This window comes from Leptidea sinapis, chromosome 38 (genome assembly GCF_905404315.1).
Source record: "Leptidea sinapis chromosome 38, ilLepSina1.1, whole genome shotgun sequence".
Lineage (NCBI taxonomy): Eukaryota > Metazoa > Arthropoda > Insecta > Lepidoptera > Pieridae > Leptidea > Leptidea sinapis.
This window is the reverse complement of record NC_066302.1, coordinates 4041323-4113411: the sequence shown is the minus strand read 5'-3', so window position 1 is coordinate 4113411 and position 72089 is coordinate 4041323. Positions and strand designations below refer to the sequence as shown.

Here is a 72089-nt window from a genome sequence, read left to right as displayed (position 1 = left end):
AAACGAGCGTACATCACTTGGTAATAAGACGTGATATCGACCAGGAAACTTTTACTTGGATGAAAGTCTGTAATATATGCTTTACTAGGGAACGCAACATATCCATGTTGAGACGGGTTATGCGGTATTGTAACTTGGGAGCATAATAATACTTTAAAAAGTTAAACAGTACTCGTGAAAGCCGACTACTTCAAGTGGGAAAAGTTCTTCCTAGTCAAAGAGACCGCTACCAAGCGCGTATAAGATTCTAAAAAACTTGCAACTACATTGTTCTTTTACATTGCAAGGGACGAGAGAACATGGCCCTTAAAGATCATTAATATTTTATTTTTATGAAAATAAGGGACTAGAGCAGGACGTTCAGTTGATGCTAACTGATATGCCTTGACCATTACAATGCAATGCCACTCTGGATTCTAGAAAAATCGAAATATTCTAAGCGGCACTACAATTTGACGACCTGTATAGCCGAGTGGTTAGCGATCCTACCTACTAAGCTAGAGGTCCCTGGTTCGAATCCCGGTAGGCGCAAGCAATTTATATGGTGAATATGGATGTTTAAATGTATTTTTGTATGTTTATATGAATTTATGTATGTTTAAGTAAGTATATTGAATTAAATATATAGTTGTCTTGTAACCCATAACACAGGCTATAAATGCTTAACTTGGGGCAAGATAATTTGTGAAAAAAGTGGGTCAATATTATTATTATATTAATTGCGCTCGTCACCTTGATACGTAAGATGTTAAGTGTCATTTGCCCAGTAATTTCACTAGCTACGGCGCCCTTCAGACCGAAACACAGTAATGTTTACACATATGGGTAACTAACCCACGAGCTTTTTCATCCTCTCAAAGTCAAATAAACTTAATTCAAAAAGGCTTAAACTAAGCGCTTTTAAATCTTTACTACGAATATTTCTTTTAAATTATCGAATTTACCATTTATGTTAGTATAAAGTTGAGCTCGAGAGAAGGATATATAAGAACGTCCAATCTTTTCAATCAAATAGAGTATTTTACAATGGCCGTTATATACATTACAAATTAGTTTGTAATGTGCTGCATTCAGTATATGAGTCGTTTTTAAATAATATTAATTACTAGCTGACCCAGCAAACGTTGTATTGCCGATATTGAAGTCGCGATACAAAAGTAGCTATTGATCGTAGATGGGTGAAAATTTGAAAATTTTAATGCTGACTCATAATCAAACAAATTTAAAAAGAAATAAAAAAAAAATAAAACAATTTGGCGTGGACCACCCATAACATTTAGGAGGATGAAAAATAGATGTTGTCCGACTCTCAGACCTACCCAATATGCACTCAAAATTTCATGAGAATCGGTGAAGCCGTTTCGAAGGAGTTTAACTACAAACACTGCGATATGAGAATTTTATATATTAGATTTCATAAACGTAATAAAGAATTAATTGTATAAATCAATCTTTAGTGCTTGAAATCATTGTTGGTGTAAATATGCTTCTTGAACATAATAGTCGTGATTACTGTCACAATTCGTAATTGCATCCAACTCTATTCTCTAAAAAACACCAGGATGAAACAATAGTAAACCCTCACAATCGTTTGTCAATGTACCACAATATTCGTAATGTGTTTTATAGTTATTTTGCAATGGAAATTGGTGGAAAATGGTTGTAGGTTATTGGAATATATTTTGTTAGTGTTTTATGTAATGTGCTGCGTTCGTGTGTGGCTTACCACAAATGATTGTTGTGTCACAAGCCACATAAATACAATTAACTTTATTTAATAATGGTGGATTATTATATTACCTTTTAAAATTTCTAATGACGCTAAATGTTATTTTACCATTAGATCATTTATTCGTCTAGATAGACTTTGACAGCTGTGAAAACACAAATAAAATACGAAAACAAAATTTTATGAACGATGCGAGTTGAACAAAGCATACAAGATTTTATCAACGATACGACACTCGAACGGTTGGCTTGGAAAGAGCGTTCGCACGGAACGCGAGAGGTCGCGGTTTCGAGTCCTGCATCGTTCATAAAATTTTGTTTTCAAATTTTATTTGTGTATTAATCCTAGAAGTGAGGGTTTACAGTTTAAAAACAACAAGTTTAGAAACAAATAGACTTTAGAAGTAACCTATATTTTGAGCAATTCACGCACACTACAAATCGCGAGTGTAAGACGTAGCTTGTCACGCACACTAAACTAATATTTCTGGCCTATTTTTATCGGTTGTCTAACAGCAAGAGACATTATCTAACCGCATAAATTTTCTAAAATTTTACCATAGCATGTATTAATCTGGATTCTGGAGATATGCGGTAAGAAGTATAATAATTAACTTAATTAATTAATTCATAACTTAAAAAGGTGTATATAAAATCCTCATGGGTATTGAAGAAAATACCTTTCGTGATCATTTTTGTAGGTGAAAAAGTCCAGAATATTAACACAACACCCTATTCAATAAGTTGTAATGATAATAAAGTAACTAATAACACACCATATTATATATGTTTCATAATATATTAATAACCCGGAACTAGTATAAAACATTTTTATTATAAATTGGATATCACTAATTGAAAGTCAAAAACGTATTCGAAAAAGTACGCCTCGGACCTGAGAAGAATAGGCGAAAGAAACTCAACGGGCTTCTTTTTTTCATAAAAATATGGTAACAACATAATATTGTACAATAAAATTTATTATTTAATAGCCTGCGGGCGGCTCCATTCACAATTCGTGGTATCATTAAAAAAATAATTCATGTTATAGTTACTTTACCACCACCATTACTGTCAATACAGTTGGCTCTTTCAGTGGCTATGAAAGTATTTCTCAGACACCCTATATTATGTCGCTTAAAATAGAAGAACCTTCTTAGATGAGATGTATCTTTTCAAGTTAATAATTACATAGACTCTGACAGCCTTCTAGAAAAAATATCTTTCAATGTTCCCCGAGCCCCCTCACGTTCTCACCGTACCTTTTATATACCACTTTGTAGTACAAACTATGCTAAAAACACATTTATAAGAAGATCGTGTTGATTACTACAATAATACATTAAGCAGCTTTGTTTTTCGTTACCGATTTCAAAATATAAATACAATATTGATAAATACATTCCCACCAGGCTAATGTAATCTTTCATTACCTTTTAGCATTACTCTTTTCAATGTCTTAAAAAATATTTAGAACATGCACATGTAAATAATTATATAAAAAGTTAAGAAAATTTATTGAAGTAGGCGTTACTTTGCGGAAATCCATAATTATACAAATGATAATATGAGTTTTCCTTAGTGTTAATTCCGCCAATATTTTTCTTTAAACAATTCGACACGTGTTTCGCCTCAACAAGATCTGGCATTACAGTCTCGTGCCAGACTCATGAGTCTCGTGCCAGATTTTGGCGAGACAACACGTCCTGATGATGCCTCGTGTAGAGGCGAAACACGTGTCGAATTGTTTAAAGACAAATATTGGCGGAATTAACACTAAAGAAAACTCAAATCATTCGTATAAAAAGTTAAATAATATTATATACCATAGCTTATAGTTTATTTTTAATTTTTTTGTCACATTTCTGATATTTTGTCACCAAACATGTTTTAAGTTTAATATGTTTACTTTACATCTAAGTAATTAATGGAACTGCTAGGTCTATTTAAATTATATAATAAGTAATTATGCTTGAATATGACTGTTTCTTTCCTGAAATAAATTAATAAAATATTGCGAAATTGAAGTGGAAGGGCACCTAGCACGAAAATTCTCGAATGGCGATCACGTACCGGAAGACGCAGTGTTGGTAGACCCCCCACAAGATGGACCGACGATCTGGTCAAGATCGAAGGAATAGGTTGTATGAGGGGAGCCCTGGACCGGTCGTCGTTCAGATCTTTCGGGGACGCCTTTGTCCAGCAGTGGACGTCTTCCAGCTGATGACTATGATGATGAACCTTTATCATACAATAGTTTCGTAAGAATTCTTTTGAATTACGTAATACTTACAAGCGATTAATATCAATTAACGATGGAAAAACTAACGCATTTTTTTCAACTTTAACTCAACATAGTCGATAACTTGATTCCAATTCAAATTCAAATATTTTTATTCAAAATAGGATGTGACATCACTTATTGAAAGTCATAAACTACCACCCATTCCAAAATGAACGCCTCAGACCTGAGAAGAACGGGCGCAACAAACTCAGCGGAAAAATATGTTTACAAAGTAATATTGTATAATTAAACTTATTATTTAATAGTCTGAGGGCGGTCACTCCATTCCCAATCTGTGGTACATTAAGAAAGTCATTTATGTAATAGTAACTTTACCACACACACGTTTTTTAACAATTCTTTTGAATAACGTAATACTTTTGTTTTGAACATTTTCTGGGATCTTGTTGTAAAAGCATATACATCGTCCCACAAAAGACTTACTAACTCTACTTAGCCGAGTAGTAGGCATTATATGTTTATGTCTGTTCCTGGTGTTAAGATTCTACCAACAGAAGGTCTGTTTATTCCTTTCCTAGCATTCCAGAGGAAAATGCATACGGGTCACTGTTGAACCAGAGCAAACATAGTCTGTGTTATCAATAAACGCGAAGAAAAGTTATTCCAGTTCGTCAGTTTTCGAGAGGACAATCAAATCATAATGGGAATTACTAGGGCAGAGAAGAACTTCAAAAACACGAAAGTCAACCACCCATGGCTCCTTTGCACAGGCTAGATTATGGGTACCACAACGGCGCCTATTTCTGCCGTGAAGCAGTAATGTGTAAGCATTACTGTGTTTCGGTCTGAAGGGCGCCGTAGCTAGTGAAATTACTGGGCATTTGAGACGTAACATCTTATGTCTCAAGGTGACGAGCGCAGTTTCCAACAGCTGAACGTCCTGCTCGTCTCGTCCCTTATTTCCATAAAAAAGTCAACTCTGAATTTCTGAAAATATTACCATATTAAGCAATTCAATTGCTGAAAACTGTTCTTAAGCAAATGCTTTTTGTAAAGCAACATGATATTAACAATTACTTTAAACATAAGACTGCTGTAACATCTATATTAACTTCTTACACAGTCGTAAGAGGATAATAACAATTAGCAAGAAACAATTAAAACTAATGTAGGCATTTAGAACAGAAATGCTTACAATAAAAAGTTGCAGCTTAAGTTTTAATTATTCTCAAGTTTGTTTGTACAAACAAAGTATAAAACGATGAAATTTACGCAGTAAACGTTGAGACGAAAGACAGTAGACATTATAAAGAGAATTCATTCAAGAGGCAGATTGCACGATACATGAACGTTATGTTTATTGTGAATAAAACAAATCTTATAATTATATTTACAATACTACGACTACATAAAATTAAAACTATCATTACGTGGAAGAATTAAAACTATCATTACCTAGAATACTGGCAGCATTTCCGCGTGGGATAGCAAGGCTGATACGTTGATCGAGATAGCTGCCAGCGCTTGGGTTTCCAGTAGCCTTATTGAGGCGCGTTAACGTGCGTTGAACGTTATTATGTAAAAATTAATTATGTTTAAAGAAATAATATATACAAAAATTTGAAAATTTAAACAACTGTAAGTACATTAACATGCAACGTAAATAAGTGCATATTATCCCTAATAACATTATAAATGTGAATTGCGATTTTGATGAAATTTAGTACAGAGAAAATCAAGAGCTTGGGAAAGGACATAGGCTACATTTCATCACGAATAAAAGGCTTGGCGGGGTTAAAATAGGGGTGGAAGTTCGTTATTATAGAAGATAACACTATGAAACTTTCTATTTAGGCACTTGATATGAAATAAATAAATATTAGTTCTAGCGTTTTTAATATTTAGACATGTCTGAGGATGAATAAGGGATGCAAGTTCTTTAGTTAGAAGTTTATAAAAATGTATTAACCACAGCAGTTTATGTCTGTATTATTTGCCAAGTGCGTATATTTGAAAAATAAGAAAATAAGGGACGAGTCAAGCAGTACTTTTGCAGACAGCTGATGGTAATTGATGCGCCCTGCCCATTACAATGCAGGCGCTCGCCTTCTTGTTCTGATAAACTTTGCTAATAATCGAAAGTAGAATGCCGGGTTGATATATCATAGGGGCCATAGCACCCCCTCCATCAGAATATGATAGCGGTGCTTCAAGAGATTTTACCCCAGGAGGGTACCGGCTCTACCAGAGTCGGAGAATACCTCACCGAGCATTCTGGGGAGGGCACAGAATTCAAATTCAAATTCAAATTCCAATATTTTTATTCAAAATAGGATTAAAAATCACTTATTGAACGTCAAAAACTACCACCCATTCTAAAGAGACTGCCTCAGACCTGAGAAGAATGGGCGCAAGAAACTCAGCGGGCTTTTTTTTTAATATAAAATATGGATTACAATGTAATATCGTACAATAAACATTTATAATTAAAGAGCCTGAGGGTGTTCGCTTTATTCCCAGTCCGTGGTGTCATTAAGCAAATCATTTATGCTATCATAAACTTTCCCTCACAAATATTTTTTAACAATTCTTTTAAATTTCGTAACACATTTGTTTTGTACATTTTCTGGGAATTTAATATATTTGGTTTTATGACTATTTAAGAACCGCGCATGTCCGAGGACAAACGAGGCAGTAACACCACGACACCGCGCTCTACGCTCAACGTGGACTTTTGCAACATCAGGGGAATACACTCCAATTTAAACGCCATCCACTACCACCTTGAGATGGCGCAGCCGGCCTTGTGTTTCCTTACGGAGATATCTCGACCTAGCGATACGTCATATTTAACGTACTCCCGGTACAAAATTGAGCACAAATTTTTGCCTCATGCCGGGGTATGTGTGTAAGTTAGGGAGGATATCTGCTGTCGCCGTCTCGGCAATTTTGAGGGTAAGGACCTGTCTACTCTCTGGGTCCGTGTAGATTTTGAGGACCGCGTCCGCATCTATGCGTGCGTCTACCGGTCTCATAGTAGTAACGTAGAAACGGATCATCTCATGGGCTGCGTTCAAGCGGTAATTGACAACGTGCTTGCACAGATCTCCTCCGCTGAAATCGTAGTCTTGGGTGATTTCAACGGGCACAGTGCCGAATGGATTGGATCACGTTCTACGCTGGGCGATCTGTGCATAATATTGCATTGGCGTATGATCTGTCTCAACTGGTTAAGTCGCCAACGCGGCTCCCGGATGTAGATAGCAACATGCCATCCTTATTTGATCTTTTGCTGACTACACTTCCCGATAGTTACCAGGTCTCTGTCGACGCCCCTCTCGGAACGTCCGACTATTGCCTGGTCAGGAATTTAGTGCCTAACCGACGCCCACGTCGCAGACCACCAGCGACCCGCCGCGTTTGGCACTACAAGTCAGCAGATTGGGATACGAGGGGTCCCTTTTTTGCATCCTACCCTTGGGGTAATGTCTGTTTCCCTTCGGATGAGCCTAGTGCCTGCACCGTTGCAGTAGCCGATGTGATACTGCAGGGCATGGATATTTTTATACCAAGCTCTGTAGTACCGATCGGTCGCAGAGCAATGGTTCAGTGCGTCAGTTAAAGCAGCATCTGACTGCAAAAAACAGGCGTATCGAACATGGGTTGCGGCGCTGGGCTAAAAGGATCCGAACTGCAAAGTTCTAAAGAGGAAATATAAACATAAAGCTGCTCTTGGTAACTTAAACCAGCCGCCGTTGCTCATGAGGAGTAATTCCCTGGGCCATACGGCAAAAGAGAAAGCCGATCTCCTCTGCGCTCTTTTTGCTTAGAACGTGTGCTCCTGAGTTGACGCCGGTGCTAACGCGTTTATTCAGGCACTCATATACAAAAGGCGTAGTCCCTAATTCATGGAAGTCAGCCCTTGTCCAGCCGATCCAAAAAAAAAAGGAGACAGTTCAGATCCGGCAAACTACAGGCCTATAGCTATTACCTACCTGCTCTCCAAAATTATGGAGAGCATAATGAAGGTCAGGTCACCAGCTCTTGGTACATTACTGCTTCACGTCAGAAATAGGCCCCGTTGTGGTAACCATGATGTAGCCGGCATCCTGTGCAAAGGAGCTGGTCATTTGAACCTTATCCAATTTAATTTAATTTTTCCCCAGAAGACTAAGACTATAAAAACCCCAGTTGTCATTGCAAAATCCGTTGTCATCTGGAGGGCGAAGCCAAATTGGCTTCGAAGAAGCTGGGCATCTTAACTAGAGCATAGCAATACTTCAATCCAGCCTAGATTTTAGTGCTCTACAAAGGGCAATATGAGTATTGCTGTCATCTCTGGTCTGGCACATCCCAGGATCAGCTCGATACCTTTGACCGCGTGCAACGCAGAGCAGCTTGAATTGTTGGGGTCTAGTGCTCTGTGAACGGCTGGATTTGAGACGTCGCTTCATTGTGTCTTCCACCGCATTTATCATAGGGAGTGTTCCGAAGAGCTGTTTCACCTGATTCCTGCCGCTGAACTCCACCTTAGCACGACACGCCATAAATTAGGATATCATCCCCACCATCTGGATGTGTGGCGGTCCTCCACGCTGCGGTTTTCAAGGAGCTTTCTTCTACGTACTACAAGTCCTTAAATGCCGGCAACGCTCCTGTGATTTCTCTGGTGTTGCAAGAGAATTTGGGCGGCGGTGATCACTGAACACCTGGTGACCCGTACGCTAGTTTGTTCTCCTTTTTCCCTTAAAAAAACCTCCGTATTAAGATTTCTATGAGTTAAACAGTACAATGACATGTTTTTCAGAAATAGGTAGATCTTAAGCTACCTAGCAATGTATGTATATATATAGGCTTTTATTATCAGAACTTATAACATTAAATTTCTATGAATTAAACAGTACAGTGGCACATTACTCAGAAATAATATTTTGAAACAAATTCGTGAACAAACTCTTAACTAAAAATAGAAATTTTCGGAGCTTTCCGTTGTGCTCGGAGACCGCAGTACCCTGTAAGATTTAATTTACCTGTGAAAGTAAATTGGCGCAAAGAGCCGTTTCTTTTTCAAATGTCTATTTCACATTTTCAAGGTAGACGTTAATGTTTGATGTGATGATGAAGTTCTACTTGTTAGCTACACGCCTTGTTGACAAGTACCAGTGGGAGGCGTTTTTGCACAGGATGCCGGCTAGTTTATGGGCCACAACGGCGCCTATTTTTGCCAACATTGTTGTGTTTCGGTCTGAAGGGTGCCGTAGCTAGTGAAATTACTGGGCAAATGAGACTTAACATCTTATGTCTCAAGGTGACAAGCGCATTTGTAATGCTGCTCAGAATTTTTGGGTTTTTCGAGAATCCTAAGCGGCACCGCATTTTAATGGGCAGAACGTATCAATTACCTTCAGAACGTCCTGCTCGTCTCAACCCTAACTTGTATAAAAAAAAAACGTTTGCAAATGGGATTTAGACCCAGATTAGTTACTTAGTCACGACCATATTATACATTTAGCAAGATCATTCGTCGCAAGATATTGAACAATTAATAATGAAATTCCAATAACTCAAAACTGTTTTATTTCAGGTTTAAAATATCAGCATCGCTTAAGCTTTTAATTATGTAATTTCATTTAATTGTATCAATTTATGAAGCGATACTCATTCGGGCTATAATGTTGCGGTGTACATCGCACACGTCGCCATTACAATTAATTAATGAGAAAATATCCAGCCAGATAGCCAGCTGGGACGAAATCATTATTATATATATTTTCATCTATTCGGCGAATCAATTACGATCAACTAAACGTCCTGCTCGTCTCGTCCCTTATTTTCATAAAAAAAGTGTTTAGGCAGAAGTACAGTCGCTACAGATGGACAGACAGGCGAAATGTAAAAAAAAAGTTAATATTCATGCAAATCATAAAAATTACTCGAAATGCAAGTTAGTACTTCACTTTCTCATTGTTATTCGTGTTTCTAAAAGGAAAGAAAGGAAGAAAAACCAGTTATTCGATTAAATGAAAATTATACTTATGAATGTCGAAAACCTTAGCACCACATCGGAAAAGTTGAGAAGAAGTGGCAAGAAACTCATTGGCACTCTTTTCAATTAATACTTACAGTTTCAGAAATTCACATTTTATACATTGTATGCAAAATTATTCAAAAGAAAATGAAGTGCAGTAGATGTATTAATTCGCATATAATTGTAATTAAATAAAGATATTATGTGAGCTTCGATAATTTTTACGTCTAGATTGAGTTTCTTGCTGTTAGACAACCGAATAAAACAGGCCAGGAATATTACTTTAGTGTGCGTGTCAAGCTACGTCTTACATACGCGATTTTTGTGACACTTTGTGTTAGTGTGCGTACATTTCTCAAAATAATGGTAAGTTCTAAATTAAATTTTTTTCGACATTCTGTCACTACTGTCATAGTCTATCTAGATATCAAATCTATACAGAGAAGTTGAAATAGCCGATTTATAATTAGTTAGAAGTATAAGTATTTCATCCATAATTTCGCTGTCTTACGAATTTTCGGTCAGGCCACGTGTCCTGACGTGAGTTTAACATTTTATACCCATCCCAAGAAAAGTGCTCAACCCGCCAAAGAAGTTTCTCACCTCAAAAAAAGCAATTGTGTGGTTTTATGAAACCACGATGAAAGTGAAACTTCTTTCCACATAATTACTAATATAAGCATATGTATAAATTATATACATATAATATATTATATTTTAATCAATAAAAAATAAAAAAAAGCGTGGAGCACTGGCACAAATGAGTAATAGTCTATACACTACACGGTCAGCTGCTGCGAACTATAGGCGATGCCCGACGGTCACGCGACACGCAACACACAGACGAAAAAGTTTAAGACGATATAATAAAAGTTCCACTTTAAAATTGAAAAAAAGTTGTAATCTAGGGATATTAGTCAATATACTTTCGGTTCGAACCCAAGAGCTTTACCTTTACAAAATTGTTTTATCAAGTTGCGAAAATTTTGGGCATCAATCAAGATTATCGTGTTATTTCTTCCAATTATATTAAGTGGACACTTTGAAAGGTGCTGAAAAATTTCACTTTGCTGACGTAATTTTCCTTTGAAAAATAAGGTTTATTAAATATGTCACGTGGTCGATGGATTTGAAAGATTCTTAGAAATCTTTATGAAACAAGATTATGCTCGATTGAAACGTTTTATTTTGTTTTGTTGTATTTATAATTAGTTCAACTGGCGATGGGAGTGCGAGAAGTTTTATTTAATAAGTTTATGAAGTTTTATTTAATAATTTTTAATTAAACTTGTGTTGTTTGTTTGTCATTAATATGTTAGATTTAATAATATTATACTTGTTCATGTATATTTACATGTGGAAGCCTATTATTGGCTTGAATTAATTATTTTGTTAATTATTTTAATGTATATACAAATAGCTGTTGGCTTTCTTAAAAATATTAAGATAAAAAAAATCTGGCCTGTTTTCATCGGTTGTCTGCCAGTATCTAAACGTAGAAATTATCTAGGATTTGTTACATGCATGCCCTGTATTGATATCCAGAATAAGCTCAACATAAACCAATTCTTCGTTTTGATTACTTGAAACAAGAAATTTGGTGCTGGCATTTATTACGAAATATGTTTTTATTTATAACCATGTTTTTTGAGCATCTGTAACCGAAGGGTTTCCCGCAACAACAACAACGGGTCAGCACTTAATAATTTTAAGATGTGCCTTGTGCATGAACATCTAAGCTGCATGAAGATTATGAAGTCCTGGTACATGTTTGTAGGATGACATGATTTCAACAGCTGTGAAAGACATTGATATTACCGCTACCATCTTTATGTTCTATGTAGTAGTAATACGTCGTGCGCATGACGCCAGAATATATTAAGGTATACTCGCATCATATATAAGACAATCTCTTCTTCAACTGTGATCGCCTGGTACTAAAACACTGTATAATGCTTCCTATCTCACCTTCTCCCACGTTAAATCTTATGAATTATATTATATTATATGTCTGTCTCTTTTTACTGTCGCTTTTTCATTTTATCAACTTCCAAATAAATAAAGAAAATTTCACTTCCAAAACAAGCAATGGATTTTTCTATAATTTGCTGCTCTTTCATAATAATAGTTCCGTAGGAAATAATAGGCGGTTGCCTCTGTCCAAGAACATTTAGTATAAAATAATAATATGTTTTTCATCATTCAGAAGGCTTAATGATCGCTAACTAAATAACTATACTTTTACACCAAGATACCTTTTGAAGTTAAATAAATAAAAAAAAGTCGCCTATGTTTAGATTACATCTGAATATATTTCCGTGTGTACAGAATTCGCAATCAACATGAGTGTGTAGTTGAAACCATAGAGCGCGGGCTAACCGCAGCCGCAAGATATTCTAACGAACGTGGCTGTTTAAGTGATTATGTCTTACCCATTATTTGACGTGCACATTCTAGAATTTGCCTTTTGTTTTTCTATTTACGACTCATTTTGGTTAATTTTATGATACCTACATATGAGCACCACAATAATATGTCAGATGTTAGGTAATCATCGCTACACACATCGCCACGTTCTCCTGTAACACCAGAAGAATCACGGAGCATTGGCGACCATTTTGAAAGATGTGCCTACGCGCTTTTGTGGAAAGTACCCGTGTTTCATTTATTTTCTAATCGAAGTTGTAATAAAGTTAAGTATTCTATGCCCTACACATATTACATACAATGATATGTGATGTAGGATTTTTTATATTATTTACTACTAAAATTTCAATAGCTTACTCGAAGAGTCTTTGTTAGGCCGATGTTTAGTTGTTGGTAGAACTATAAACATTAAACGCTACTTAGGCTGAAAGATTTATTTTTCACATTAATAATAAACATTTTCTTATGAAGCCACAACCTGAGAGTTGAACAAAGCATACAAGATTTTATGACGATACGTCACTCGAACGGTTAGCTCAGTTGGTCAGAGCACTGGCACGGAACGCCAGACGTCGTGAATTTTTTATTTGTGTATTAATCCTAGAAGTGAGGGTTATCACTTTAAAAACATAACAAATTGTTAACATTTTCTTTATGCATTACATATACAGAGTAAATTATCCGCAGTTCATCTACAGATGAACACTTACTCGTACATGACAAGTATCTATGTAATGTTGATTCAGGCATTTTTTTTTCAACGGCCACCGGTCCTCGACACTAACCTATGCGAAACATAGCGGCACTAGGCCGCTACTTCACGCCGGTATTCTGTGCGAGTGTGGTAAGCGGACGAGTCTGGCCCGATTGTGCTGACGTCAAAAGACGGCAGCGTGACTCTCCCACTTCTAAAAAGCCCTTAGTCGTCTCTTACGACACCCATGGGCCTGGGACTCCCCTATTCTTTTTACGCCCCGGGTAAAGTACGGGGCACTTCTTTTTTACAATAAAAATATATTCCTTACATCAAACTATCGACTGCAATGAATTTCTTTGGAATAAGATGATGATTTAAATAAATCAGCAACGATAAGTTAAGCACGAAAAAAGACCGATTAAAGTTTAATACAAATTACTTAAAACACTTCTACTTCGTGCATTTTTTACCTATAAAATGTAAAAGTATATATAATATATGGTATTATACCATAATGAATCAAGGAAATGCGTTGCACGAATTTTAAATATGAATGTTTTCTAAGCTTGAAGATCGTGATCTTGAGCATCGCCATTTTATGCCTCCAAATAGTTATATTTTTTATTAAATACCAAATTACAATTCACTGTATGCATTATATACAGCTTCAATGTAAACCTGATGTAGGTATTAATGTATATCGCAGTTAATTATTCGGTATACGGAGGCGAAACAGAGGAGGGATGACGCTCATTGAGCCGTGCTATAAACGGATCAAGACTGGTTGGTTGGACTACTTCATATTGTGCTCTTCAGCACAACTTAGGTATGATCGTATTTACTTCGTGCTAATGGATTTAAATTCACGTGAATCAATAATGTTTAAAAGGTACAGTATTTAATCATTATAATTAGGTAATGATATTTTAGTTTAAACTAAATTATCATTATAACGCTATTGCAAAAGCAGTGCTCTATACGATTAAAAAGCAAATTCTAAGCAGAGATACTGTGAAAGCTGCAATTTCACCAACAAAGAAATCATGCTTTGCTGATATAAAATTTTTGAATATTTTCATAAAATCCTACTTTATTTTTGGTTGGAGGAATTTTCAGAGGTTTTAATAAGTATTACAAACTTATCACAACATAAAAAACTTAAATAACATCGGCAAAAAAAAGCATTCGAATGACTCGATGCCAAATGATCACCGCTATTACGAGTGTGAATAATGCTCTAAAAACAGTCGGGTAACATTGCGTTGGAAGTAATATCAAATTAATTACCTAACAAGTCATCACCGAGTGCGAGGGAGGACGCTCACTGAGGCATGTCATAAATCGATCAAGATTGGTTGGTTGGAGTACTTCAATTACACTCATACGTCATAAATGCAGATGCCAAGTTGGTACTGAGTGCATTTACTATATGTGGACTTATATGTGTATTTACTACCGACAGGTAAATACAGCGTAGTAGGTACTTTGCCTAGTAATTGTAAGTATGATTGTGATCAAGTAGGTAATACCAATTGCCTGCTCTGCGTGAAAAATATTTACTCATTATTATTGGCTTTATAGTTAAGGAATTAGAGAGTAGAATACATAAAAAAGTCCTAAAGAATCAGTAAGAGACACATTTATTCGTGCTATATATCAGCTTGGTTATAGACAGTCTCTCATAGAAAAATTTAAAGAAATAAATATTATGACTGTTCATTGTCAGTACATTTATGAAAATTTAATATACGTTCACAAAAATCGTCACCTTTTTGCTCTTAATAGTGATTTTCATTATTATAACAGAAATAAGGGATTGCTTGTAACTAATTCTAGTAGGCTTCATAAGATACATAATAGCTTTAAGGGTAAATAATTATCTATAAATAAATTTAAATGTTTTATAAAAAAATGGCTGTATCGTAAATCCTATTACTCCACTGCTGAATATCTAAATGATCGGACAGCCTGGGACTAGATTGTGATTATTTTATAGCGATAGAAATGACTGTACAATATTGTGTATTTTTATTGAAAAGAGCGCAAAAAAAGAATGCTTCTTGCCGCTTCTTCTCTCTCAGAGCGCCATTAGAATTATTAGTAGAAATGACATCAAAAATAATTCTAAAGGAATCAATTTTGAGAAAATAAATGCCTTTTATGCCTTTTTATTCCTTTTTAAACAAATAAACATTTTGACTTTTGCTTTTCAATATATTCTTGATAATGTTCTATATGCTCATAAGCACATTCAGGAATTTGCTAGAAACTGTGACAATCATAATGTTAATACCAGGAACAAACATAAACTTGTTATGCCTCCTACTAGTAAGTCTTTTATTGGGCGATGTATAAGCTTTTACAATATGATCCCCGAAAATGTACGAAACAAATTCATTCTGAAATTTAATAGAATTGTTAAAAAGCTTTTGTGTGGTAAAGGTTATTACAACATAAACGATTTTCTTAATGATATCACAGACTGGGAATGAAGCGAACACCCTCAGGCTCTTATAAATTATAAATATTTATTGTACGATATTACATTGTAATCTAAATTTTTATATAAAAAAACCCGCTGAGTTTCTTGCGCCCGTCCTTCTCAGTTCTGAGGCAGTCTATTTTGAATTGGTGGTAGTTTTTGACGTTCAAAAAGTGATTTGAATCATATTTTGAATAAAAATATTTGATTTTGAAAAAACCAGTTATTTTAAAACTGGAATAAAAACGGGCATTGCCCCACACCACACGGCAATAGTGTAAACATCATAAAAACGAGGTTATTAATATAACAATTAGGTTTTGTTGTACATTGGTAAAGGTTTACTGTAATTATTTACGGCCGTTTCAATAACCTATCTATCCTTAATTCAACTTACAAGAGGTAGACAAATCTATCCTTTTACGCTTACTTATATTTCAATTACCTATTGACAGATAGCATTGCACTGACATGGACATAACTATGGATAGATAAGATCTTGTCATTGAACGGTGATGCAATGTATCCGTAAGTTAAACTAAGGATAGGTAGTTTATTGAAAACGGCTGATAGTTTATAGTCCAATGCTTTAAGGCGATAGGTTATTGAATTGTAAGTAAGCGTTAAAGGATAGATTTGTCTACCTCTAGTAAGTCAAACTAGCGATAGATAGGTTATTGAAATCGGCCGCTACTTGAACGAGCCTTACATAGCCTGACGTAACAGTTAATACTCATCCATATATCTATAATCTATAAGTATATATACCAACGCATTAACGGGCCTTCCCAATATACTATCTACAGTTAGAGATAAATTACTACCTTCTACTGTCAGTAATTAGCTGTCAATAATCTGGAGCTGTCCCAATATACCCGATAAGTGATTCTTATCGCCTTATATTGGGACGCGTGAATTGCAATTTCCATACAAACTTCTATCGCTGGTAAGCTATACGTCGTCCCATTGACAGACAACGTGTACGGATAAGGTGTGTTACCGTAGCTAAGTTTATTGGAACAAAAAATTCAACGATAGATACGATTTTTATCTCAAGTAAGAGATAGACTGAATATTGGGAAAGGCCGTTAATCGGCGCAATTGAACGCTAATAATAACATGATTAGTAACCGTTACTAGGGTAATGGAATTTCCATGTAAGCTATTCTATTTCCCATGAGAGCTGTTAAATCTCTTGTGTCGCTGCCCAATTATAGAATTTGTATGGAATAATATACTCCGTTATATTAAATTTGCCCAAAAAAAAAAACTGGTTACAATCAGGGAGTGCCGGCAGAAGTGAAATCTTGAACTTTAACGTTGTGCATTTTTTTAAATTTAGGAATAGTAGTATAAAACTACTAGTGTAGTAAAGTAGTACTACTACTTTATGTGGTTAAATACAATACTCATATATCATTACATTTATAAAACTATCATTACAGGGAAGCGTACCAAGAATACTGGCAGTATTTCCGCATTGAATATCTTTTTTTATGGAAAAAAAAACCTAGAATTTTTTTATGGAATAGGACGACAATCGAGCGTACGGGTCACCTGGTGTTAAGTGATCACCGCCGCCCACATTCTCTTGCAACACCAGAGGAACCACAAGAGCGTTGCCGGCCTTTAAGGAAGGTGTACGCGCTTTTTTTGAAGGTACCCATGTCGTATCGTCCCGGAAACACCGCAAAAGGAAGCTCATTCCACAGCTTTGTAGTACGTGGAAGAAAGCTCCTTGAAAACCGCACTGTGGAGGACCGCCACACATCCAGATGGTGGGGATGATATCCTAATTTGTGGCGTGTCGTGCGAAGGTGGAAGATTGGCCATTAGTTCTGTTACAAATCAATACGCATTTATTTTTTATGATGTTATGTAATCTTATTTATCGAAGTCTCAGAATTAAATAAAAAAATTATATTCGAAATGACTAGTTTTGGCTTTGGTCTGTCTCAACTCGAATCTATTTTACGCACCGTTTCCATAGGGCACTGATTCAGTTTGTAGACATTTTTTATGGAATAGGAGGACAAACGAGCGTACGGGTCACCTGGTGTTAAGTGATCACCGCCGCCCCCATTCTCTTGCAACACCAGAGGAATCACAAGAGCGGTGCCGGCCTTTAAGGAAGGTGTGCGCGCTTTTTTTGAAGGTACCCATTTCAATATTATATTATAATAACCCTTTTCACAAAATTAAAACCAACTTGTAGACATTGCTTAAGCGACTTGATATCGGCGTGTTGTTGAGCGTAGAAAAGTGAAAATTTGGAGTTGTATGTATTTTGTAATGTTAAAACTGTTGTTAAAAATGTTAAAACATAATAAAATAAAATAAAAAAATATATTTAAGGGTTGGTCACCCTTATCATTAAGGGGTGTGAAAAATAGATGTTGGCCGATTCTCAGACCTACCCGATATGCACACAAAATTACACACAAACCGCTCCAGCCGTTTCGGAGGAGTTTGATAACAAACACCGAGACACGAGTATTTTAAAGATAAGATAAGATCATAATATAATAAAAATAATTATTATTAATATAGAATCTTAACTTCCAGCCAAGCTTGGGCAGTTTCTTATCTTGTCATCAGGTGCTGAAAAGAATAACGTACATTTTTAAAAAGCTAACAGGTTTCACAATTCGATATAAACGATAACAATATTAAAATGTAAAAATAGAAGAGATATTGTTAACCTCTCTATAGAACAACTAATTGAGATAACTTGTATAGAACTAGAGCAATTTATCAATGTAAGTGTATACCGCCCCACTGCATCATATGAACAATTCCAATATAGAATGGAAGAGATACTATCAAAATTTAGCAAAACCAGCAAGTCAATAATTATAGAGTGTGGAGATTTTAATATAAACTTGCTTGAACCTTCTGTCAATTGTACTAACCTTAAAAAAATATTTCAAAGTTTTAATTTGTTCAATGTATTTTGGGAACCTATTAGAATCACTTCTACAACAGCAACCTGTTAAGATAATATTTTTACAAATGTTACTATTACTAGTAAACTTATAATTAATAATCTTCAGTCCGACCATAGTAAGCAACTTGTAAAAGTAAATACAAGATTGGACAATGTCAGACAATGATTGGGCACAGAAGTCGTAAACGCTTATATGACCTTTATTATGAGAAACATTACAATAATAGTGAAAAATTTAAAATATGTGTAACAAAATACTCCAAGCTCTTTAGTTTGTCATGAAGCGAAGACACGTTTCATTGCAGATAAAATTAAAAACAGTAATAATAAAGTAAACGATATAGTGTTATTTGCTGAAACACCGGAAACCATACTACAAATGATACATGAATTAGCGGATGAAAGTGAGAAGATGGGCTTAAAGTTGAACCCAGAGAAAACGAAGGTTATGACAAACGGAAAGAAAACCACTATACATCTAGGAAACAACCAAATCGATTACACCGACGAATACACCTATCTGGGACAGCTTATAACACAAAATGATCCTATACCCAAAGAAGTTGAGAGAAAAATAGCAAATGGCTGGAAGAGATACTGGAGCCTGAGAGAGGCAATGAAAGACAAAACTCTTCACATTAATGTAACGAAAAAACTATTTAACACCTACGTACTACTTGTCTTAATGTATGGCAGCCAAACATGGCCTTTAACACAAAATACGACGAGAAAACTGGAAACCTGCCAACATGCAATGGAAAGAAGTATGCTGAATATGAAAAGATCGGACAGAATAAAAACCATTACATCAGAAAAAAGACGAAGGTCATAGATATAACATCCAAAATCAAAATACTGAAATGGAAATGGGCAGGACACATGATAAGAGGTCAAGAGAAATGGAGCAAAATTGTGACACGTTGGTACCTTAGAGAAGGGAAAAAGAAAAGGGGCAGACCACAGAAAAGGTGGGATGATGATATTAGACAAATAGCAGGAGTTACATGCAATAGAGTTGCCCAAGATAGGCAGGAATGGAAAAGGTTGGAGGAGGCCTTTGCCGATTGGCAAACAGACCTACAAAAACTAGTTAAGTATTAGAATAGAATATATTAAGACTTGTTTAGCAAATAAAAATAAATTTGTTATATTCATAGATTTTAGATCATAATACTTTGTAAATAGATATTAAGTTGGTCTGAATAAATGGCTTTATTATTATAATAATAAAATAAAAGCAACTTGGAATGTAATTAACAATGAAACTGGTAGATAGAATTGCCGTAACACCTCTATGTGTTTAGATATTATAAATTCGGAAATAAAAATTGCAAATGAACTTGATAAATACTTCTCCAAAATCCCAATTATCACGACCAAAGACCTAAGCTCTTCACCAAAAGCAGCACATGATATGCTTAAATTACACATACCAGTATCTTCCATTGATTTAAAATTTAAGTTTGGTAAAGGTAGCAATATACTAAAAATCTTGAAATTAATTAACATAAAAAATACAAAGGACCTATGGGGCCAGTCGACTAATATTCAAATAAAATTTGAATAACATAATTTTATGAACGATGCGGGACTCGAACCCACGACCCCTGGCGTTCCATGCCAGTGCTCTAACCAACTGAGCTAACCGTTGGAGTGACGTATCGTCATAAAATCTTGTATGCTTTGTTCAACTCTCAGGCTGTGGCTTCATCTACAGGATCTACTTTACAGTTTACAGATTAAAACACAAAGAATATTTTTAATGTTTCTTCAAGTCATCAATATCATCTTATGCTAATATTCATTCCACATAAAGGAACTCTCTAAGAAGAAAGCGATTCACTCGATTGTATGAAACGTGCAGTCATTGATAGATTGACAGTTGACGGCTATAATCTTGTTTAAAACAGAGATAGCCGAAATCCACTACGTTTTAAGCAACTGTTCGCTTTCAAACTTCGCCGGATTATACTTCGTCGCCCAATTGTAACTACTATTTCAAACTTATGTCGAATCACTGCATGTTTCATACTAAACTAAATTTAAATTTTTACTAAGTCAGTCCCGCCCCTTATTACGTAGTACTTACATCCTCTTTGATTCATTCTTCCTTTGTTTTCCATTGACGAAGTTGTGTTCAGTGCTCGCTTGCGGCATTGTATATTTCGTTCGTCTTTAATTAGAGTGAATTTATTTTGGAATGTCTTTGTTATTTATAATGAGAAAATTAGTTAATATTTTCCTCAAGTTTCTTCTTTCTGGTTATAATACAAAATTAATTTTGTACAAATTTCAATATTATTTAAGTCTTGCATAAAAACAATTTGAGATTTTAAAAGAGTCTCACTTACAAATGCGTCGTATTTCCTATTATATTTCTTTTTATATTCTCTCCCTTTTATGTCTCTGATGGTCTAGGTAAAATTTTAGTGAGGTAATAAGTGTCTATTTAAAACAACCTACAATTAACACATGTTTGCCTGGTGCTTTTCTTTGAGTATTTGTAGTTTGAGTATTATTGCTGTATCATTTTACATTTGACAACTGAATTGATATGTGAGTGAGTGATTGTCACAATGAGTTTCTTTCCACTTCTTCTTATTTAATCTCAACCCTCAAAGGCGGTGGAATAAAAAGAAAAGTCATTTCCTTGACCTGCATGAATAAAGTGATTTTGATTTGATTACCCTAAAGGATTGAGCTTTTGATTACTGTTAGTAAAAATATAATATTAGTTACAAGTTTAAGCAGAATTGTCAAATTGTAAGTGGAGGTATTTGGTGAGTATTGCATGATATGTAGATTAGGATTCTTTTATTGTTAGTTGCTTGAGTTCTCGTAACAGGTTTCGTCATGCTAGCTTAAATGTCACTGCTTGTGGCGGTGACATGGGACGGGTCGTCCCCATCCCAAAAATATGGTTGAGGGAGGCGATGGCTGGCTCATGCGTTATGCTCGCGAACGGGCGCTGCTTGTGTGGCAGGATGATCCTGTTGCCGGAGACTCGGTTTCAGATTCTTAAAAGTTATTATATATATTTATAATCGCTTATAAAATGCTCACAGAATACCTTTATTTATTTACGGTGTGTGTGGATAATGCAGCTACTGTACTCAATAACTTTTGTATTATTCTAAATATACTCTTTTGACTTACTCGTGTAAGGCATTGACAATTTGACGTTTGAGTATGTTTGTTGCATCATTTTAGATATTATATTGTAATTGAAATTATTTGTAAAACGATGGAAATGTAAATCTTGTCATAAAAGAGTGGCAATGAGTTTCTTGCTACTTCTTCTCTTTAGCTCAACCCTTTACGAAGTAGCGGTAGATTCAATATTTTTTTTGACATTCATAAGTGTCATTTCCGTGACCTACATGAATAAAGTGATTTTGATTTGATTTGATTTATAAGCAAAATAACGCGAACAAAGTATTACGCAACTTGAGCATTTTTAACACTTGAGAATAAATAATAATAATAATTTTTGTGTTCTCCAAGAATCATGAGCGGCTCTGCATTGTAATGTGCAGGTCGTATCAATTACCATCAGCTCAACGTCCTGCTCGTCTCGCCCCTTATTTTCGAATAGATAGAGGCTATCAATCAATATTAGGAACGTGAAATTCAAATTCTTGACTCTAACCTCATGTTGGAGAAAACATCCTTAAAGTTAGTGTTTCATTATACAACCCCACAGCTGCTCCTCCTGTCGGCGCGCTTGTTCCTCTTGCAAGCCCCGCAGCTGCTCCTCCTGTCGGCGCGCTTGCTCTTGCATTATGGCGGCCATGTGCTGCATGAGCGCGCTGATGTCTACTGCAGGAGCCTGCGGTGCTGACACGGTCGCACTGAGTCCAGAGCCGGCTGCTTCTTGTGACTCGTCCTCTGCCGCTGCAGCTGCTCCCGCTCGCGTGGTCACTCCCTTCTCGTTCCTGGGCACTAATGGCATCTTTCCAATCCCACTTCTGACACCAATATATCACATGATATCTTTGAGTGTCAAAATGAAACAGAATGTGACGGTATTATATTTAATGAAACATTAACTTTTTAGTTTACAGGTTAGTTAAACACTAAATACATGATTTAATAGAGACTAGTTTATCATTTATAGATTTTATAGTAAACTCCTTGATCTGATTGGAATTGTCTCTCAACAAGTTCAAAGCATATATCGAATACGAACTTATTGAAGATCCCTATTGAATTGTAAAAGATTATTTAAATGAAAGCTTGGAAATTAATTCCGATAGGCTTTTAGCCTTCAATACAAACATTTCAGAAAAATGTTCATATTTTATTAGAGGTATTTTGCGACCATTACTTAAGCAATATTTTTGTTTATGAAAATACGGGACAAAACGAGCAGGACGTTCAGCAGATGGTAATTACACCCTGCCCATTACAATGCAGTGCCGTTCAGGATTCTTGCAAAGCCAAAAAATTCTGAGCGGCACTACAATTGCGCTCGTGACCTTGAGACATAAGATGTTAAGTCTCATTTGACCAGTAATTTCACCAGCTACTGCGCCCTTCAGACCGAAAGACTGTCATTTTTACACATTACTGCTTCACAGCAGAAATAGGCGCCGTTGTGGTACCTATAATCTAGTCTACTGGTAAAATCATACATATTCTTGTTATTTGGATTGGTTCTAGCATCGCAGGTTTCGTCATGCTCGCTTAAATGTCATTGCTAGTGACAACGTCATGGAAAGGGTCGTTACTGTCCTTTAAATACAGTCGAGAGAAACGATGGCTGGTCCATGCGTTACGTATGTCACGAACCGTCTACTACTATGGTGTCTGTATGAACCTGTCTTTTCTGTTTTATTTCAATTAAAAGCTGTAAAATTTGTTTAAATATTTCAAAATGTTTAAAATTCTCACATAATACTTTTATTTTATCACCGTATGTATGAGTCGATGCATCTACTGTACTCAATATAGGTTGAGTTTTGTTTAATGATTTGCTTAAATTTTTGAATATATCACTTCCTCCAGTAAGTTGGAACTGTTGTTTGGTTTTTGGCATCACTGTGTGTAAGTATTAGTATTATATGTTACAAAAAATGCCCAAAATATGCATGCAAATATGCAAGTAAAATAGATAAAATATGCATACAAATTAACAGGAAAAAATAAAAAGTCGTATTTTTAAATTTTTTTATTTTTTCCTGTGTTCGCGCTTTTCTTTCAAGGTACCCATGTCGTATCGTCCCGGAAATACCGCACAAGGAAGCTCATTCCACAGCTTTGTAGTACGTGGAAGAAAGCTCCTTGAAAACCGCACTGTGGGGACCGCCACACATCCAGATGGTGGAGATGATATCCTAACTTGTGGCGTGTCGTGCGAAGGTGGAATTCGGCGGCAGGAATCAGGTTAAACAGCTCTTCGGAACACTCCCCGTGATACATACCGTAGAAGACACACAATGAAGCGACTTCACCAGAATGTGGGCCGGCTTGAAGTATTGCCGTGCTCTATAAATGACGCCCAGTTTCTTTGAAGCCAATTTGGCTTTGCCCTCCAGATGACCACGAAATTGGCGAGGCTTTAAGGGAAGTGTTGTCGAAGAGCGATGATACGACAAATGGGGTTTTTTAGTGGTAAATGCGCAAACCTGAGTCTTCTGGTTAAATTGGTCAAGGTTCAATTTACCCCATTCCGCGACCTTCTCAAGAGAGGACCCGATAGAAGACACAAGTTTCTCCCGGCACTGGTCGACGATTTCCCGAGAGAGACCTGCATGGCCCGTGTATACGGCATCACCAGTGCTGTCGTCTGCATAGCAATGAATGTTGGAGTTGTCCAACATATCATTGATATGCAGAAGAAACAGCGCATTAGATAGCACACAGCCTTGGGGCACTCCAGCAGTCACGGGCTTCGGGTTCAAGCAATGTCCGTCGACAACGACCTGTATGCTGTGCCCAGTGAGGAAGCTGGAGGTCCACTTGCATAAGCACTCGGGAAGCCCAAATGATGGAAGTGTTGAGAGGAGCGCCTTGTGCCATACACGATCAAAGGCCTTCGCTATATCCAGGCTAACTGCCAGGCCTTCCCCCTTGCTTTCAAAAGCCATAGCCCATCTATATGTTAGGTATACCAGAAGATCACCTGCCGACCGACCATGGCGAAACCCACATTGTCGGTCGTTGATCAACTGGTGACCCTCTAGGTGTACCAAGAGCTGACGGCTAATTATGCTCTCCATGATTTTGGAGAGCAGGGAGGTAATAGTAATAGGCCTGTAGATTGCCGGATCCGAACTGTCTCCTTTTTTTTGGATCGGATGGACAAGGGTTGACTTTCATGAGTCAGGGACTACGCCTTTGGAATAAGAGTGCCGGAATAAACGCGTTAGCACCGGCGTCAACTCAGGCACGCACACATTCTAAGCACGATTGGAGAAATGCCATCTGGCCCGCTCGACTTCCTGACGTCCAACGAAAACAGAGCTCGCCTAACAGTTTTCTGTCTGAACTGTACTTCAGGCATACAGCTCTGACACCGCGGGATGGTCGGCGATGTTTTTCCGTTATCCTCAAGAGTCGAGTTGGAGGCGAAAAGAGCGCACAGAAGATCGGCTTTCTCATTTGCCATATGGGCCAGGGTGTCATTCCTCATGTGCAACGGCGTCGTGGACGGCTGGCTGAAGTTACCTAGAGGAGCTTTCGACAACGACCAGAACTTGCGTGTTCCGGTCGGGTAACTGGAAAGCTGCTCGCCGATTTTCTTCTTCTTTTCTAAGGAATCTGCATTCCGAATGAGCTGTATGAAAAAATTTAATTGTAATACCATTATAATCAAAATAAATAATAATATAAATAAAATCATATTAACAACATAAATGTAAAACAAAACAACTATTCATTAAGATTATTATGTTACTTTACGTAACCTCACCAGAGAATTTAACGTAAAGTTGTAAAAAAATGTAAACCACAACAGTTAAGTTGCCCCTTGGTTGGCATGCGAAATTTTCCGAAACACAGTACAGAGCGGTTAAAATTGCGCACACATTTTTGTGGGACAAAGGCTGGAAATATCAGAAATGTTTTATGGTTGTGGTTGGTATATACTTTAGTAATAGTCATTACTTAAGTATCCATCTCTACTCTGTGGTAATAGGTACTTTAATTACGTTATAACTTTACGTATTAATAAAGACTTAGTTATCTGATTCATAAATACGAAATAGAGAATATTATTAGAGTTTTTACGAGTTTATAACATAGAATTAACTTATAAGGATGATTATCCAAATGTTTTGAGTTTTCTTTAGTGTTAATATTCCGCCAATATTTGTCTTTAAACTTATTTTATTGTAGTGCCTTTCCTTACATTTTTCCCTGTATAAAAATTTGCTTGTGAAGTGAAGATAAAGATTTCTTACAAAAGGAAAAAAAATGTTTGCATAAAATTAAAAAAAATATTTATTTCTTCAGTGTAGAGGCGAAACACGTGTCGAATTGTTTAAAAGACAAATATTGGCGGAATTAACACTAAAGAAAACTCGAAACATTTAGATAATTATGGACTTCCGCAAAGTAACGCCTACTTCAATAGATTTTCTATTAGGATAAAACGTGATTAATTTGAAACTTTGCATACTTATCAAGAACTAATTAACATTCAATAATATATTATATATATATATATTTAATGAAAATAAGGGACGAGGCCAACAGGACGTTCAGCTGATGGTAATTGATACGTCCTACCCATTACAATGCAGTGCCGCTCAGGATTTTTGAAAAACCCAAAAATTCTTAGCGGCACTACAATTGCGCTCGTCACCTTGAGACATAAGATGTTAAGTCTCATTTGCCCAGTAATTTATAGTTTGTCCCTTTTTTATACCAGGATCTTTAGGATTAATAGGACTTATTAGGATATTATTGTAATCGAATATTTATGATTTTTGACCCCTATAGAACGTGATTAATTTGAAACTTTGCATACTTATCAAGAACTAATTACAATTCAATAATAAATATAATATAATATAATATTTTTATAGTCTGTCCCTTTTTCCGTACCAGAATCTTCAGGATTAGCACAACTATATGTAAATATGCACACCTTAAAGTCAGTTATTATCTAGATAGATAAAAGCAAGATAGTATTTTTATTATATTTAAGACTTATAAAAATCTACCGCGCACATCTACATTTGCCGTGATACGTAATACAGAATGCCAACTAAAATATACTAGTTACAACTACACAGCCCGCGAATTCGGTTGAACACACGACAAAAACATGTTCTACAACATTCTCAAGACCCGTGAACCGTAAAATAATAAAATCGTCGATGTGTAGTCCCTTCCACCCGACGCCCTGAACACGTAAACAATAAAAATTCCTTCGGATAAGACTCGTCTATCGTTATTACGTAAATACGCATCGGATGAATTAATATCGCGGTATAATTTTACGTTAGGCTGCACTTAGCTTCGGGATCATTTTTAATCGAAATTCCGGCGAAGGTTTCCCTTTGTGCGTCAAGAAATCCTCTACATCTATGATCACGGAGCTATACATTATTGGAACGGATTCATTCCGCCCCGGTGATTGGTTTTGGATATTCGCTCCGGGTGTATTACTTTTCGTGACTTCAGGATTCATCTTTTCTATTGTGTGCTGTTCTGTGTATTATATTAATACTTATCAAGCTTGTTTGGCGTTTTTTTTTATTATAATAAGGGACGAGGCCAGCAGGACGTTCAACTGATGGTAGTTCATTGGCCCTGCCTATTACAATACAGTGCCGCTCAGGATTCTTGAAAAACCCAAACATTCTGAATGGCACCACAATTGCGCTCGTCACCTTGAGACTTAAGATGTTATGTCTAATTTGCCAAGTAATTTCACTAGCTACGGCGCCCTTCAGACCGAAACACAGTAATGCTTACACATTAGTGGTTCTAATTATTAATTCTAAATTGACTAAAACAGATTTAGACTGGCCTGACTGTATTGTGGTTACGTGTAACCGCAGTCGAAGACATCGATCGACACATCCATAAATAACGCGTGGTCGGTGCCAGTAAGTAATGTGTACGCAGCCTTAGCTTTGTGAATACTCGATGTGTCTACGTTTGTCCATCACTACAATTTATTTAACGTAACTGAATTACTTAATTACTAAAGGCACTTTTGCAGTGAACCCTTCTTTAAGTAAGCTGTCACGCTCAACTACGCATGTTCGGAAAGTCGGGTAAAGTACCAGAGTAATTTATACACAATTATTATTAAACATTAAGGTGTAATAATGTATAGTGACACTATAGTGTACCTGTGACATTACATTTTTTTTTATGGAATAGGAGGACAAACGAGCGTACGGGTCACCTGATGTTAAGTGATCACCGTCGCCCACATTCTCTTGCAACACCAGAGGAATCACAAGAGCGTTGCCGGTCTTTAAGGAAGGTGTACGCGCTTTTTTTGAAGGTACCCATGTCGTATCGTCCCGGAAACACCGCACAAGGAAGCTCATTCCACAGATTAGTAGTACGAGGAAGAAAGCTCCTTGAAAACCGCACTGTGGAGGACCGCCACACATCCAGATGGTGGGGATGATATCCTAATTTGTGGCGTGTCGTGCGAAGGTGGAATTGCCACATTGTCACTAAAACCAGGCCGTTAAATTGTAAGAAATGAAGTCTATTGGCAATATACTGTTTAATTATATTATCACCAGTTAAATTGTAATATCACGACTTTGGCAATATACCTGCGACATATTATATATAAAGACTTTAATTCTAGTTTAAATAATTACTCAACATAGACAATATTATTCTGATAACAACTATGACGTAAGCCCAATTATTATTACCAATAACTCAAGCCTCTGTGGTTTATAGATGCTAATGACATAATTCGTATTGCGATGGAAACATATTGTTATCATTGCGTGACCTATATTGACCTCTTAGTTAATTTATACGTCTAGACAACCTGCTGTTAGACAACCGAAAAAAAACCAGGAACTTTTTTTTATAAATTTGTCCCATAATTTGACCAAAGAATACATTTTTAATTCAATTATAAGAACACGCGTTTGAATTCTATGAAATGTATTTTGTCTAAACTGTTGAATAATTTCTAATAATGGCATTCATAAACCAGCCAAAATAACAACAATACACAAACATTAAGTGCAACTCACTTTGTTCGCCACCAGTATATAAAGTGATAATAAATTTTGTACACTTAAAGTGTACCAGTTTAGACTAACTACTCAACAGAGTTGAGAAAACCACTTAAAGTTTAACTCAACATAAAATGTATAGAGAATTATATGCTAGAAAACACGGATATAATAAACAAATTGAAATTCGCTGATGTCACCTGCACATATTCTTTCTAAATCGACAGCGGGTTTTGGTAGCCTTCATGTTGTATGTTTTATAGCTTAGTAAATTTATGGCAAACGGTGTCAAAATTTATTTGCTTGCTGATTTTAGGAATATTTATAATTAGAACAATACTCCCACCAAAATAAGTTCTCGAAGCCTCTTCGAATCCCTGTTAATTAAGTTAACAGACGTCAAAAAGGATGGAGAAGGAAGCAACTTCTTAGAAAAAAATTACTATGAATTTTGTCCGGTTCACTAGCCCGATGAAATTTCCCACGATCACCCATGGGAATGCTGTAGTCCAGATGATAAATGAACAGGTTAAACGTCGTAAATGGAGTTGGATGGTTCACATACTCCGAGGGGATTAGAGACTGTGGTTCCAAGGAAAACACAAAGGCGGCCGTTCATTGCAAATGTGGTTATTCATCATCATCAGCCGGTAGACGTCCACTGTTGGACAAAGGCCTCCCTCGAATATCTCCATGACGATCGGTCCTGCGCTGCCCTAATCCAACGTATTCCGACCATCTTGACCAGATCGTCCGTCCATCTTGTGGCTACCAACACTGTGTCTTTGGCCCCTCATTTCTGATTCTATCTCGCAGGGAAACTTCGAGCATAGCCCTCTTTATTGCCTTGTGAGCGACCATGAGCTTTCTCATCAAGCCCATAGTTAGCGACCACGTCCGCGTACCGTAAGTCATCACTGGCAACACATACTGAAAACCTTCATATTCAAACACTGCGGTATTTGGAAGTAAAATCAACCTACTAAGGACCATAAAAATCCAAATAATTTATTTATTTATTTAAATTCACCTATGGTAATAACAATGTTACATTTATAATTATGCTAATTTAAAAGGGTCGTATTACTAAATGCATTACCTTTTAAGGTGAATACCGCATGCTAAATTATGTGTGACATAGTTATATAAAATAAGTAAAAGTTTTAAAACAACCATTCTATGATGTAATAAAATTATCAAAATCTACAAAACAAGTCAAAACGTACTACAAAAACCAAGAATACTTATTAATTATTTATTTACAATATATTTTTTTTAAAATTTGTTAAACCCTGGCAACGAATCACTGAATGGGTTTAAGCATTTATAATTTTGCATAATCGCGACACAGGTGATTTGATCCCCAAAATAGTTCTGCGAGAAGGTTATTCAAATAAGTTCAAATGTTGCTAATACTTTTGTATAAGAAAAGAAAATCCAATATGTCCCTACGTTGTTTCAGAGTTAGTATATTAAAATATGTAAGTCTTTCAGAGTATGTTGTGACTGATCTAGATTTCCCAATTGAGAAAGCCAAGTGATAAAGGAAACGCTTCGGGTTTCTATCGATTCTGAGACAACGGCAAGCGACCACACTAGGTCGTAATAAACCAAGGTAAATAATAAAGAAATGTTATAAATGCTATAATACCTTTAAAGATGGATGTTATAGATCGTCTCCCACATAACATATTACAACTACATTTGCACAATATTCAAACGCAGTCACGCACATAAAAACAATGCACTCGAGTATTTGTTGCGCCTGGATACTCTTATGGCCGTTCCCAATATTGAGTATATCTCTTACTTGCGATATGAAATCGTAACTATCGTTGACTCTTCTGTCCCAATAAACTTATCGACGGTAACTCACCTTATCCGTACACGCTGTCTGTCAATGGGACGACGTATATCTTACTAGCGGTAGAAGTTTGTATGGAAATTACAATTCACGCGTCCCAATATAAGGCGATAAGAATGACTTATCGGGTATATTTCGACAGCTTCGGATTATTGACTGCTAATTACTGACAGTAGAAGGTAGTACTTTATCTGTAGATAGCAGATTGGGAACGGCCGTTACAGATTAACAAAATCTTTAGTCTTATCATTGAACTTCCTATTCCTTTTTTTACGGAAAGCGTGGACAAACGAGCGTACGGGTCATCTAGGGTTATGTAATCGCAGCCGCCCACATTGTCTTGCAACCCTAGAGGAATCACAGGAGTATGCCGGCCTTTTAAGAAGGTGTACACGCTTTTTTTGGAAGGTACCCATGTCGTTATCGTACCGGAAACACCGTACAAGAAATCCCATTTAGCTTTGTCGTACGTGGAAGATAGCTCATTGAAAACTGACCTGTGGAGGACCACCACACATCCAGATGGTGGGGATGATATCCTAATTTATGGCGTGTCGTGCGAAGGTGGAATTCCTCTAAGCAAAGCTATTTATAATCCCAACGCTAGTGTTTGACAAACTTAGTTGATATTTATTTTCAAGCACTTGGTGGGTGAAATTTTTGTTATGTCGGAATTGATCAGGTTATTTATATTTTCACTAAGTTTACTTCGAATTTAGGCGAGTCATAGAAAACGATAGAACCAGCGTAAGGAAATATCGACCTTATATGTCAACAACTAAGGTCGAGAATGACATAACTTGCTGTTACATAAACAACGTGTTTACAAGTTTATTCTTTTTTGTTTATTATTTATTACTGATCTTCAAGAATAATCCATTGGGGTTTTTGATTTAAATGATTTATTGTTATTCGGTGCGATATAACAAGCGATCCAACTGCTAGTCTTGGTTGTTGAACACTAATTTGTGAAGAGTTATGGAAGACAAGAAGAATGGTATTTACTAACTGCTGGAATATGTAATAAATTATTTACGGAACTGTACCAATGTATTATGATCTCTGCAGACCTGGCACGTGACAACATTTTAGGCTTAATACGTCGAGTGTGACAGCAGTGAACGCATCTAAAAAAATAGAGTTGAGCTATTGACCTCTATTTTCATCAACGTGTGCGTGCGTACTAAAACAATGTGACTAACGTATGGTGAGTGTAAGACGTAGTTTGTCATGCGCACTAAAGTAATAATATGGCCTGTTGTATTGCGTTGTCTAACAGCAAGAGGCTCTATATAGACGTAAAAATTATCTCATATTTTAGCTTTACATTGACTTCAGAATTAAATTAGATGTTTAATTAAATTATGTTCCTGTGAGATTTAAATTTCGAATTAATTAAGCAGTTATATTGGCTACAAATGCCAGCATTCACGGCTGGTATAGCTGTTGTTCTCATAATCGAAGACGTCTCTTATGTTGTATTCCCTCATGCATACGCTTAACATTATATAAATTGATTATTAGTTGCCAGCTCATTAATTAGAATGTAGTGTGGTCCAAGATATAAGCTTGGGCAGTATTTTAAAATAGTTTTAAGTAAATTTTGTAAGTGTGCCTTTTAAAGTTACATATATAGTTCTTAATATTTACTGCATGTTTTCTAAATGTTCATTTATTTCTTACCACTCCTTTATTACCTGTATTTTTAATACAAAATCTGTAAGATGTCGCTTGGAATTCAGAAGTGTTGTTTGTAAATGTTCACAATGCTAGAATATGTTGTGCATTACTTTTAACTTGAAGTAGATATAAGAAGTATCTCATTAAGTTATAAATATCAAAGTTTAAATTAATATACGGTGTGTTTTTTATTCATTACGTGCACATGTCAATATCAGTGAAAGTGCATTATTTTATTGGTAGAAGAAATGATAAAAAAATCTAAAAAAAAATCTGGATTTATTTCTAGATATTTATATAATTCAACATATATGTAATTTATTTTTCGATGATTCGCCGTGGTTGTGTATTTATCACGGACTTTAAGGCGTTTACCATGTGCAGCGAAAAAAGTCAGCGAATGGAGTCTTTTCTCTTTCACTCATATCGTCACACACTCTTTCTCTTTCATTTTTATCATTGTTTCGGCTTCGTTGGTTATATCTGAATCCACATTCAGTGGACTGTATCTCATAGCCCACAACAGATAGACAGCCGAAATTTGACAGTGCGTATTGCTGCTTCCTATTTACTGCCGCTGTAACAACAATTAATAATAAAAATTAAGATATTAGATACTCTTAAAGATAATTTCATCAAAGTGGGGTTAATTTTATTTAAAATGCATATATACAGCCTTTTTATAATTATGTAAAAGTTACTCTGGTAAATTTTACTCTGACTGGTCGCGCTCAAATGAGTCAACTGTGGGCCTACCATGAACTCTTAGTGCGATTCAATTGACAACCTAAAATGAACTGCATTGCTATTTCGTACCACGACGTGATTAGAGCTCTCTAATTTAGGTTGACGTCAAATCAACTTATTAAATCGCAATGATGTCAATTGAATGTCAAAAATGATATCAACTGAATCGCGAACTGATTTAGTTCGTTCATTCATTCGTACCGAGGTGTTATTTCAACCTAAGCTGGATAGCTTATTTGTCAAAGTGACCGATTCGAAAAAAGTTGCTACTTCCTTATAGGAAAGTGAATCGTGCTGTTAATAACTTTTAAAAAATAGTGATAACATAGAAAAGAAAATTTGTATTGATTAAAGATGAGATGTGAATACTTTATTGGACTTTTTTGTAAAACAAAATACTGAAAATAAACACCAAAAAGGAAAATACTAGACGAGGCAGTAAGGGCCCGGGCTATAGCCCGTTCGCAAGAACGAATTAAAAAAAATGTACTCTGTGGTCCTGTCAAATCAAACATCAATAGAGGTGCGTTCATAACTCGTTATTTTTACGAGAACACATAAGCAAACATTTAACTTGTAATTCAAAAAACTATATTTATTTATATTAATTTATTTAATAAGTATAAAAAAGGGCTTAATGGTTTATAATTTGACGCAATTGCGCAATTTTAAAATGTATTTTTAGTATTTTCTACGCAAAAAAACCGCTAAAATTATATAATTTTAGGTTTCGAAACGCAATTTTATTTCGTTCATTCTTCATAAGCGATCCAAACGCCATTCAGTAAAAGGCACTTCATGGTATGAATTTTAGTGATTCAGTTTGGGTAACTAAACTGAACTGCATCGCATTCGCATCGCTTATTAAAAGTTGATGGTAGGCCCTCTGGAGTCGATATAATATATCCCAGTGTGACAGCGCAGTCTCACTCAATACAAAATAAAATGTTTAGTGCGCGTAAAGAAGATTTCAATTCAAAAATAATATTTCTTTTACAAAAGTAATAAATTATTTATTGAGCGCCTAGTTTACTTTCCGGGTTACATTGTTATCTTTATTTACTTCTACCAAAAACTAAATATAACCGAGAAGAATGAACTGATCGTCTTAATTATATTAAAACACACATATACACACCCATTCTTAGAAGTTATCATAATCATCAGCCGAAAGACGTCCACTGCAGGACAAAGGCCTCCCCCAAGGATTTCCACTACGATCGGTCCTGTGCTGCCCTCATCCAACGTATACCGGCGATCTTGACCAGATCGACGGTCTATCTTGTGGGGGCCTACCAACACTGCGTCTTCCGGTACGTGGTCGCCATTCGAGGACTTTACTGCCCCAACGGCCATCTCTCCGTCGAACTATGTGCCCTGCCCACTACCACTTCAGTTTCGCAATCATTTGGACTAGAAATTATGATTTTATTTTATTTTTATTTAATTTTATCTTATTTCGATAATCTGATTTGACTATGTATGTAATTATGTCTGGTACCGAGAAGTCACTGACAGCTGAAACATAGTTCAAACTGGTTTAGCGGTCTATGCTGCCTGAAGTGTATGCACTAAATTATAATTTAGAAACATATTTTTAACTTGTAATACTATTATTTACTGCAATATTTGAGAAATAAAGTTAAAACTATATATATAACAATACGGAGAGCACTAAATATTTATCTTATATCTTTAAACGAGCAATTCTTGTATATATATATATAATCTGAATCTCGGAAACGGCTCCAACGATTTTCATAAAATTAAGTATGCAGGGGATTTCGGGGGTGATAAATCGATCTAGCTAGGTTTCAATTTAAAAAAAAATGTTTTATCCATGTTTGAATGAGAAACAGCTACAATAATATTAGAATACAAGGGTAAATTTCGCCACTATATATAAGACTATTATAGCTCAGATGGGACATTGGGTGATCCGGAAAGCAGAAGACCCCGGTTCGAATCCAGATGTCCTATTAGTTTTTTTTTGTTCAAGTTTTGTACATTCTTAAAAATCCGAGCAAGGCTCGGTCGTCCGGATATTTATCATATTATACGGCCAGTAACAGCCGTAGGTCACATCAACATAATAATTCTCGTTCATAAAAAACCTCTATCAGTTTATCACTTGCAGTAAACCACAGGCGCTTGTATTTAATAACAAAGCTATAGATACGATATCTTAAGTTCGGATCGCCTTGGGTCTTCTCGTGTACATTTAAATTGATTACAAATACCCAAACCATTACTGAACAATTTCGACTTTGGAACATGCCCCATTTATTTGAATTGAATTTATAGTTCAATTGTTTGGCTTACATTAATTACGGATGTGATGGACAAAATATGTTAATAAAATCGCAAAGATTAAACCAAAATCAATAATGATTAAAAAACAAAGCATGAAGTATTATATTATCATGATGAAATAATAGTAACGGCTAAATTAATGTAAAATAGTGCAGTGCATTTATGATGCTAATGTTGAATTCTCATAGGAATATTCCATAAAGTAAGCAAAGATGTAAACTATATGTAAATGTATATAAAATATATTATGCAAACTACAACAATGAATGTAAACTACCTATCCATCGCTACATGAAGCCAGTGTTACACTTAGTGCTTGGTACATACGCCTCTAGAAAGTTCTAGATGAATAATATAAAAATGTTCGTGAATTATTAACTATGAAGTACTCCGGTGATATAGGGTGACTTCTATCCCATCTGGCATGTATATAGTATTTCAGGGATCTGCACTGCCAGATTAAGTAAGCGCGGGACCCGTAACAAATTCTTTCAAAGAGCCCTTGATTTATTTTTGAAATAGTCGCTTACCAAGTGTCTGTCCGTCAGTAAAACGGATACGACGCACGCACTCATACACATGACTTACTCGGTGGCTAAGCAACATTGGGGAGACAAAAAGATTCTCAATTATTAATCTTCATTCAAACTCAGCAAAGTTATTGAAAATAATTCCAATGGTTACACAAATAAAACTGAAAACAAAATTTTATGAATGATGCGGGACTCGAACCCGTGACCTCTCGCGTTCCGTATGAGCGCTCTTACCAATTGAGCCAACCGTTCGAGTTCGAGTTAGTTGATAAAATCTTGTATGCTTTCAACTCCCAGGTTGTGGCTTCATCATCTCACAGCGAGAACGCAGGTTCAAGTCCCGCATCGTTCATAAAAAAATTGTTTTCAATTTTATTGGCAGTTGGCTCAGTTGGTAAGAGAACTCGCACGGAACGCAAGAGGTCGCGGGTTCGAGTCCCACATCGTTTATAAAATTTTGTTTTCAGTTTTATGTGTGTAATTAATCCCATATGTGAGGGTTATCACTTTAAAACATAACAAAATGCTTAGAATTCCAATGGTAGTTTGCATGCCCTTGACGTGACCTTAAGCACCAACAATGCTCTCATAAGGTACTCTTGTTGCTAATAATTCTGGTAATTGGATGCTGTTAGACATGCTAGTTTTAACCTTCGTGAGTCGGAAAAATGGATATATTTATTTTTACATCTTAAGCACGTGTTGATGATCGTACATCGGAGCACGTGTCTGATCACGTGTCCGGGAGGGAATAGCAGGAGGCAGGGTCAGTTTGTCTCTATCCACACCTCTCCTCGTCTCACCTGCTAATAGCAAATTTGTAAAACGAGAACGAGACCTTGTGACTTTGAAGTTAGGAACATTTTTGCAATTTTTTTTTTTTTTTGTAAGAAATCACTTCGATCGTATTATGCAATGCTAATGCGAAATATATTCTTCTGAGGTAGTATTACTCTACTTTTTCATTTTGTTATATGAGTCAACAAATATCCAAACATTACTAAAGTATAATATATCTCTCAAGTGTGCGTAGCTTTTATGAAAAGATGTACAATTTTTAAGAAAACTTCTTAAGTATAAAAATTAAATTTGAAATCAAAATTTATGAACGATGTGGGACTCTGTTATTTTGCTGATGATTAGTATTTTTATATTTTATTTTATGTTTGTTTATTGCAATGCAAATTCCGTAACAAATTTTGCTTAATGTGTTGAGAATATCACGCGCAGAATGACCTACATTACTGCTCTACATAATATGGTCTTTGACGTCATACCTTTCACCTCCGATAACTGTAATGCGTTTGGTTGTTTTAAATTAATATCTACACCTTCGATAGCTCAGTTGGTAGAGCGGTGGACTGTAGTTGTTGATAATTGGTATCCATAGGTCGCTGGTTCAAATCCGGCTCGAAGGATCTTTTTTTTGTAATATTATATTTTTAAGAAAGGAAGGAATAGCAACAGAATACGCTATGTTTTGAATAAAAAAAGAATGTTTTGTTGTTAAATTCATATGTCGGAGAAAAATCATCAAAATCAGCGTTTTAAGATAGTAACCATTTAGTTAGAGTCATGTAGAATTAATTATTATTTTATTTCAATTTTATTGCACAAATCTTTACATTTATATATATATATGATTAAAAAGCTAGTATAAATTTGAAAGTATTTATTTCAAATTCGTACAGGTCTTTAGAGCCGTTTGGGGTTGTTTTATAAAACACCTCTTAATTTAAGTATACATATTTTTTCGAAATTAATCTTGTAGAAAGTAGTACATACGAATTTGTTTGAACGAGCCCCTTTTTAAAACAATACTAGCTGCTGCCCGCGACGTTGAATGCGTGGGCGCTATTTAGCAGCAAAAATAGTATTCCAGGATCTAGCATAACTATATGTAACCTATAAGTTGTCCCAACTTTCTGTTTATATCCTTGCAGAATTAAAATAATACATAAACTAGATATACGTACAGATAAAAATTCTATAAACTACTTTTTTGGCTTTGGTATTTTGTTTAGAAAAAAGAGAAAATAATATTTAATTAAAAAAATATTCAATGTATAGTTTTTAACTTTGTTATAATTTAACTGCATGTGAAACGAAATGAAATATATATTTTTCGCACACCACAGAATATTTAAATATAACAAAAATCGAGAATACATAACAAGCAATAGACAAGTAAAAAAGGGTGTGTGTAATGCGTGTAAAAGCGAGATATTAAAAAGAGACAGAGACAGAAATTCATAACATTTAACGTGGTAAAAAATGAGAAAGGATACAGTGTTTCTGTACCAGGCGAACATAGTGGAAGAGATTGTCTTATGTATGACGCGAGTATACGTCTGACGTCATGCGCAAGGCGTATTACTACATAGACACCTGGAGAACATAATAGTAATGTCTTTCAAAGCGGTTGAATACATGTGTCATCCTAGCAACATGTACCAGGACTTCATAAGCGGTTAAGAGGTTTATGCACAATGCAGGTTTCACTTCTGACATGCGTACTATGTACGCACGCAATTTGTTATGATTGTAAATCTAGTAAATATTATTTTTATACCTTTTTTCAGTTTTAAGTTACATTCAAACAATGGAAAAACCTATATTTAATTTACACGAAAGCAATGGTGATTAAATATTTATTTATTTGCGCATTCTTTTGATTTTGCTTTATCTGTTATAGAAAATGGATTTAATTAACTTTAAATGACAGAATTGTCAGTTTTGAGTCAGTACTTAAAACAAAATAGCGCGTAACCGAAAATCGTGACGATTTACTATAAAATTTCTCTCATACGTCGATAAAGAAGTTTCACTTCAATTATAAATCATAAAAGAAGCCTTATCCCAATTCAGTATTCGGTTAACAAATTCTGCTAAGGCAGTTTTGTTTGTTCTTCTAAAAAGATAAAAGAAAGTGTACCCAACTTCGTTGTGTATGTGGTCTTAAGTAGTGTAGCAAAGTGAACAGTGAAGACAACACGTGCGGGACTGCGAGCTCAATCTAATTTCCTGAAGCTTTGTCTCCTTGTATCCGATGTGTATTCTGAGCTCGATCGTATTTAGAATCATGTTCACATTTTTATCAGTCCCATTCATTACCCAGCGAATACATGTATTTTTAACGATTAAGATAATTCTCATACTTTCAATCCTTCTGTAATTCTACTATGTTATTATTTTCTTTATCTACACCCATGCTTTAAATCCTCTATTAAAGATTCTAAATCAGTTAGCTTATTGTTAACATTAAAGCACCCAATGTCCTAATAACCATTACATCATCCAAACGAGTGTTGTAATGAAATTCAGTACAACATTACAACACTGATTTGGATGATGTAATGTAGTACTGGATTTTTTAATGTTAGCAGTAAGTTTACTGTTTCAGAATCTTTTATAGAGGATTCATATTATGGGTGTAGATAAAGTCTTGTATGCAACTTAATAATTAGTATTAAAACACTCATGTGATACTATTATTACACTCACATAAACCCACATTCGTGTTTTAATACCCCTTATTACACAACAGTAGCATAAATAACTATTTTTATTTCTTATGAATATGTTAGTATTATTAGTCAAATATATTTATAAACCTAGAGCTAACTGTATCCAGTGTTTCTGTAAGGAACAGTCAGCTCTGGCAACAATCATCTTTAGGATGCTGTTACTGCTTACACGTAGACGCTGCAACATGGAGACCGCTTTTTTGCGCATTATGGCATGGAAGCCATCCACAGATGCGTCAGCAAATATTCCTCTGTCACTACAGAATTACATGATAGGGAGAAGTTAATTTAATCTTGGAGTAACTTTACACTGCGTTTATTAATAAGACAGTTTTTGTGTATGCATAGTACTCGAGGTCATAGAAGTATATCGCAAGTGTGGTCTATGAGTTTTTCTTTTAGAATGTCATGTCTCCTTTTTCATAGGTATATTATTACATTATAAACTATTAAGTTGGGAGTATTTAATTTTAATTTGTATTTCAACTGAAGCAACCGTGCTTGAATATACCGATATTACATCCTATAATTATATATCTATTTGCTAATTTCATACTTTGTATAAATATCTATATTTGCTTAGGTTAAGGATTGGTCTCCGCTGCGCTCTAACTAGATACCGTACTACTTAAAAACAATAGTTTTTTTATTACGGCATCTATTACATGCTTGTGTGCGTGGCATCTTGACACTCAATGGCATCTTTCAAATTTTGTAATATACGCTTCGTGTTATTTTACATTGAAATTAATAAAATACAAAATATTTACTGATGATATGTGATCCCATTGTCTTTCTCCTATTTTTTGTAGCATTATATTTACAAAGTTTTACGTTTTACTAATATACTTTTTTTAATATCACTCATCAACGATCTAGAAACATGCTAAAATATATTTTCTTTAAACATTTTTATGTGCCACCTGATATTATTAAGACATTTTAAACGTAGTTTATTAAATTTATAGAAACAGTTCGGAAATAAACGATGTTAAGTCAAATATTCCACTGTTTATCCAAGTTTGATCGAAGCTTTTCCCCGCTCTATTTGCGATGTAAATCCAGTGGAGACCGGAAAATAAAATTTAAAACTTTACTCGGCGCTGTAACACGCAAATCAGATCCATTTATACATTCAGATATTTGCAAGACTTATAAGACAATTTTAGTAGACAATTTTAATATATTTGGATTAGAATATATCAAGTGTTGCAATAAAAAATATGCAATTAGTAAAGTTTTCTTTTGAGTTAAATTTTGAGCCTTTGAGACAGAAATAGAATGAGTTTTTTTGTGACGTTTTATATGGGAGTGGACAATCGAGTATTTTTTTATGAAAATAAGGGACGAGACGAGCAGGACGTTCAGTTGGTAAATGATACGGCCTGCCCATTACAATGCAATGCCGCATAGGATTCTTGAAAAACCCAAAAATTCTGAGCGGCACTACAATTGCGCTTGTCACCTTCAGAAATAAGATGTTGTCTCATTTACCCAGTAATTTCACTGGCGGTGCCCTTCAGACCGAAACACAGTAATGCTTACACATAACCGCTTCATGGCAGAAATACGCGCCGTTGTGGTACCCATAATCTAGCCGACATCTTGTGCAAAGGAGCCTCCCACTGGTATAAATAAGGGTGAACTGATAGTAAGTGATCACCGCAGACCATACTCTGTGGTCACTCCAGAGGAATCACAAGAGCTTTGCCAACCTTATAAAAAGTCGATAGTGACGAGGATTGGATTGCTAAGCCTTGCAATTACTAATCAGAGACAGTAATCACGACCATTATGTTCACGAAACATCTTTACACAAACAATGAATTCAAGCTCTAAAGGTTGATACATCTAATATACGATAATTTATATTATTTAAACATGACTCATATATTGAATGGACCTTATTAACAAATTTGTTATGTATATTACAGCCATTGTAAAATAATCTATTTGATTGAAGAGATTGGCCGTTGAGTTTCTTGTATGTTCTTCTCACGACTCAACTTTTGACGAACACAAGTATAAAAAATAAATAAATGTAGTAATTTAAAAGAAATTTTTGGAGTGACGATGCAAAGCGCTTAACTTACCTAAGCCTAATTGAATAAAGTTTATTTTACTTTGACTATAGTTTAACAAATTAATTTAATTACAATTCATGTAAAGTATTGTAGCAACAATAAACCTTTATTTTCTTGCGAGGATTACATTTACAATTATGAATGAATATTTTAGGGAAGAGAACGACTCACCTCAAGACGCCTCTACAAGAAATGTTTAAAGATTAAAAACATTGCTCATTAAATATCTCTACTTATAATTAAAGTTAATAATTTTGGATAAAATCTTATGTAATTAATTATTAATATAATATTTTTGCTAAAGGTAATTAAAACTATGGAAGTTAGAGATAAGGAGAACCATCTGTGTATATGAAAAAGTGTCCGTCAAAATGCGTTAAATTGGTGTGGCGCTACAGTAGCATCAGGATAAATAATCATAAAAGAAGCGCCAAATTTAAAATAGTACTAATCACTCTAGATTCACGTTTCCCTATAATAATTCTGTAAGGTTATATTTACTACATTATTTTGTACAACGTAAGGTTGTTGAAATTTTGATTAATTAACCACTTTAGTCGACAGTAATATAATTTATTTAACTCGGCATACTTCAGTTCGTTTTCAATTGATACATTCACCATACTTCATACCATACCCTGTGCCTACACCAGCGCCATTGTGGAAGCTTTTTGAACTGTTATTTACAGCACACTTTAACACTTTATTCATGTAGGTCACGGAAATGACACACATGAATGTCAAAAAAAAAATATATTGTTTCTTACTGAATTTACCGCTACTTCGTAAAGGGTTGAGCTAATGAGAAGAAGTAGCAAGAAACTCATTGCTACCCTTTTAAGTCAAGATTTACATTTTAATTGTTTTACAAATCATTTCAATTACAATATATGCAAAGTGACGCAACAAAAATACTCAAATGTCAAAAACTGAAAGTCTTACACGAGTAAGTCAAAAAAAGAAAAAAAAGTAAATTAATACTTATAAACACAAGAGTTATTGAGTATAGTAGATGCATCAATCCACACACAACGTAAATAAATAGAGGCATTATGTGAGCATTTCATAAAATAAAATATATAATAACTTTAACTTTAAAGGAAATAATAATAATAAAAAAAACATCAAGCAGTCCTCCCGATAACAAGATCATCCAGCCACCACGAGTAGCACCCGTTCACGAGCATGACGCATCATTTGAAAGGTAAGAATGATTTATTGTTTTAATATTATTGTTATAATTTGTAGGTACACGAATGATAAGTCCGTGTGATCGATTGTAATAAATTCGTGAACAGATTTATTCACAATGCTAAACAAAGATGGCGGTTGCAATATTTATTATCAAATTTTTTTATGAGTGTGGTTTGGTTTTCGAGGATGTTTTTTATATTTATTTATTTTTGTTAGCTAGTTACCCACATGCGATTGTTTTCGTGGGTGTTGAAACCAATACCAGCTAGTGCAGTCAAAATGAAAATTTAAGATGGCGGCTGCAAGAAATTATCAAGTTTTCGTCACCGGTGTCGTTTTCATGGTTTTTGAGGGTGCTCAAACTGATAGTGCTGTCAAAATGTAAATCCAAGATGGCGGCTGCAAGAAAATGAAAACTTTTTTATCGTGGGTATTGTTTTCATGAGGTGAAGGTGTTGAAGCCGGACTTTGACATATGCTGGACTTTTGAAATAAAATTGTGTGTTCACCGATACTCCCGAAAATCTCGAAAATAATACCCATTTTGATTTTATTGTAAAAGACACATCCGCAATCTTGGATCTCAAAATACATGTCATATTCGTTATTGACAGGCCCCAAAACCTCGAAAATGATACCTATATTGATTCTATTAAAAAGTCATATCCAAGATGGTGTATCTCGAAATAGGTGTTAATTATTGTTCTAAGTAATAGGCACATACGAAAATAATTGCCCCGTCTAGACAATATCTTCGTGGTAGAAGTGAAACTTCAGCGGACAAAGTTTAAAAACACATATTTCAAAGTTTCAAGTCAATATTTCACATAAAATATTTCAACAAAATTAAAAAACAAATAAAAGAATTTGTTCCATGAAAAACATTCAATAAAATGTTTTTTTTTTTTAATATTACATAATATATAATAACATCATGTACCTAGACTATAATATTGTATTAGACACTATACCATATAGCCATTATACATAAAAATTTTACGCTTTTTACTCTTTAACGTTCCGCAACGCCCCAATTATGGAACTTCGTTCTAAAAATACAGTCCAGAGAACCTCTTCCTTAAAGTCGCTTAGAAAAATAGCCTGACAACCCTATAATTGCTTCAATGGAGTGTTCGCACGTGTAGGTAAGTATTTTATCAACAACGCTTAGTTTACGTACTGATACATATGTCTAGTGTGTTAAAACTGTATCTTCGGGGTTAGTAATTCCTTGACAGTTATAGATAGTTTCTGGTTGGAATTATTCTTCTCTCAAAATACATATTTCAAGAGAAACTCCGGTTTTGCGATGCGAGTTCTCTGCCGTACGTAATCACAATTTCGTCGGCTCGTCGCCACTTTATACGACTAACAAGCAAGGTTTTTGATGAAATGCTGAACGTTCTAGAATTCCATGGCTAAAAATGGTTAAGAATTCCTTTGTTTCATTTACAAATTCAATAGTCGTAGTTGGAAATTGGAATACTCTGTATGTATTAACACACAGCATATTCGATTCTCTTTTTTTAAGGATCAGCATTCGAAATGCGTCAGCACTAAATTTCCAATTTAAACTATCTCCGTAATTAAAAAAAAAAATTGAATTAGGCGTCTCTTTGTGGAAATCCGTAATTATACAAATGATTTAAGTTTTCTTTAGTGTTAATTCCGCCAATATTTGTTTTTAAAACAATTCGACACGTGTTTCGCCTCTACACGAGGCATTCTCAGGACGTGTTGTCTCGCCAGAATCTGGCACGAGCGATCGAATTGTTTTAAAAACAAATATTGGCGGAATTAACACTAAAGAAAACTTAAATCATTTGTATATCTCCGTAATTATTTAAAGATATTTTTTTTATGCTGACATAAACATACAAACACACACACATATACTTACATACACTTGCAAGGGTAAGAACAACACTTTTTTTTAAGTATTACATTTATTAAAAAATATAGTTTAAATTGGTAAACGGGGGGTCATAATACATTCACTCCCACTCAACTTTAGGGTCATCCAAGTTAGGTTTGTAACTAGATACATAGTTGTAGGTGAGATGTGCTTGTGTCGTGAGGAGGCAAGAGGCGAGGGCGGGTCGCGGCGGAAGGACACCGATTCCAAAAATAACAATAATCGTAGATAACTAGAATTAGATTAATTTAATAGATTCTATAAAAATACGCAATTATTTTTATACTTTTTAGTGCATATTATATCTATTGTTTTGGAATAGTGTTTTTGAAGTCGGTTGTTTTTTTGTTAACTTTTATCACCGCGGAACTTTAGCATTTTAATTGTTGTCATAGGCACTCGCGATATATATTTTATTAACTTGGAGCCGATATTACGATACACTTGCATGAATCGTGGTCGCGGCTGAACTGCGGAGGCGGCGAGAAACTCTTGACACATTGACACTTGACACTAATAGTATATCAATCTGTCCACGTGGCGCCTGATTCGTTTTGGTCATTGATTTCCTAAATCACGACACGCACTACTGACGAATTTATTTATTTATTGCACCAATAAGGTATACACTAATACATACACAATAATATTGACAAAAATACAAGTTAAGTGCTACTTTAACTATAGGCGCAAATGACATTCATATGTATGAAGAGAATAAGTACATTAGAGAGTAAAATTTTGATGTTTAAAAAAAATCGCGATTATGTCACAAATTTTAATTTTTAAATTAACTCGCAATTAAATTCAATTATAATATTACAATAAAAAAAAAAGACATGTGGCACTCGGGGACTGCCGCGGTGAAGCTATTGCATAGCATTTTTTATCATGTTATGCATTATCATGTTATGCATAAATAAAATAAATAAATAATTAATAAACGTAAATTCAACTTTACATTAATTTGTTACTTCTTAAAAAATAAATAAAGTAACGGATATTTTTTTCATTATACTTTTCTTATTTTGTTTCACTTTTAACTAATATATTTATTCACACAAAACAAATATTATAACTATATTTATGACTATATAAAATTAAAACTATCATTACGTGGAAGCGTCCCAAGAATACTGGCAGCATTTCCGCGTTGGATAGCTGGGCTGATCCGTTGACCGAAATAGCTGCCAGCGCTTGGGTTTCCAGTAGCCTTATTGAGGCGTGAAGATAGTTCTTTGTTCAATCTCGGCGTCTCTGGGCCCCACGGGCCAAGTGTCTCGACACCAAATGGCACAAAGATGTATGACCCACTGAGACCGACATATTTGCGATGCTTACTGTCTTCGGCAGTCGAAGCAGCAGCCCCAGCACCAACTAACGTAACTTGGACATGAGAAGGAGCCAGAGTGTCGACGCATCCGGTCACGTTCCACACCAGCGCCCTTTCCCGTGCCCAAACCACCAAGGTCTTACCATAGGACGCGTGCCACCGCGGCGGGTAATACCACCATTTGGCTCTAAAACAGCTGGTATATTAACAGCGGCAAATGCCCTGAATTTGTCAGGCTTCATTAATGCTGGCGTAAGTTATTATTAGTAGTATTAAAATATAATCAATATATTGAGCAACAGCGATTGCGAAGCGAAGATAGATAATCACATTGGTTTGCAATCTAGACCACGGTCTCAGTGCGTGTTCTCGATCCATATAACTCTTGCTGTGCATTCATTGATTACGTCGCACCTTTCACCTCTGATAATCAGATAACGTACGCTATTTTCACATTGGTTTCTACACCTTCGAAAGCTCAGTTGGTAGAGCGGTGGACTGTAGCTGTAGATAATAGGAATCCATAGGTCGCTGGTTCAAATCCGGCTCGAAGGATTTTTTTTAAACATGACCGTAGTAAATATGAAATACCACAGAACAGATTTCTGTTCCATGTGTGTTCCATAGCTTACAAAAAAGAACAAATGACCAGCTAAATAAAAGTTTGGAGTAATCTCACGTTTTATTTGTATACCATTAATTTATTTATTTTAATTATTCGGGATACCTATAGGTCATTATTAGTAAATCATACTTTAGATCGTGGAAATGGTCTCTTCGCCAGTTCGCATATTCTGGTTGCAAAGTATCTTCTAATAAAATCTTTTTGGCTGTAATATTTTTATCTAGTTAGTTTCAATGACATTAAAAGCATACATTTCAATTAAAAAAAAAACAATCTGTAAAATTTTATTTCTTTCTGTCAAAATGAGTGAAGAAGTTCTATACATTGTTGTACTACTTTCACGAAGTGTTTTTGAAGAGATTGATAGTTAATGATGAATTGTAGATTACGTAAGACAAGAATGTCTGACAAAAGTCTTGGTTAAAGTCGGTCAGCTTTCAAGGCTGTGAGAAAACTCGGATTTATTCGCAATTAAGAGATTCTGTGTGTATGGTGGGGTTGGAAGGGGTTTATTATGAGCTTACACCGCCAGGCAGAACCATCGATTTGGGTCTTTACTGCCATTATCAGATAAGAAGAGAAATTGACCAATATAAGGTGTGGTATTTCATCACGATAATGCTAGAGCACAATAAAAATTAAGAGAGCTAGGAGGTGTTTATGCATCTGTTATATAACCCTGGTTTCCATAACTTCATATTTCCAACTGTTTCGGTCTCTTCACAATTCATTAGTACAGAGTCACGTTAACGTCATTAAGAGAGGTCTGCCAAGTCCTATTGTCTCAACGTACCGGATCGCAAAAAGTCAATTAACAAAATTGAACATTTATACTGTAATTTAATGTATATAAATATAAAAAAAATCATTCTAACTAAAATAATTTTTGGAACGATTAAGTTGTTGGTGTTGATCTAAAGTAGTTTACTTCTTTTCATTAAAACTCAATGTTTTCCGAATAAGTTATTGGGAAAATGTATTGTGAAATCTTATGATTTCTTTCACCTGGTAAAGCTAAAGTAATTTTGATTGATTAATTAAATTTAAACTATAGCTCAGTAACTTATCAACCTATACTTTAATAAATTTAAAAATAATTACCTACTGTGTTCAAATCAAACCCTGGTTTTACTTACCTATTTCAAGCACTGGTCTCTCACAATTAAAACAATATATTCATATCGATATAAATACTATGTGATTTTGAGAGAAAATAAATATATTTTGAATTTGAATTTGAATATGTGGTTTGCGTTAAATCTGGGGGGCATTCTTTTCTCAAAGCAGTTCAGGTCAGTTTGACCACCTATTACTTCGTTGTGGATATCCCTAGAAGCCTGAATTTTCATGAATCAAGCAGGCCATTGCACTGAACAATATAATTTAATATAATATGTACTACTTGAGCAATAAATTGTATATTACTTCAAAAAGAGATACTCAGTCATGTGTCAAGAATTTATTAAAAGTGATATGATCACTATAAGATAATGCTAAGTTAGCAATTTACTACCCAGGGACTAAATAAACCGACTTGGTATTACATGGATCTTTTTACGGTGGAAGAACTGAGTTGCGAGACTTGGTTTTTTTACAAGTTATGTTTTCGATGGCATTACATTCATTTAAATCAATAATAAAAAAAAAATTAAGATTACACACAGGTGCTAAACTGTCGTAAGCGTGGAATTTTATAAAATTTCTTTAATTTCGACAAAATTACAATGCAGAGCGCACTGTGAGGTGAGTTCTCGGTAGCAATCATACTTTGGTCGACGCTTTTGTGTCAGTTACGAGTGAGGTGCTTGATTATATTGTAGGAGATGTTAAATGTACTGAGTTAACAGATATTCTCCTAAAAATTTGGGTTGAATTCCTTTGTTTGTATAATCACCGAAAATTCTGCGTAAAGTTCTAACATATATCTACTAGGCCCTACATGTTTTATTATTCTGTAACATAGATATGAAAAGACTGAAGTGGAAATGGGCTGGTCATGTAGCCAGATCAACAGATGGACGGTGGACAAAGCTGGTCACCAATCGGTCTGGACCACGAGGCAAGACAGCCAGAGGACGTCCTAAAGAACGATGGGTTTATTTATTTATTCATAAAGGCTTACCAACTAAATACTATTTATTAACTTATGCACTAAGAATTAAACAAATATAATATAATAGTTTAAATGTATTTAAATTATAGGTAGGCACAACATTACTATACGAAATACATGTGATATTTTAAAATCTAAAATCTATAAATTTTGGAGAGCAATATAAATTTGTTTTTTAAAATTAAGAAAATTTGAAAAGAAGATATCAATATTTTGATGGGTTGATGAGATCATAAAAATTGCTGGAGAAAACTGGACTCAGAAAGCAAAGTCAAGAACAACCTGGTAATTGTTGGTTGAGGCCTATACCAGGGGCCTTAACTATGTGAATATTTTATAAATATATATATTTCTTTCTTATGTCATGTTAGTTAAGGAAATAAAAGGGCTTGTAAAAATTGTGTGAGTTTCCGCCGAGTATTATTTATTTTTTCAATAGATATTAACGGTCACATTCATAAATTGTTTACATAAATAGAATGTTAAATCTAGACGCAAAGTTATCAAATTTTTATGAACAGCCAATATAGATACGAAATTTAGTAAGGTACAAATAAAAATATATTTTTAAATTGGGTTTAAATGTTTTTAAGTGATGCTAATGATATAAATAAAAAAAAGGTCTATGTGTCAAGACTCGTTAACCATATCAATAATAACTCATCATTAAATGAGACCTAAAGCTTTATAAATACAAACTACGTACCCCCTTATTATTATTATTCATAATAGTCTGCTAACTAAAAGCATTGCTAATTCTCACTCTGCCTTCTTCTATTGACCTAAGTCAGAATGAGAAATAACACTCCTTAGCGGCTGTTTTAAGTTAGCGGACCATTATGAATAAGGGGGTTAATGTTTGTATGTAGGTTTCCTGTGCATTCCGAAACCATTGACTTAATGTTAAACAAAGAAGTTACTATGTGCGACATTAAGGACTAGATAATTTGTTACCAATCAAATATAGCCTGTCGGATGTAAGATAGAAAGGTAGATGGCCGAGTCTCAGAAACTTTAGTAAAAAGTTGTATAAAACAATTAAAGTAGTTATGACAAATGACCGCAATTATTTAATTAAAAATACAAACATGTGAGACTTTGTGTTTTAAAAACCGCATTGCTCGTTGAATTATTAATGAAATGTCAGATATCGATGGAATTGTGGTTTTCTTGTCATACTTCATTATAATATTCGGTAATCGTGGAGGATATTTATACATTTATTTATTTATTTATTTATTTATTGGTCTACCAGCGATTTTACATAAAGATATTTCTTAAACTATTAACGGCTTAAATTACTTGCACAGGGTATGCAGAATCATTTAAAGGTTAACACTGCATGCTAATTTCGCTTTAGAAAACCAGAGAAAAAATAAAATAAAAAATAATTTAAAAGTCTGCAATACTTTATCGATTGAGAATAGTTTTAAGGTTAATTAATGAAACATATTATAAGTATTTTAAATTTAGGCTAAGTAAATATATAATAAAATAAAGAAACTGAACTAAAATTAAAATACATATGATTTATGAGTAAATACACAAAATGAGATGGAAATATACATTTATATACTTACCTAATTTGTACCTCTTCTTTAATGACTCAAAGCCGTATGGTTTGATTTCATTTCATTAATTTAATGACGTTTACCAAGTTGCAATATGTTATGTTATTGTCACTCCCTATGGTTATCATCATGATCATCAGCCGGAAGACGTCCACTGCTGGACAAAGGCCTCCCCAAAGATCTCCACGATCTTTGTTCCTGCGCTGCCCTTATCCAACGTATTCCAGCGATCTTGACCAGATCGTCCGTCCATCTTGTGGGGGGCCTACCAACACTGCGTCTTACCGAACGTGGTCGCAATTCGAGGACTTTTCTGCTCCATCTTTCCGTCGAACTATGTGCCTTGCCCACTGCCTCTTCAGTTTCGCAATCATTTGGGCTATGTCGGTGACTGTGGTTCTCCTACGGATCTCCTCATATATATAAATATATGCATAGCCCTCTCCATTGCCCTCTGAGCGACCATGAGCTTTCTCATCTGGCGACAACGTCTGCGTACCGTCCCTCCCTATGGTAGATGAATAATATATTTTTATTCTACTCTACTTCATTGTAATGGGCAGGGCGTGTTACTGACCGCAGGGTGAACGTCTTGCTTGCCTTGTACAAAGGACTAATCGCCCTTTATAATAAAACAAAAAACAAAATCGTTAACGTAACAAAATAATGGGTCCATCTAGTCACTAGAAATACGAAGACATCGCGAGAAAAACAGTCAGCTATTTCATTCAGGTTTTGAAACCAAAAAACATAACTTTTATTCGGTTTATGGTTATATACGAGTATATATAAGAATTGCTCGTTTAAAGATAAGATATAATAATCAATACATTGAATCTAGTCCAACATATCGTTAAAAATCCAAACCTGAGGTTTGATTTGAATAGAACGCTCGTTAGGTGGAACCGATTTCATATATATGGGCCACCATTTTAACTTAATGTTACAACTTTCAGTTGCACGGCAATATCATCCTATCCATATAAAATACGCTGCACAGGTCGGTCTGCTTCGCGTACAAACGTTATTGATACAATTTTTCTAATAGCACGATCCAATCTCGGACAATAGCTGTGCTGACATCCGTAATACTTTGCTATGCGGAACCCGTGTTGATGATTTGTTTTTTTTTTTTTCAATTTGAAACTTACCTATCAAGTAATGAATCCTCTCTTGGCTTGGATGTCTCATAGCAGAGCTTATGCTAAGGCCGCATTACCTTACCATTTACCGCCCTGTTACGCCAATATTTATCGCTTAATTTCACATTTACACAAACCACCAAACCGTATCGGCTTGAGCCCTATAAACGCACAATCCAAAACGGTTTCTAAAATATTTATAAGTGAACTATCAATCACATCAAGTAAATTTTGGAACAAATAAACAAGACCAAAGAATAGTTACGTTAAATATTATCGTATTTGAAACAGGAAATATTGGAGCTCTAAGAATGTGAACGGAATTCTTATCCAAAACATTATTATTGGAGGCAAGAACATTAAACTTATTGGTAAAATCAACCCGGTTTGAAATTCGGAAATTTTCGATATTAAAAAGATCGCATTTCGAAAAATTTTACTCAAGACCGATTGAGCTAAAACTTCGCCTAAACTTTCAAATCATCTAAAACAGAGTCCACTTCACCATCCAAGTACCAAACATTAAAGTTTGATTTTAATTTTGTTATGGCGGAATTTGGCAATTCGAAATATTGGACCAAGAGGGTCGCGTTGCTGACAGTCAACAGAAGACCATATATGATAAATTATCAATTATTACTTTTAATAATGATTTGGATGTTTTACTATAGTATCGCCAAATATAATAATAGATTGAAGAAGTTGAATTTTTGACTTCTCTTAGCAGAGTTTTCATATCAACAGAGTTAATAGTATATTACGCACCTAGGGAGAAAAGTAGGTCATTCTCACCTGCGGAATATTGACACTCGAGCCGAAGGCGAGTGTGACATCGTATACCCTGGTACGAGGGACAAAAGTCGTCGTGCCGGGAGAGAATCGGCCACTTTTGTCCCTCGTACCAGGGACTAAAAGCTAGCTTTTCATCCAGGTGGGAAAAAAATCATATACGCACCACGTGAGATAAGTAGTACATTGCCACCCGCGATTGCCATCCCCGCCTTCGGTTAGGATGGCTTGTAGCTTTTCATCGAGGTGAAAAAAAAAAAGCATTTTTGACATCGAATTTGAGTAGGATAAATTTACATACTAAATTATATATTCGAATTTGGCTTTTATCTTATTCGGGCCTACTTCGTGATTATGCTAAACTGCAAAGTTGTCGGTATAAATGGTAAATGTTAGTTTTATAAAATTATCATTAATACGCGATTTAATCTTGCAAAAGGCTATACAATCGTAATTTCAATTTAAATAATATTCTTTGGAGCAAATATTATCGTCGTACTCTGTACCGCGCTGTAGCGTCACGAGAACAACTCGTAGATATTGTCACTCGCGCCTCAATACCCTTTGTATCGGATTGTCTATCCTAGCACGATGCGTTACCCACTTTAAAAATTTCACACCAAGATTCCATTAGATTTCATATACTATATCCGATAAGTCATCTTTATATCTTGATAATGTAATATAACATACATACAACATAGGCTACTCTAGATCTTTAATAAAGTTAATTAAGAAAAAACTGAAAGCTCATAAAAAATGGAAAATATACAGAAGATCTAGTGACTATGCCTATCATAGTCAGGTATTACGCCGTGAAACAAAACGTTTAGAAGCAGAATACTATGATTTATTTGTTGTTAAGGCCGAAAATAATATTTATAACAATTCTAAGAAATTCTGGGCATTTGTAAAATCTAAGCGAAGCAGTAATTGTATTCCAGACCGTATGTACTATGATGCTGATAGTGGATCAGACGGACAAACGATAGCTAATATGTTTAACACATTCTTTAGCTCCGTTTTTACAGCCGTTTCTAATACTAGATTTATTCGTGATAACTTACCAATAACATATACTCAAACTTTTGTGAGAATAATAGACATTACACGTGAAAAGGTAGAAAAGTACTTGTTAAAACTTGACCCATCCAATGGAAGTGGTCCCGATCATTTACACCCAATTTTACTGAAGGCTAGTAGTAGACAAATTTCAATACCTTTAGATAATTTCTACATTCAGGTTGTTTACCATAAATATGGAAAATGTCTTTAATTGTCCCCATTTTTAAAAGTGGGGTTTCAAAGATATCGGTCATCTCAAAATTATTTCAAAAAGTAATCTATGACACTTTATTTCCTTTATTACGACCACTAATTATTCCACAGCAACATGGATTTGTAAATAAACGCTCAACGGAAACTAACCTTTGCGATTTTCTAGATGAAGTATTGGATGCCTTAAACAATGGATTCCAGGTAGACACAATTTATAACGATTCAAAGGCTTTCGATAAAATTTCGCATGCCCGACTAATATTTAAACTTGAGCGTGTCGGTATTCAAGGAGACCTTCTAAGATGGTTGGATTCATATCTCCGTAACAGAACACAAGCGGTAGCTGTTAAAGGATTCATTTCTAGATTTGTCCCTGTTACATTTGGCATTCCTCAGGGCTCTCACCTTGGCCCATTGTAATTTAACATGTTTATTAATGATGTTTCGCAATCTTTTCAAAATTCTAATATTTTACTTTATGCGGATGACACCAAATTATTTAATGTTGTCTGTGTTGAACTACAAAGCGATTTAATTCAGTTAGGAAAATATTGTTCTGCTTATGACTTATACTTCAATGTTGACAAATGCTGTATGACAACATTTTCTAGGAAAAAAATGCCAATTTTATTCAAATATAAAATAAACAATAAACGCCTTAAAAGGGTGTCAGAAATACCTTTTATTTCTGACAGACCTAGCGTTAGCTAGGCTATTCAGCTCTCTTATTTGAAAATCATATAGACAATATGAGAGCAAAAGCTTATAAAATGCTTGGTTTTATATTCAGACAAGAAAATGACTTCAAAAATATTCATACTTTTAATCTTTTATATAATGCTTATGTGAGACCATATTTAGAATATGCTTCGACTGCTTGGAACCGACGTTATACAAAATATATAGATGCTATAGAAAGTGTACAAAATAAATTTATTAAAAGATTAAATTATAAGTTTCAAAATTGTAATACTCCTAAATTTAATTACCCATCTTTACAACAGCGTAGAGAATACACAGATCAAGTTTCCCTTTTCAAAATATTACACGACTTAATTGATTCCAATCGTTTTTTAAGTAACATTAAACTTAACTGTCCAAAACATTATACACGTTCTACACATACGTTCTTTATCCCTGTTCTTAGAACTAATTATTATACTAGCAATTGTTTTATTATAAGAGCATGCAACACTTATAATAATAACTAGCTTCTGCCCGCGACTTCGCCCGCGTGGAACTCGTTTATATCGTAGCTCTCTACAACGATGATACGACTCGCTTGACAGACTCTAGCAGGCAAGTTAATTCGCTATTTTGGCTGTGGTGGTATAATTGTGCTGAAGTTTACCAACAAAGTGATATTACAAATTACAATGCATTATTGTAAATGCATGATATTATTGTTGTTTAAACAACAATATTGTTATTGTTCTTGCATTCCTTATACACTACATTAGTAGTTCTGCCTTGAGGTGCTAGTATGACCAAATATATGTTTTGGCCAATTTTAATTTTATTGATGTTTATTTCATTGGCATTTTATTTGAATCCTTATAGGTAATAAATTTATTTTGTATTTAAATTTTTATTAAGGCTTTTTTGTAAATAATTGATTGTTCTTTTACATACAATTGATTGAGATATTTAACATCCGTACAAAAATTTTAATTTAATCCTTTTTTCGGAAAGTTTTTAATTAGTAGTAAGTAAGGTCTCTCAAATTGGACAATAATGTGATTATGACACGCAAAATGTCTCGCCAAGCAGATTCCCAACAACTAAAAGTGGCTTTACAAGAATTAAAGCTATCTAGAGAATTGTGTAACCAATTGACTAGTGAACGTGAAGAGAATGATAAAATATTGTTAGAAGCCCTAGAAAATAATACTAAGTTAAAAAGTGAGTTGTCTGCTTTACACTTACAATATGACTGTATCATCGAATACCTTAAAGCGAAACTCTATCCTGGAACGAGAACTGTGTGATGCCCACAAACAAATAGCACAAATGGAAGAGGAGTCTCGTTTTTCAGCCGCACAAGAAACCCAAAGATTATTTAACGAATTACTATCAGCGAATAGCGTAGTTAAGCAATGATGTAGCCGGCTCCGTGATTGACTTGACTCATGATAACACAGTGGTGGGAATTAATTCTGTATGCAACAAGTCGACACAGAAATGTGGCTGGCGGCTACTGCTGCGGATTACTTGGACTGCGTTTTGGATCAATGTTTCGATATTGGAAGAACTAAAGGTGAAGGAGAGATTATCGTTGACTGTGCAAATACGACACTACAAGTACTTTGGGCACGTTACACGAAACTAAACCTCCATGGAACGACTCGTCGTCCAAGGATGAGTGGAAGGCAAGCGGTCACGAGGTCGGTCACCTACGCATTGGACAGACCTCATAAAGGCTGCGACACAAACCACCATAGTCCAATGTTTCCGTCACGCTGAAGGCCGTTGCAAGTGGAGGCGCATTGCGAGGGCTGCATTATCCACCATAGATACGTCTTGTGTGTACCTACAGTCTCATCATGCAACCACGACCACTCTGTCAAGAGTGAATGACGAAGGAGGAGGAATAGTAGTAAGACATAGTCATACAGAGTAACTTTTGTATTTATAATATTAGTGTTTCGTTACTTATAACTATATATTTATATTAACAATACTATGACTATATAAAATTTAAACTATCGTTACGGGAAAGCGTACCAAGTGTTTGTGGTTTCATGGTGGAGGTTTAAAATTCCATCAAACATCCGCTGTCCTAAAGTTAAACTAACTAAAATAGTTAACTAAAGATCTGAATATAATATGCTAGTATTCTTATTTTTAATCATAGTGATAATTTTATAAAATAACATTACTAACACAGCAATGAGTAACAGTAGTTAAATAAATGTAATTATTAATTGGGATATCTTATGGCAGTTCATGACGTTGGTAACGCTTGTTAACAACACAAGCTAATTAATATAATAATATTGCTGACACATTATACTTAAACAATTGTCTTTGGCGGAAGAAAAAGAAGTTGCCTCTAAGAAGATCACAGATAACAGTCCAAAGAATATTTATTAAATACTAGCTGACCCGGCAAACGTTATTTTGCCTTATAAAGTATCATTCACGCGATAGTTTCAGAAGTAATAAAATATTGCCTATATTATAGCCTGTACATCATTTTGTTCTATTGTCAATAGTTTTTGCAGCGCACGCAAAAATAAGTTTTCGATTTTACACCATGTGTTACAAAATAGCAATTTTATTACGGATCCCTAATTTTGACAAAAAAAAACAGCCTATAGCCTTCCTCGATAAATGGACTACCCAACACTGAAAGAATCATTCAAATCGGACCAGTAGTACCAGAGATTAGCGCGTTCAAATAAACAAACAAACACTGCAGCTTTATAATATTAGTATAGATGAGTCTGAAGAAGAAGACAATAATTTTGATGGCCAATATTTCATTTCGCAAACAAATAAGGAATATTAATGTTACGTAATCGTCCCACGGTACTGCATTGTTCATTTACTATTTATTTAACAATAGCTGGACGCAGGAAATATTATTGTACCAGTTATGAATACAGCAAATACCGTATTGATCTACGATAGAAAGGACAGGATTTTTTATTGGGAACGGTTAACCAATAAAGAAGTAGTTTTACTGCAGCTCCTGGTTGATTGTTTTTTGGAACAGAGTGAAAAATTGAAACAAATTCTCTGCGAAAAAATAAATATACATGCCAGTCTTCAAAGTGATTCATTGAACGGTACAGAAGTTGATATCATCTTGTCAAGTTGCAACAAAGAGGATAATAATACAAAAACTTCTCCACTAAAATACACATTTTTATTCCAATTTTCCTAGTTATAGATTAAACGGTGTGGGAATGTAACGATAACGTTATATTATATGCAAATATCAATTTTAATAAACAGATATTAGTAACTTTTTTTATAAAAATACGAAATATAAATGAGACTAAACGAGCAGGACGTTTAGCTGATTGACTCTTGAAAAACCCAAAAATCCTGAGCGACACTACAACTGCGCTCGTCACCTTGAGACGTAAGATTTCAAGTCTCATTTGCCCATTAATTAAACTAGCTACGGCGCCATTTAGACAGAAACACAGTAATGTTTATACAGTACTGCTTCACGGCAGAAATAGGCGCCCTTGTGGTACCTATAATAGAGCCGGCATCCTGTGCAAAGGAGCCTCCCACTGGTAAATTATATTTAATTCATTAAAATTTCATTGTAACTACACAGGAAGGGACAAAAGAGTTCTATAAGATTAACAAGTGAATGGCGTTTTTACGGATACTACGTCTCTATAAAATGTCGCTATGACATCTTACCGTATTTGGAAAGGTATTTTATATTGTATACTCTGTGGTATTCTACTATAGCTATAATACCCCTAAGTCTTCTGCACAAGCGTAGCATCTCCTAGAGAGTTGATGAGTACACGGACGAGTAAAAAAAGAAGGACTCCGTGTCACCTTACATAACAGTGAAGCACCAAAACAAGCCGGTAAACGAGTAAATACATAGCCCCACGCACACACTTCCACCAATACAAGCCGATCGGCCGCCATTATGAGATTTGCCATCGTCTGTGATGGATCAGTTTGCATCTCAATAAAATATTTTTAAAATGCCGTCGTGCGTTGTGAAAAAGTGTAAAAACGATATATGATTATTTAAGGGAGAAAAAATTGTGTAACTGGTATCCCCCGTAACCGCACACACACTAGCATAACGGTGCTTCACTTGCTAATATCACGGCGCGGAGTCCTTCTTTTTTTATTCGTTCATGGATGAGTAATGTATTCTTTGATTAAATTGTTTTGTAAATACTACTGTACTACTATCGTGGACAGTAACCATTGTAAGCTATTAATTTTCTATCCGTAAAGACCCTTAAGGTTGCTATCCCAAGAAACCGCCAAAATAGCGTATAATTGTAACCTTTTCTAGACGGCTTATAATATTAAAAAAAATAATTATACATCTTCAGAATATGAGACGAAAATTAGGTTTTTCTTTATGTTTCTAGCTTTTATAGACAGTGTAAAAAAATCACCAAAATACCCCCTAATTTTTACAGTTGGAGACATGCAAATTATTCAATCTATATAAAAAATGTACGAAAATTTATTTATTGTGCACCAATACTATTTAACATGACACAGTTTTGTTGAGAAAATTGTATCATGTTTGTAATAAAATAAAATTGCTTCTAATTCTGAATTAAAACAATGGCGATCTTGTGCGAGAGAGGTCACCTAGGACCGCTCGATTCCTCAAGGCTATCGACTCGGTCCCCAGCCTTAAGGCGAAGAGTAAGCAGAAAACACGCAAACAAGGTGTTTTTAGACAAGTTTAGTGGTGAAAATATAGCATTTGGAGCTATAGACACTACTTTAACCTGTTACACATACCCTTAAGTCTTACTTGTAGGTTGCTAATTCTGGCTGTTAGTTAAACTAAACACTCCAGAGCTATTATGAATTACCAGTTTTGTTTGCAGTTAAACAAGTTTTTTCTCGGCATGATGCATTTGTTTAGTATACTGCTCTCATAAAAGTTGTTCTTATAGCTTTTACTTTTTTGTGTTGGTACATTTATTAAGATAAGTAATCAATAATGAGGATTTGTAAGCAATTAAAACTGTTTGCGCCTGTTAAAATGTTAAATTATCGACGCAAGCATTTTGAAAATATTGGCCTTGTTACCTAGGAGCCGTGAACTCATATCGCTCAAGGTCGCCGACATTTAGTGTCACCTTAATTAGCTTTTTGATATTATTAGACTTTTACTGAAAATTATTGTACACTGTTGATCTTCCTATGTGAAATAAATAATATCAGAACAGTGTAAAATTTTATCACTTTTGACCTAGTTTTATAATCCACGCTTACGATGTTATTGGATTGTATAATTAATATTCTAATAACACATTTATATAACACTAGTGGACCCGACAGACGTTGTCCTGTACACACGTCTTAAATTTGAAAAATCGGTCCAGCCTTTAGGAGGAGTTCACTAACATGCACATGAGCAGGAGAATTATATTATATGGACGGAATTGAGAATCTAAACCAATCTCAAATTCACTAGAATACACAAAAAAAAATCAAAATCGGTCCAGCCGTTTAGGAGCTAGTTCAATTGTGAACCTAAAACATTCTCGAATCCACCTGAAGACACACACCAATCTCAAATTCATTGGAACACACAAAAAATCATCAAAATCGGTCCAGCCGTTTAGGGGGTAGTTCAATTGTGAATCTCAACCATTCTCGAATCCACCTGAAGACACGCAGAAAATTGCATGAAAATCGGTCCAGCCGTTTAGGAGGGTTTTTGGTTACAACAGACGCACAAAAGAAATATATATATTACTAACTGAGCCAGCAAACGTTGTATTGCCGATATTAAAATCGCGATACAAAAGTAACTGTTGATCGTAGATGGGTGAAAATGAAGTTATATGTATTTTTTAATGCTAACTCATAATCAAACAATTTAAAAAAATGTCAAGAAAATTAAAAAAAGAAATCTGGCGTGGACCACACTTAACATTTAGGGGGATGAAAAATAGATGTTGTCCGATTCTCAGACCTACCCAATATGAACTGAAAATTTCATGGGAATCGGTCAAGCCGTTTCGAAGGAGTTTAACTACAAACTCCGCGACATGAGAATTTTATATATTAGAAGATATTTTGTTGGACATCAACGGAATAAATGCTTTTATATTTGAAAGCCAATCGTAAAGAATAGTAGTAGAATTCGTTATCTGTAAGTATATCCGTGTAAAAAGAATGCTGCAATATGCAATATCTCGCCACTACGACATGAAGGTAAAGATCCAATCGGTAGTCAATTCTGGTCACGTAGGTAATATTGTTTAGAAGGTTCTTATAGACCCCTTGAGTTTTTACCTCCTGGGTCATATTTAACCTATTAGATTAATATAATAATGACCTGACTGACTAGTTTTTGTGCTTATCTCTTTTTTAATATACTAGTTTAGTATTATGAGTAATTTATTAGTGGGAGGCTCCTTTGCACCGTATGCCAGCTAGATTACGGGTACTACAACGGCGCCTATTTCTGCCGTGAACTAGTATTGTGTAAGCATTACTGTGTTTCCGTCTGAAGGGCGCCATAGCTAGTGAAATTTCTGGGGAAATGAGATTTGACAAATTATGTCTCACGCTGACGAGTGCAGTTGTAGTGCCGCTCAGACCGCTGGGTTTTTCAATAATCCTGAGTGGGATTGCATTGTAATGGGCAGGGCGTATCAATAACACCAGCTGAACGACAAGAAAAAGTGTCCGCCCATACTCTCTTTCTACCTATGAGTATGACACGAGGGTTATCGTGCGAGAAAAGAGAACCGCTTTTTAATAAAAGTATCAAAATTGATTTGGAAGTACTCCTATTGAGTTAATTTCACAGCTTACACGTACAAAAAACTACTAGATTAACAATCAGTAAAAAATTATTTCAAGCAAAGTTCTGCCCTCACGTCTATTAGGCAGAGTTTTCGTTCAGTTGTGTTCCGACCGCTTCTTATGAGCGTATACAATAGAATTTGAACATTACTGCCAAGATATAAGGTGCTAATTTGAATGAATGTTTTAATGATATGTGAATAAGTTAATTTATAAGTATTTGCAACGCCGCTCGGACATTTTTTGGCGACTTATTAATAGGTGATTCGAAGTCTAGCACCGACCTCTACTATATACCACTGGACTGGCGGCTGTCAAAGTGCTTCTGTGCCTGATTGATATTCGCCATTTTGGCGCTGTTGGGCATGTAGCGAGAGTCTGCGGTACTAAAACTACTGATGACAGCCTAGTGGACAACATAGATGTTGGGAAACTATTTACAAAAAAACAAAATGTGTACTTTATTATGTACGGAAAACGAACGAAATTAGTTCAAAATGTAAAAATACTTCAGAGTATTGTACCTTCCACCGCAACCATTTGTATTAAGTTATTTATCTGTCCGCTCGCGAGTGGCGCTTCAAATAGGAACTTCAAAAATTTGTTGTCAAAATTATGGAACAGGCTGTTCAGTTGCATTTATTACAGGTCAGTGAAGTCTTTGTTTATGTCATTGCATGTGGAAGAAATTTTCTTGAAATTGTAGTAATTAAGGATGTTGTTTCTGTTTGTAGCGTATGGTGCTCTGATGAAATTGAACTGCAAGGATTTGGTTAAACAGCTTTTCGGAAGATCTTGGATGATGTGTTTTGCTTTCACGCTGGTAGCATGGTAGCTGGTCTCATATTGGATTGTTTTGATATTTTTAAGGTAACCATTGAAGCAGACGAATACTCTCCTCTTTTAGTTCCCTATTTTATAAGTGGAGGACCTTAATATAATTACATTATCTGCGTATTTTTATAATGTAAATGTGAGGGACATCAAATGAATGAAAATTATATTTATTGCACTAAACATGTTAAAAAAAATTAAAATTTGTGTGTACTATGTAATAGTTATGGTAGCTTGTGGCGATCTCTTCCAGATAACCTAAAGGTGTAGGAGATTTATTTATAATTTGACATAGGGCAATAAATTAACATAATATAGAATATATTATATACACACACAAACACACACATATAATATATATATATATATATATAAATATACATTCATCTTACATTTATACTGTTGGAAATATGGCTATCTCCCCATTTAAACTAAACTAAATAACGTATGGACTCCGAATTTTTTCGTCAATTTTATGTGTGAATTATAAAAAATTCACGATTTTAAAGAACTTGCCATACTTTCCGTCAGTATTTCCTTCCTTCTATTAATCAAAAAAATCACCTTGAAAAGAATAAACAGATGTATATATCTTTATATAAAATGTAAATGGTCATTGTTTGAGGCTCTTTCAAGCCTAAACTACTGATCGTATCGACATAAAACTACCACCATTCGATGCCAAATTTATCCTTAATGGTTTATGGCTATTTATTTTTTTATTGTTTAATTTATTTCCTTTTAAAATTCGTCAGCGAAGCGAGTGGGAACGGTTAGTATAATATAATGAAAAAATATAGGTAGAACTTAATAAGGTGTTCATTCTATTAATTACTATTGATATTATATATTTGATAGTCTACACGTATTGTACCGTATGTAACGAGGACACTAGGAACACAAGATAATTATTATCCCATCCCTGTGCCCAGTTTTGCAGTCCTTGCAGACTAAGTTGCACGTGTTCATTTTAGGTCCTAATAAGATGAAGTCTACGATGAAGAGTGTTTTGTCACTATCTTCATAACTGTGTATAAAAGAGACAACAATATACTCATGGTTACGGCCTATGTATTGGTCGAATGTGTTTCAACTCGTTACGTACTGTCTCCCATTACCAGAAACGTGACTGGAACCATAACAAACTGTGTAATGTGGTAGTCAATGATAAAAGACTAGTTCTCGCTCGAGGTATAACCTAACAAAAACTAACCGTAAAACAAAATTGACCACAGAACTCGGAAACAAACAAACTTTCAAAACCAATATTTGACGTCAAATCCACAGCAGGAACAATAACTAGAGAAATACAAACAAATCAGAGACAACGTTATGTTTGCGCAACAAACAGACACACAGGCAGTTTCAAACCGCAACAATTTGGGCAGAAACCGACATGTTTACGTACAGAATGACAAGCTTTATTTATGCGTGCATCGTTACTTTTATTGGAACTGAATAAGGCAGAATTTGGCTAAAACAAAGCTGATGTTAATTTTGTACGAATCTCGAAGATTCGAATTTACAAGCCTACAGAACGCCCCCGAGAATGAAATCTTTTGTTTTGTTTAAGGCAATATTTGTTTATGGCAGATGTTTTTAAAGTTGGATTTGACAGCCTCTTAGTTTATGTTATAAAATTAAAAATATTAAGCCTTCATATTTTCTAAAAATCCAGCACAATTAATTTTAATATTATAATATAACTAGCTGACCCAGCAAACGTTGTATTGCCGATATTAAAATCGCGATACAAAAGTAACTGTTGATCGTAGATGAGTGAAAATTTGAAGTTGTATGCATTACTTAATGCTGACATAATCAAACAAATTAAAAAAAAATGTCAAAAAAATTAAAAAAAAAATTTCGTGTGGACCACCCTTAACATTTAGGGGGATGAAAAATAGATGTTGTCCGATTCTCAGACCTACCCAATATGCACTCAAATTTTCATGAGAATCGGTCAAGCCGTTTCGGAGGAGTTCATTGTTTAACACCATGACACGAGAATTTTATATACTAGATAGATATACCCCCCAGTGAAGGTAGAGAAAAACTAGTAACGCAAAGAATAGTCGTAGTTTACGAACTCCTTTTTCTATTTTGAGCTCTTCGCCTTCTTTCTCAAGTTTTATTCATTCGGAACTGTTATGGTAGACATTTTTTATAACTCATATGTATTTGTTCTTGAATCCTTGATTTTTCTACTCTGACTGGGATAGCTTTGGTCTCAATACTAACGGAGAAAATTTTGAAAGTAGTTAGCCCAGCTATGAATGATACTAGTACAAAGTTAATAACAGATGTAATTACAGAAGAACCAGTCGTAAAAAACGTAAACGGTAAGGAAATAGTATACGCAGAAGAATCTGTATCTTGGTCAAATAATATCTCCCAACGACTTAATAGGAAAAGAAATAGAAACGAGAATAGGAAATGCATGGACACTACAGAAAATTATGAAATTAATATGTTTTATAAGAGAAAGCTATACTGCTAGTCCTCTCGTATGACTGACAGACATTGGCTCTGAACAAAGCAAATATACACAAACTAGATGTTTGTCAATATTCTATGAACTCTACTATCTAGAACTCTAACATATCAAACAAAAATAAAGGATTTTTCAATGTAAGAAAGCTGAAATGGAGATGGATGAGGGGGGGGGGGGGGGACACAATAGGAGGTAAAGAGAAATGGACTAAATTAGTTATGAATTGGTGTACTTATAAAACTGTAAACAGAGAAGACAATTATAAATATAAGATATGAGGATGAAATTAAAAGCAGGAAAAAAAAAAGATTAGACTTGCAAGAAACAGAGAGAAAAAGATTAGACTTGCAAGATTAGAGGAGGCTTTTTCCAAAATCGGGCAAACAGTAGATAGAGGTTGTCGACGTCGTCTGCCTCCACGAGGATTCAGTAAACGACTAATTTATCTGTCAAAAAAATTGAAATCTCTGAAATAAAATTATTATTGAAGTGGAACTTCTTTAGTATCGTTGTGATTTCAAACCGGATGCAACGGAAAAAACGACAGGTATGAGACACAAATACAAAAATGTGTAGGATGAAGCCGGCAAAGAATGAGACAGAAATATGCATACTATTGAAGTGAAAACTTCTTTAACATCGTTGTGATTTGAAAGTCGATGAAACGAAAAAGCGACAGTAAAAAGAGTAGTCACATCAGTTTATAATATTTAACATGGGATAATGAGATAGGAAGCATAATACAATGTTTCGGTTCCAGGCGATCATAGTTAAAGAAGAGATTGTCTTAAGTATGACGCGAGTATACCATAATATATTTTTAGTCCAAGCGCACGACGTATTACTACATAGACACCAGGAGAACATATTATTATATATATTAGTGGTGGTAGGAATGTCTTTCATAGCGGTTGAAATCATGTGTCTTCCTAGCAACACGTACCAGGAATTCATATGCAGTTTAGAGGTTCATGCACCATGCAGGTTTCACTTCTGACATGTGTAATTTATACGCACGCAATGTTTTTTTTAATTATTATTAATATAATAAACATACATATTTTCGCAATTAAGGCCTCGGGTATTCCTATATATTCCTATATCCTGCAACAGATTCCCTTTCTTGTCCAGGTTTCTCCAGCAATTTTGATTCGTACATAAATCCATTCTCTCTTGCCTCTAATTTAATGAACTCTAAATCCTAATAATAATAATATTTAAATAATTTAACAACAAAAGTCTAATTCATACAATGAGACGATAATATCATGAAACATTTTACCAGTGGGAGGCTCCATTGGATAGAATGCCGGCTAGATTATGGATACCACAACGGCGCCAATTTCTACCTTGAAGCAGTAATGTGTAAACATTATTGTGTTTCGGTTTAGTGAAATTACTTGGCAAATGAGACTTAACCTCTTATGTCTCAAGATGACGAGCGCAATTGCAAGAATCTTGAGGGCAATGCATTGTAATGGGCAGGGTCTATTAATTACCATCAGCTGAACGTCCTGCTCGTCTCATACCTTATTATTATAAAAAAAAATATAATTAAGGACTCATGTAAGTTACTCTGGTTCTACTATTGTTTTTCTCTTAAAATGAATACTCATTTAAGTTTTGATATAATTATAAATATAATAAGATTATTCGTGGGTTTGTGCCGGAATTGTGCAAATAAGACCCTTTCTTAATTCATTAAGCCGGCCCTAACAGTCGTCGCTTAAAACTTATTTTTTGTTTCATAATCCCTGTAACGGTAGAGTTGTGCTATTGTAGGTATTTAATTTATAAAACGGCTTAAATTACTTATTACTCTAAAATGATTAAATTTGGTAGATTAAAATGGAGTCTCTTGATAAGAAATGAGCTTCAAAATCAAGTACAGTACCTAGGTAAACAAATATAATTTTATGTACCATGCGGGACTCGAACCCACGACCTCTGGCGTTCCGTGCTCTACTGAGCTAACCGTTCGAGTGACGTATCGTCATTAAATCTTGTATGTTTTGTTCAACTCTCAGGTTGTGGCTTCATCTACAGGATAAATTTTATTTGTGTATTAATCCTAGAATAGAGGGCTATCACTTTAAAAAACATAAATTGTTTAGTACCTAGTTTGTTAAGTAGTGTAAGGTAGTCGCTGTAAGGTACAAAAATTCTGAATATCCCACCTACTTATAAATCTAACGAAATATACATTGGATTTCATATAACCTGTTTTTTTACTTTTAATTTGTCGTGAGTACACTTAACCTTCGCAATAATTAAATGAAATGATATTGAAATGAACTGAATTCTCATATAATATGAGTAATATTAGTTGAACTCTCCTCTCTCATTAACAACGACGTTCTATATATATAGACAAATCACGTTATATCAAAACAATGCCGAAATTTGAAACATGGAACATGACACCATAATATTATGCTTCAGCTGCTATAACTATGATATAATACCCAATTTACAAGGAGAAAAGTGTGCTTACATTGTCTTTAAATATGGATAATTTAACTTTAATGCATTCTTCCCTATACAATTTTATATTCCTCCTGAAATTCCCTGTCCTACATTCTTGAAGTATCTCCTTTCTGGTTCCTTTCCTGGTTTTTACTCCATTGTAAATATCTTATGTAAATATATTAGGAAAAATAAGTTTATGCTTTAAGTAACACTCAACTAACATTAGTATATATATAAATATATATATATATATATATATTATAAAAATGGTCTTTGTTTGGGGCTCTTTCACGCCTAAACCACAGATCGTATTAACATCAAACTAGCACCATTCGATGCGAAGATTTGTTCCTGTTTCAGCCCGGGTTATCGTCCCATATTCCTGTTTCATCTCACGTTGATTTTTATTCTGTTTCGTCTCACTTTTAAAAATGTTATTTTAGTACAGCCAGAAAAAAATGTGAATTAGAACAATATTCTAGATAGATATATATAAGAGCAATAGTTTACCCGAGACCAAACGATGGCATGAAAGTCAGAGTTGATAAACCTATTACAGTTTATTATGTTCTTGCAGATTGCGGCACAGCTGTCTTAGGGTTTCTCAAAAGTAGAACGATAAAACTTGGCACAAAAATATCATAAACGGACCAAGTACACAGTAAAATTATCTTGAAGCAGGAACAAATCGATGCGAAATTTATCCTAGATGGTTTATGGCTACTTATTTTTCGAATTCCAATGTTCCTTTCTTTTGAAATTCGCCCCGCGACGCGGGCGTTAATGGCTAGTAAAATAATAAAACTGTTGTATATAAGCACTGATCATTATATACTTAATTACCTATTAGCTCAGTCGTTCAATAAAATAGAAGCTTACTTTTGCCGTTCCGCTATCAGACTGCAAGTGATATGTCCTTACATGTTTATAGAACGTAATTGATCATCAAAGATTTTGTGATAAAAGATTTATCCGTAGCATCAGATGCAAGTTATTTTTTCCTCGAATACCCGCATTATGCTAGCTCGGTGATGGTGGTGGTGGTGTGTGAAGGTGGTGCTGATATTAATAAAGCTCCGTATTGCCAAAACTAATGTCACATGTCATATTATGGTATTAAAGCGTCACGCAGAGTATTGTGGGTCCGCCTTAATATTATGTTTGTGGCTACAGACGCGGTAACAAGGAAATCCGTACTAACCCTCAGGGATTGTCCTTGTGTTTACTGAGTGGAATAATTCGATACAGATTATCTTGACTGCTGTAATACCATGGACTTTGTTCGGTTAATTATAAGATGTACACGAGATAACACTTTAGTTACATAATAAAGATTGCTTGAATTAAGTGCAATAAACAACGTAGTTTTACGGACGAGTAAAAAAAGAAGGACTCCGCGCCGTGATATTAGCAAGTGAATCACCATGTGAATCATCCTTAATTAGTCATAATCATGGCACCCGTTCGATGACATCAGGCAAACTTGAAGTACCTAGAGTTACAACAATTACTTTAACGATAGAACTTTAAAGAAAATAATACCATATCTGCTTAATAGTTGGCCAGACGACATCCGACGGGAACCAAACAAAAATAAATTTAAAAAACTATTGAATCAATATTTATTGTTGCAGTAATATTTGTAAAATAGGCATTAAGATTTATTTTATGAGACTCGCTCGATCCTGTAGACAAACTGTGTAAACAGTTTAACAGGACTTTGTATTATTTTAATAAGAAACTGTATATTTATAAATAAATAAATAAATAAAAAAGCACCTTTATACTAGTGTGTGTGCGGTAAAAATTGTGTAACTGGTGTACCCCACACTACACGGAGTGACACGGAGTCCTTATTTTTTTACTCGTCCGTGCGTAGTTTAAGGCATTTATAAATATTTATTAACAATTAAATTTTACAATTAAACAATTAAATAAAATTAATATGATTATAAAATAAATAGACAGGTCACGGAATGGTTTATAGAGAGAGAATTAAGTGCTAGTAGTAGTATTGTCAAGCGATTTTGAACTCTATTGTGTTCCTAGCAAGTTGTTTCTTTCAAAATTATCTAACCTAACTTAATTATTCTTTTACCACTTTATTCTCTAGCTACTCTCATCCAGTCCGGTGCTGCTATCCTTTTAAAATCATCCTCCCAATTTCTAATCTGTCTAATATCTACGCGTCTCAAATCGAATAAAATCATTTATTTGCTGACCAAGGTATACATCGTTGGATAATAAATATATAATAAAAGTTCCACTTACTCAAAACTCAAAGGGTTTTGCAAATAATGTAAATTAATTAATTCGGAATTCTGGGTCTTGATATCTCGAGCGATTGCCAATTTCGCGGCCATCTGGAGAGCAAAGCCAAATTGGCTTCGAAGAAACTGGGCGTCATAAATAGAGCACGACAATACTTCAAGCCGGCCCACATTCTAGCGCTGTACAAAGCGCAGGTCCGGCCACATATAGAGTATTGCTGTCATCTCTGGTCTGGCGCACCCCAGTATCTATCCATTCGACCGCGTGCAACACAGCAGCTCGACATTTCGGGGACCCGGTGCTCTGTGAACGGCTGGATCACTTGGCGTTGCGGAGAGACATCGCTTCATTGTGTGTCCTCTACCGCATTTATCATGGGAAGTGTTTCGAAGAGCTGTTTCACTTGATTCCTGCCGCCGAATTCCATCATCGCACGACACGCCACAAGTTAGGATATCATCCTCACCATCTGGATGTGTGGCGGTCCTCCACAGTGCGGTTTTCAAGGACCTTTCTTCCACGTACTACAAAGCTGTGGAATGAACTTCCTTGTGCGGTGTTTCCGGGACGATACGACATGGGTACCTTCAAAAAAAGCGCGTACACCTTCCTTAAAGGCCAGCAACGCTCCTGTAATTCCTCTGGTGTTACAAGAGAATGTGGGCAGCGGTGATCACTTAACACCAGGTGACCCGTACGTTCATTTGTCCTCCTTTTCCATAAAAAAAAATTGATGTCAATAAAATATGTTTTAGTTTGTTTACATTCTGATTCGTTAAGAAATTTGTTAAATATTTTAATGCACTTTCCGTAAGCATAATACTTACGACTGGACCAACGAATAGGGCTATAACTGGAAACCCAATCGTTGGCAGGTATTCCGGCCATCGGATAAGCCTATCTATCCAACGCAGAAATACTGCCAAGTTTCCTTGGTACACATATAACTAAATATACTGTTAAGAAACAAAAGATCATTAACATATTGAAACTTTAATGAGTCATTATTTTCTTAATAATCATAAAGATATATTTATATTATTTATAAAATACATATTCCAAAGAGCGCAAAAAAAGAATGCTTTTCCTGCGTCGCTTCTTCTCTCTCAGAGCGCCATTTGTTTCCGAAGCGGTAGTAGTATCTAGTATATTAGAAATGACTTCAAAAAGAATTCTAAAGGAATAAATTTTGAGAAATAAATGCCTATTATGCCTTTTTATGCCTAACGACTTAGTTTACGTCAATAAGTGTAGGTACCGAACGATTAGACGTAAGTTTAGCTGTTTTAAATGTTTAGTGATATAAAATTGAGAAGAAAAATCGGTTGGTTGCATCACGCAACATACACATATCCATACGAAAGTTCTGACCTCGTCTGCCAACATCGGGGTTCGTGAGCACTTGTCCTCGAAAAAGATTTACTGATGACATGTGTTTACATCCCCCAAACAACTAACCTGCCTGCCGTAACAACAATTTGACTGTTCGTCGGGTGAAAAGAAATCCAATAAGATTGGTTGCATTTAAACATATAATCGAAATAGAAACATTTGTAGAGAGTGATCGCAGATCTGGAACTAAGAAAATCAGATATTTTTAAATAGATATTTTAAAGGTGGATTTTTATATAAATTTTTGAAGGTTTACCAACCCTTTGAAAATATATTCCTGGTAATAGACCCGAGAGCGACAGGCGCTAGAAACAATGCGGTTTTTTTAAATGTCGTATTGCTATTATAGATTAATTATATCTCACATTTTCCAGTTATTATTTCTTGGAAATATTAAATGTAAAGATAATATGTTCAATCTTCTAAATCTAGATTCTGCATCTGAAATTCAGTAACAAATTTCATAAACTTTTGTATTGTCCATCTTAATAATAATACAAACAAAACTAAACAAGTTAAAAAAATAACCATATATAATAAGTAATTAGGTTATCCAGTGATTTTTATCTATTTCCAAGGATTATTTTAACGGACAGAGATTCGAAGATGATGAAGCTAGTAGTTGCAGTACAGGAAAAATTAGGTGTGCAGGAGAAAAATATATAATTTTAAAACTAAACTAAGATTGCCCTGTGCTGCCCCGGGGCGTAAAAAGAATAGGGTAGTCCCAGGTCCAAGGGTGTCGTAAGAGGCGACTACGGGCTTTTTGAAAGTGGGAGAGTCACGCTGCTGTCTTATGACGTCAGCACAATCGGGCCAGACTCGTCCGGGTTATTTACCACACTCGCACAGAATACCGGCGTGAAGTAGCGGCCTAGTGCCGCTAGGTTTCGCATAGGTTAGTGTCGAGGACCGGAGGCCATTCCCCCTCGTCCTTCCCCCCCCCCAACAAAATATGAGAGCGGTATTTAAAGAGAAATTACCCCAGGAGGGTACCGGCTCTTGTAGAGCCGGAAAATCCCTCCCCGAGCATTCGCGCTCGGGCTGCCCCTCGTATTATGGGGAGGGCACAGTACCGCGTATGTCACAGGACAAACAGGGCAGCAACACCACGGCACCCCGCTCCACGCTTAATGTGGACTTTTGTAACATCCGGGGAATTCACTCCAACTTAAACGCAGTCCACCACCACCTTGAGACGGCGCAGCCGGCCTTGTGTTTCCTTACGGAGACGCAGATATCTCGACCTAGCTATACGTCATATTTAACGTACCCCGGGTACAAATTTGAGCATAATTACATGCCTCACGGGGTATGTGTGTACGTTAGGGAGGATATCTGCTGTCACCGTCTCGGCAATTTTGAGGGTAGGGGCCTGTCTACTCTCTGGCTCCGCGTAGATTTAGAGGACCGCGTCCGCATCTATGCGTGTGGCTACAGGTCCCATAGTGGTAACGCAGAAACGGATCACCTCATGGGCTGTGTTCAAGCGGCATTTGATGACGTGCTTGCTCAGATCCCCTCCGCTGAAATCGTAGTCTTGGGTGATTTCAACGGGCACAATGCCGAATGGCTTGGATCACGTACCACAGACTACGCAGGGCGATCTGTGCATAATTTTGCATTGGCGTATGGTCTGTCCCAATTGGTTGAGTCGCCGACGCGGCTCCCGGATGTGGATAGCCACATGCCGTCCTTATTAGA

General features: G+C 35.2%; 2 non-coding genes across 2 annotated transcripts; both read left to right on the top strand.

The window, feature by feature from the left end:
• The first annotated feature begins 37190 nt into the window (after positions 1-37190).
• Trnay-gua (transfer RNA tyrosine (anticodon GUA)) lies at positions 37191-37278 on the top strand. The gene is given in 2 exon segments: positions 37191-37227; positions 37243-37278. It is a non-coding gene; the product is annotated as a tRNA-Tyr (tRNA).
• A 9102-nt stretch (positions 37279-46380) lies between these two features.
• Trnay-gua (transfer RNA tyrosine (anticodon GUA)) lies at positions 46381-46468 on the top strand. The gene is given in 2 exon segments: positions 46381-46417; positions 46433-46468. It is a non-coding gene; the product is annotated as a tRNA-Tyr (tRNA).
• Positions 46469-72089: the final 25621 nt, after the last annotated feature.